The 71669-nt window shown below is 43.6% G+C and overlaps 2 protein-coding genes across 4 annotated transcripts in view; both read right to left on the bottom strand.

Moving 5' to 3' along the window:
• Positions 1–16216, bottom strand: part of GOSR1 (golgi SNAP receptor complex member 1) — a 38762-nt gene extending 22546 nt beyond the window's left edge. Inside the window, exons 1-6 of one of the 3 annotated variants that reach the window (XM_039366959.1) lie at positions 16103–16216; positions 12524–12644; positions 10530–10617; positions 9297–9404; positions 3870–3961; positions 80–154 (exon numbers count right to left, since the gene is read on the bottom strand). In XM_039366959.1, the coding sequence (XP_039222893.1) occupies positions 80–154; positions 3870–3961; positions 9297–9404; positions 10530–10617; positions 12524–12644; positions 16103–16136 (518 nt within the window). In that variant the 5' untranslated portion in view covers positions 16137–16216. Of the gene's footprint in view, positions 1–79; positions 155–3869; positions 3962–9296; positions 9405–10529; positions 10618–12523; positions 12645–16102 lie in introns of those variants that run through there. The other 2 variants (XM_039366960.1, XM_039366961.1) reach the window with 2 other exon arrangements.
• Positions 16217–23197: 6981 nt separating this feature from the next.
• On the bottom strand, positions 23198–70726 carry CPD (carboxypeptidase D). Its single transcript, XM_039366957.1, has 19 exons — positions 70559–70726; positions 65003–65172; positions 62986–63353; positions 60848–61039; positions 53510–53677; positions 52242–52351; positions 49426–49528; positions 47455–47597; positions 45902–46071; positions 45015–45326; positions 39800–39995; positions 37694–37829; positions 35661–35801; positions 34720–34815; positions 34518–34582; positions 32511–32642; positions 31210–31395; positions 27608–27707; positions 23198–26088 (listed from the first exon to the last, which is right to left on the bottom strand). The coding sequence occupies exons 1-19, from the start codon at positions 70694–70696 to the stop codon at positions 25862–25864; spliced, it is 3153 nt and encodes a 1050-aa protein (XP_039222891.1). The 5' UTR covers positions 70697–70726; the 3' UTR covers positions 23198–25861.
• Between the last annotated feature and the right edge of the window lie 943 nt (positions 70727–71669).

The raw sequence follows: 71669 nt of genomic DNA, 5'->3' as shown, positions 1-71669 counted from the left end.
TTAAGAAGCGACGAAATTAGCAAGCGGGGTTACCGACAGCTCACAAGAGGAAAAGGCCAAGCGTAGGAAGGTGACTTACTTTCGGAGATGTTCGTTCTCCTTCAAGAAAAGCTCCGTTCGTCTGTTGTTGACACCGCACCCACTTTTGTACGACCTGCAAGGTGTGGACAAAAATGGAAAACGGGTGAAAAAGAATTCAGACTTTAAGTACTGGTAACGTACGGCAGCAGTGGGCAACTAGGGCGCCTTTAATGACCTGTGGACTTCAACTCCCAGAATTCCTGAGCCAGTATGGCTGGGTCAGGAATTCTGGGAGTTGAAGTCCACAGGCTCAGCTGCACAGCTGGCTGAGGAATTCTGGGAATTGAAGTCCACAGGCTCGGCCACACGGCTGGCTGAGGAACTCTGGGAGTTGAAGTCCACAGGCTCAGTTGCATGGCTGGCTGAGGAATTCTGGGAGTTGAAGTCCACAGGCTTGGCCACACGGCTGGCTGAGGAACTCTGGGAGTTGAAGTCCACAGGCTCAGTTGCATGGCTGGCTGAGGAATTCTGGGAATTGAAGTCCACAGGCTCGGCCACACGGCTGGCTGAGGAACTCTGGGAGTTGAAGTCCACAGGCTCAGTTGCATGGCTGGCTGAGGAATTCTGGGAGTTGAAGTCCACAGGCTTGGCCACACGGCTGGCTGAGGAACTCTGGGAGTTGAAGTCCACAGGCTCAGTTGCATGGCTGGCTGAGGAATTCTGGGAATTGAAGTCCACAGGCTCAGTTGCATGGCTGGCTGAGGAATTCTGGGAGTTGAAGTCCACAGGCTTGGCCACACGGCTGGCTCAGCAATTCTGGGAGTTGAAGTCCACAGGCTCAGCTGCACAGCTGGCTGAGGAATTCTGGCAGTTGAAGTCCACAGGCTCAGCTGCACAGCTGGCTGAGGAATTCTGGGAATTGAAGTCCACAGGCTCGGCCACATGGCTGGCTCAGGAATTCTGGGAGTTGAAGTCCACAGGCTCAGCCACACGGCTGGCTGAGGAATTCTGGGAATTGAAGTCCACAGGCTCAGCCACACGGCTGGCTCAGGAATTCTGGGAGTTGAAGTCCACAAGCTCGGCCGCACAGCTGAGGAATTCTGGGAGCTGACGTCCACAGGCTCGGCCGCACGGCTGGCTGAGGAATTCTGGGAGTTGAAGTCCACAGGTCATAAAGGTGCCACAACTGCCCACTCCTGACTTATGAGGACACCCCCCCCTTCCTAAATTTGGACAAGTGCCAGCCTAATTCCTTTCTTTGGAATATGACTTTTCCAATCCATTTCAGCAGAGGCCTCTTGTGTGTGTTTGTGACCACTGCAACTTCAACACTGGCTCATGAGTAGCTTTGGGGCGCTGTAATTTTGAACGGTCATTAAGTCGAGGACTATCTGCATTGAACACAAGGCCACGTTTGCAATCGTTCAGGTTGTGCGCAAATAAAACAACTCTCTTTCTCTCTCAAACACACACACACACAAACACACACACAGACATAACACACACAGAGTTACTGATTACAAGAGCACGCCCTGTTGTTATTGAGAGTGTGAAGTTCAAAGTCTCCAAGGAATAATGTTATTTGAAGTTCCGGGATCAGAGCTGTGCCAATACTAACACAATGCAAAGTCTTAAGAGCAAGTCAACTACTCGGTGAACAGCCTCAGAGGCCACGCAAACAGGAGTCCCAAAGTCAAAAGGCCTACAGGTAGGCCTTGACTCACAACCACTTGTTAAGTAGAATAGGGCTTTTCAACTTTTTCACCCATTGTACCACTTTTAGGATATGGCAACATTCAAGTACCACCAGTCACCTAGCAAAGTGTCAAAAACTTGACCAAAAAAAAAAAGGAAAAAAGTGATAAAGTACAGGTAGTCCTCGACTTACAACAGTTCGCTTAGTGACTGTTTGAAGTTACAATGGCCCTGAAAAAAGTGCCCCCCAAGCCACAGCCGAGCAAGACACCTGCGCCCGGCAGCGCTCTCATTCCCCTGCCCCACTACCACTTTTCTAGGATGGTCGCATACCACCTGCCAGGTGCCAATGTACCACAGGTGGTATCCGTACCACTGGTTGAAAAGCCCTGGAATAAAATAGAGCTGGAAGGGACCCTGGAGGTCTTCTAGTCCAGCCCCCGTCTCAGACAAGTGACTGTCTAGTCCAGGGGTAGGCCACCTTGGCTCTTTTATGACTCGTGGAGTTCAACTCCCAGAATTCCTGAGCCAGCCATGCTGAGGGGAAAGGGAGAGGTTTCCAAGCTGAGCCATGCTGGCTCAGGAATTCTGGGAGTTGAAGTCCACGAGTCATGAAGGGGCCAAAGTTTCCCTCATGCTGGCTCAGGAATTCTGGGAGTTGAAGTCCACGAGTCATGAAGGGGGCCATAGTTCCCTCATGCTGGCTCAGGAATTCTGGGAGTTGAAGTCCACAAGTCATAAAAGAGCCAAGGTTGCCTAGCCCTGGTCTAGCCTCTTCTTAAAAATCTCCAGTGATGGAGCGCTCACTATTTCTGGTGGCCAGCTGTTCCACTGGTTGATTGTCCTGTCAGGTGTCTCCTTAGTGACCGTTCGAAGTTACAATGGCAATGAAGTAAATGTGACTTATGACTGTTTTTCACACTTACGACCACTGCAGCATCCTCACGCTCACGTGATGAAAATTCGGATTTATTTTTAAATTCGCATTTATTAATATTATTATTATTCATTAGACGTGAACCTAAAATGAACTGAACATTCAAATTGACTGGCGCTGATGGTTGACATGGGTTGTTGTTATTATTATTATTATCCCTTGATTTACAATGGTTTTACTGACCATCTGAAGTTACAACAGCACCGAAAAAAGTGAATTATGACCTTACAACTGTTGTAGTGTTCCCCATGGTCACGTGATCAAAATTCAATTTATTTTTAAATTTGGATTTATTAAATTATTATCATTGTTGTTGTTATTATTATTATTATTATTATACAGGGATTCCGTTAATAACTGTGGCAACAGAACAGGCCTCGCCACCTGCATTCAGTAAAGCCTTCACTGACAGAGCACGAAAGGCAGATGTCACGTACGATTGGCACTTTTCCCTGTGCCCATTGTAACTTCAAACGGTCACTAAATGAACTGTTCTAAATCGAGGACTACTTGCAATAATAATCATAATAATAACAATAACAATTGTAATAATGGGTCCTTGGTGCTGTCTGAGCTAGTTTTCTTGCAGATGTTTCATTACTCAGCTAGGTAACATCATCAGGACTAACACTGATGATGGTACCTAGTTGGGTTATGAAACATCTGCAAGAAAACATCAAAGGACCCCTCAGTCCTCCCCCTTCTAACACTGATGATGGTACCTAGTTGGGTTATGAAACGTCTGTAAGAAAACATCCAGTTGTCCTCTTCCTCCTTCTCCTCCTCCTCCTCAACCCTCCCTCCATTCTAGCACTGATGATGTTACTTAATTAGGTCATGAAATGTCTGCAAGAAAACCATCAAGCTCAGAGAGCACCAAGGACCCCATAGCTGCCCTCCTCCTCCTCCTCCTCCTAGCACTGATGTTACTACCTAGTTGGGTTATGAAATGTCTGCAAGAAAACATCCAGTCGTCGTCGTTCTCCTCCTCCCCCCTCCCACTTCTAGCACTGATGATGCTACCTCGTTGGGTTATGAAACGTCTGCAAGAAAAGAAGCAAGTTCAGAGAGCACCAAGGACCTCTCATTTCAACCCTGAGCTACAAATATTCAATAATAATAATAATAATAATAATAATAATAATAATAATAATAATAATAATAATATGATCATGATGATGATGAGAATGATGAGAATAAAAAATTAACAACTTACTCAATATCTTTCCGGACTGATCCCATAAGATTCTCTCTTTCCCGCACTGCCACGAAATTGGTTTTGGTTTTGTGGAATTCGTGGGTGTAATCCTGTTGAGAAAAATACAAAATGACTCCAGCTGGTTAGAGGTCTAGGAGCTGAAAAGAGAATTTGCAGCCCTCAACCATCAATGTCAGCTAGGCTGAAGTCCAAATATTGTTACGATCCTTTAAAGGGGAGATCAAGAGACACTAAAGTAAGGGTCTCCAACCTTGGGGAATGTAACACTTGTGGACTTCAACTCCCAGAATTCCCCAGCCTTCCAAACCTGACCACTTTAAGACAGGTGGACTTCAACTCCCAGAATTCCCTAGCCTTCCAAACCCAACCACTTTAAGATGTGTGGACTTCAACTCCCAGAATTCCCCAGCCTTCAAAACCTGGCCACTTATTTTCATATTTGGTGGACTTGTAGAAATATAAAAGCTTTTGGGATTAAGATTTGGTGGAACATTCAAAAGATTTTTAAGAGAAAGATAAAGTTTACCCCACAATTATTTTTGTTAGGTGTTATTGTAGATTTTGATGTTAAAGAAATTAATTTGATGTTGAATCTTATAACAGCTGCAAGATTATTGGTGGGGCAATATTGGAAGAAAGATTCTTTGCCTACTATGGAAGAATGGATACTCAAGTTGTCTAATTTAGCAGAAATGGCAAAAATCTCCGCTTATTTGAAGGACCATTCACAAGAAAGATATATTTCGGTTTGTTGAAGATGGATAGATTATATTCAGAATAAATATGAGACTAAAAAGTATTATCTAGCATGAGTAAATTTTAGATTATTATTAATAGTTTAATATGGTTGAATTTATATTAGTTTTAGTATTATGGTTTAATTATATTATTATTTTCATTTTTAATTTGTTGATATTTATCTTGAAAAGGAGTTAAAGTATGCTATGGATTTGATTGTTAGTATAGTTGGGTAATGTTAGTTAGATTATGATTGTTTATTTGTAACCCTGTAATCAGCTCTGGGAAGTGGGGGAGGGGTGGGAGGGGTGGGAGGGATTTGGGATATATATTGTATAAAATTTTTAAAACTTTTAATAAAAAAAAAATTCCTAAAAAACAAGAAACCTGGCCACTTTAAGACTTGTGGACTTCAATTCCCAGAATGCTCTAGCTTCCAGACATGGCCATTTCAAGACTTGTGGACTTCAACTCACGGCTGGGGAATTCTGGGAGTTGAAGTCCACAAGTCTTAAAAGTTTCCAAGATTGGAGAACCCTGCCCTAAAAGATACTTCAGGTAAACATACACCATGCTCCAGTGTGAAAAGTTCTTGAGATCTTGGAGCTACCACTGGGAGAATCATCCAGGCGGTGCCGACAAGCAGGCCTAGGGGTTACAGAGGCAGACCCAAAGGACGGGGTGGGCCTCCAAAATGCTTCCCAGAGACTCTGCTTCAATACCTGCCCACCCTAGCAAAGGTGGCTGATGATTTGCACCCGATTCACAAAAGCCTGGGGTTGCAAAAGTCCTGCATTCTAATTATAATAAAGTTGGAAGGGAGCTTGGAGGTCATCTAGTCCAACCCCCATTAGTTGACGTCACGTTGGACTGACTAAGTCCTCAACTTACAACTACTTTAGTGCCCATTAGAAGTTACTAGGACAATCTTTCGGGATTTTTTTTTTAATTGAAAATTTTTACAGTTTTACAATAAAATAATCCCCCTCTCCCACCACCCCTCCCCCCCTCATCCTCCCCCCTTATTCCCAGAGCTGAATACAGGGTTAATAAAAAACTAAAAAAAACCTTACAACTTAAATAAACATCAAACAATTGTAAATACATTCAAAAACCAAAATTTTAAATACTTTATAACTCCAATATTCAAATTCGGTACCTTGAGTCCACCTCTCTCTCGAACATCTTGTATAATTTTAAATTTTACTCTTGGTTTTTTCCCCGCCCAAATAAATTTATTAATACCTTTCTGCCATTCTTCTAAATTTACCTCCTTCTTTAAAAAAGGTATCATTTGAAACAAAAAAAGAAACTTTGGCAAAACATTCATTTTAACCGCAGCAATTCTCCCCAACAAAGATAATTGCAATTTTTTTCCAATCATTCAAATTTTTCTGTATTTTAAACCACAACTTTTCGACTATCTTTTGGGATTGGTGGCCCAGCAGGAGAGGGGGGCAGCTGCCTTATGCGTGGAGGTGCAAACATGAACGGGGCTACACATGCGCGCACTTGCAAGCAGGCTGCCAGCATGCGCACCACGCAAACGGGGCTGCCAGCATGCGCGTGAGGCTCTTAGCAACGGTGGTGCCTGTGTATGGCTTGTGGCACCGCTGCCAGCTCACAGCCATGCTACCACCGGTGCGAGGCTCACACCGCTCCCACCCCAGGTGACGGTTGCTCATGCAAGTTTCGTGGCAACACTGCTGCCTGCACGATACTAGCAGTGCTGCCATCACCCACACAACGCTTGTGGCAACAGTGACACGAGAGGGGTTGAGCATAGCTATTCATGTGGCCCGGTGGCCAAGAGGCCACAGACCAGTAGTGGGTCACAGCTCATAGGTTGGGGACCTCTCTACTAGGAACCGAAAAAAGGGATCTGTGACCACAGGTCACACTTTACAACCATCACAGCATCCCCCACGTGATCAGTTTGGGCACTTGACAATCGGGATGTATTTACAAAGGTTGCAGGGTCCATGGGGAAAGCTGGACTGGCTGATTGACTTAACCCCCGTGGCCCCCAAAAGGTCATCAAATCAGGCTCGACTCGGTTAACAACCGCCTTGCTTAGCAATGGAAAGTCTGATCCCAATATCTCGGGGGCTGCCCCAAAGAAGAGGGAGTCAAGCTGTTCTCCAAAGCGCCTGAAGGCAGGACAAGAAGCAACGGGTGGAAACCAATCAAGGAGAGAAGCAACCTAGGAGAAATTTCCTGACAGTGAGAACAATTAACCAGTGGAACTCCTTGCCACCAGAAGCTGTAAGCACTCCAACACTGGAAGTTTTTAAGAAGAGACTGGACAGCCATTTGTCTGAAATGGTATAGGGTTTCCTGGCGGAGCAGGGGGTTGGACTGGATGACCTCCAAGGTCCCTTCCAACTTTATTATTATTATTAAGAACCTGCCTCCAGAAGCGGTGAATGTTCCAACGCTGGAAGTTTTTAAGAAGAGACTGGACAGCCATTTGTTCGAAATGGGATATGGTTTCCTGCCTGAGCAGGAGGTTGGACTAGATGATCTCCAAGGTCCCTTCCAACTTTACTACTGCTACTACTATTACTACTACTATTATATTATTATTATTATTATTATTATCGATCATCGCACAGTCAGCCAGATGTTCAGACTGGATTTGGCATTTTGTCTATCGAGTCCTTACCCAGGACCTGGGATAGGCAGATGTGGATGTTTGATGGTATTACAGATATCGTCGCAGGATGGAAGCAGTTCCTAATAAGGCCGCCTTTTGCAATTGACTAATAGCGAATTTGTCAATGCCAATGGTGTTCAAGTGGTGCTCCAGTTGTTTTGGGATTGCACCCAAGGCGCCTATGACTATTGGTACTACCCTTGCTTGCTTTTGCCACAGTCTTTCTATTTCTATTTGTAGGTCTTTGTATTTTGTTATCTTCTCCAGTTCTTTCTCTTCTATTCTGCTATCTCCAGGCACTGCCACGTCCACTATCCAGACTTTTTTGTCTTTCTTATCGACAATTGTTAAGTCTGGGGTGTTATGTTGCAGGTGCTTGTCTGTTTGAATTCTGAAGTCCCAGAGCAGTTTAATTTTATCATTTTCTATGACTTTCTCTATTTTATGATTCCACCAGTTTTTGCTTACAGGCAAATGATATTTTTTGCAGATCTTCCATGCACCATTGTTGCTACTTTGTCATGCCGCTGCTTGTAATCAGTCTGTGCAATCTTCTTGCAACAGCTTACCAAGTGGTCCACTGTTTCTTCAGCTTCTTTGCATAGGCGGCACTTACTGTCTGTTGCTGTCTTCTCAATTTTGACTTTGTATGCATTTGTCCTTAAGGCTTGGTCTTGTGCAGCCAGAATTAGTCCCTCGGTCTCTTTCTTCAATTTTCCTGCTCTTAGCCATTGCCAGGTTTTATTATTATCTGCTTTCCCAGCTATTTTTTTTCATGTATTGGCCATGTAGTGCTTTGTCTTCCCATGCCTCTATTCTGTTCTTCATTTGGTCTTTCTTGTAGGCCAGTTTGGTCTCTCCAGTAGTTAGTAAGCCTTCCTGATATACTAATTTCAGTGCATCTTCATCATTGTTCTTCAGATATTCTTCCAAAGCCATTTTTTCTTCTTCAACCATCTGATGTACTTGTAGCATTCCACGCCCACCTATTTGCCTTGGTAGATAAAGTCTATCAATGTCACTGCGTGGATGAAGGGCATGATTCATTGTCATTATTTTTCTGGTCTGCCTATCCATTGCTTTTAGTTCTGCTTGAGTCCAGTCCACTATTCCAGCTGTGTACCTAATGACTGGGATTGCCCAGGTGTTGATTGCCTTTATGGTATTTCCTCCAGTGAGTTTGGATTTTAAGATCTTCTTCACTCTCTTGATGTATTCACCTCTAATCTTTTTCTTGACTTCAGTGTGCTTGATGTTGTCAGCTTGGAGGATACCCAAGTACTTGTAGTACTCTTCCTCATCCAGACTCTTAATGTTATTTTCGTGGGGCATCTTGATTCCTTCAGTTTTCACTATTTTTCCTTGTTTGATAGTAAGTGTGGCACATTTGTCCAAGCCAAACTCCATTACAATATCTTGGCTATATATACGGACAGTGTTGAGCAGCGATTCTATTTCAGATGATGTTTTTCCATACAGCTTCAGATCATCCATATAAAGGAGGTGGGATAGTCTGGCAGATGTTTTATTATTATTATTATTATTATTATTATTATTATTATTATTATTATTATTATTATTCTCTAACTAGAAAAGGCTCAGCCAATACGAGGCAGTCCTCAACCTACAACACTTTGTTTAGTGACCGTTCAGAGTTACAACGGCATCGGGAAAAACCGACTGAGGGGCGTTTTTCACACTTACGACCGTTGTAGCAATGGTCTCGTAATCAAAACACAGACGCTTGGCAACTGGCTCGCATTTATGACGGTTGCGTGATCCCCTTTTGCGACCTTCCCACAAGCAAAGTCAGTGAGGGAAGCCGGATTTGCTTAACGACCGTGTGACTGACTTAACAATGGCAGGGATTCACTTTAACAACGCTGGCAAGGAAGGTCATAAAATGGGGCAAAACTCACTTCACAGACGTCTTGCTTAGCGACGGAAATTTTGGGCTCCCCGGTGGTCGTAAGTCGAGGACCGCCTGTAAATAGGGGAGGAAGCCCCACGTTCAGGGGAGACGGCCTTACCTGTAAGATGTCTCTGTGCCGTTGCAGGGTGTGCATCAGAGCCGCGTTGAGGGAGGGGACACCGGCGCTGTTGGTGTACTCCGCCATTTTGTCGTTGACCCCGGTCAGCTGCAACAGGGAGAACGAGACATTAGGGCTTTTGGAGACGAGAGCTGCCTGGATCTGAGTCAAACAATTCAGTAAGTGCAAACTTTACATGACGCCTCAGACATATGGAGACGGTTAATAGCCAAAGTTTGCTTCACCAGACATACAGGAGGCTGACATCTCCTCTCTCCCTGCCTTTAAAGCAAGGGGATAGGGGTACAACCTTGGCAACTTTTAAGATCTGTGGACTTCCACTCCCAGAATTCCCCAGCCAGCCTGCTTTAAGAGGGGTGGACTTCCACTCCCAGAATCCCCCAGCCAGCCTGCTTTAAGAGGGGTGGACTTCCACTCCCAGAATCCTGCAGTCAGCATCCTTTAAGAGGGGAGGACTTCCGCTCCCAGAATCCCCCAGCCAGCCTGCTTTAAGATGGATGGACTTCAACCCCCAGAATTCCCCAGCCAGCCTGCTTTAAGAGGGGGGGACTTCTACTCCCAGAATCCCCCAGTCAGCATCCTTTAAGAGGGGTGGACTTCCACTCCCAGAATCCCCCAGCCAGCATGCTTTAAGAGGGGTGGACTTCCACTCCCAGAATCCCCCAGTCAGCATTCTTTAAGAGGGGTGGACTTCCACTCCCAGAATCCCCCAGCCAGCATGCTTTAAGAGGGGTGGACTTCCACTCCCAGAATCCCCTAGTCAGTATCCTTTAAGAGGGGTGGGCTTCCACTCCCAGAATCCCCCAGCCAGCATGCTTTAAGAGGGGTGGACTTCCACTCCCAGAATCCCCTAGTCAGTATCCTTTAAGAGGGGTGGGCTTCCACTCCCAGAATCCCCCAGCCAGCATGCTTTAAGAGGGGTGGACTTCCACTCCCAGAATCCCCTAGTCAGTATCCTTTAAGAGGGGTGGGCTTCCACTCCCAGAATCCCCCAGCCAGCCTGCTTTAAGAGGAGTGGACTTCCACTCCCAGAATTCCCCAGTCAGACAGGAAAAACAAGGAAGTCCAGTGGCCTCCTGAAAAAACCCCTCTGGGACAAGTATGACCTGGATGGCTGAGAAATTCCATGGACAAGGCACTCCGGCCTTCCTTGAAAGCCCCTCCCATGTTTTAACCGGGGTCCAAGCTGGGCCGCCAGGACGGCCCTCTTACCTTCCCCAAGAGCTGCTCAATTTCCACGGCCATGGCTTCGAACATCCGGTCTTGGCTCGATCCGTTCAGGAGAGGCGTTGTGTCCGAGCTGGAGGAAGGAGCGACACAAGAGGTAGCGTTCCATTAAATTTTAATCCAGGGCGTAAAATCTTCGATCACCTTTACTTATTACATTTTCCTTATCCCGTCTTTATTATTATGTAGTAAGTAATTCAAGGCAGCGGACGGACGTCATGCTTCTTCCTCCTCCGAGTTTCCCCATAACAACCCTGTGAGGCAGGTTGGGCTAACAGAGAGGAATGGGCCCTAAGTCACTTAGCTGGCTTTCATGCCTAAGGCAGGACTAGAACTCACCATCGCCGGGCGATTGGCCCACAGTCACCCTGCTGGCTTTCATCCCTAAGGCAGGACTAGAACTCACAGCCTCCTGGTGATTGGCCCTAAGTCACCCAGCTGGCTTTCATGCCTAAGGCGGGACTAGAATTCACAGTCTCCTAGTGACTGGCCCAAAGTCACCCAGCTGGCTTTCATCCCTAAGGCAGGACTAGAACTCACAGCCTCCTGGTGATTGGCCCAAAGTCACCCAGCTGGCTTTCAAGCCTAAGGCAGGACTAGAACTCACCGTCTCCTGGTGATTGGCCCACAGTCACCCAGCCGGCTTTCATCCCTAAGGCAGGACTAGAACTCACAGCCTCCTGGCGATTGGCCCAAAGTCACCCAGCCGGCTTTCATCCCTAAGGCGGGACTAGAACTCACAGTCTCCTGGTGATTGGCCCATAGTCACCCAGTTGGCTTTCATGCCTAAGGCGGGACTAGAACTCACTGCCTCCTGCTTTCTAGACCAGCACCTTAGCCCCTCTACCAAACCGGCTCTCATTTATTTCATTTTCAACTCATTTCAGTTATTCAAACTTGCTGGAGGATCAAGACACCTCAATAGAGCACATGCTTGCAAATATTTGCAAAACTTAATACATTTAAATAAGTAAAAATAGTTGCACATTGGATGCAAATGTGGGCCTCGATTGAGGAAAGGCTGATACGCCTCCAAGACCTTATTTGCTCCTCCGGGCTGCCTCTTCTCCTGCTTGAGCAGGGGGCTGGACTAGAAGGCCTCCAAGGTCCCTTCTAGCTCTAGTCCATTCCATTACATTTTTCTATTCTATTCTGTATTCTATTCTATTTCCATATATTTTATTCTTTCCATATTCTATTCTATTCTATTCTATTCTATTCTATTCTATTCTATTCTATTCTATTCTATTCTATTCTATTCTATTCTATTCTATATTCTATTCTATTTCCATGTATTCTATTCTTTCCATATTCTATTCTATTCTACATTCTATTCTATTTCCATATATTCTATTCTTTCCATATTCTATTCTATTTATTCTATTCTATATTCTATTCTATTTCCATATATTCTATTCTTTCCATATTCTATTCTATTCTATATTCTATTCTATTTCCATATATTCTATTCTTTCCATATTCTATTCTATTTCCATGTATTCTATTCTATTTTATTCTATTCTATATTCTATTCTATTTCCATATATTCTATTCTTTCCATATTCTATTCTATTCTATTTCCATGTATTCTATTCTTTCCATATTCTATTCTATTTTATTCTATTCTATATTCTATTCTATTTCCGTATATTCTATTCTTTCCATATTCTATTCTATTCTATTCTATTCTATTCTATTCTTTCCATATATTCTATTATTTCCATAGATTCTATTCTTTCCATATTCCATTCCATTCCATTCCATTCCATTCCATTCCATTCTATTCTATTCTATTCTAAATTCTAATTCTAATGTTCTAAGAATTTCCCAAGCGAGACTCCCTCAGGCCTGAAATTTAAACATTTCCAGAAGCGCAAAACCAAAGCAAATGAAGAAAGCGGGCTATCGGGCATGGAAAAAAAAATGAAAAATTGACCGTTGCAATGAAAAAAAATTGAATGAAGTAGCAGTGATACTACCTATACCTGTCGCGCCTTCCATCCTGAGAACTGCCGTGGCTGTAGCTGGTGCACAATTTACTAAAGGAGACCAGTTTGAGGTCCAGTTCGTTTTCCAGCTGCCGGGCCTGCTTCCTTAGATCTGCCGAAAAAAACGAGAGAAAAATTGATGCTTCGCTGCCCGTCTGCTTTCTTCTCCATCCCTGCAACTCTCAATTGGTTGAAATCACGTCTGGAAATTCTTTGCTACCCTGAAGACTTAACTATACTTCAACTCCCAGAATTCCCCAGCCAGCATTTGTTTCACCCCAGTGTGCAGATCTTTTTGCTTTTTGGCCGTAGGGGAGAAGCAAACCGCTGCAGTTGTTAAGTGAATCAGGTGGTCGTTAAGCGGATCTGGTTTCCTCCGCTGACTTTGCTTTCGGAAGGAGAGAAGCAACCTAGAACTAAGGAGAAACTTCCTGACAGTGAGAACAATTAACCAGTGGAACAATTTGCCTCCAGAAGCGGTGAATGCTCCAACACTGGAGGTTTGTAAGAAGAGACTGGACAGCCATTTGTCCGAAATGGTGTAGGGTTTCCTGCCTGAGCAGGGGGTTGGACTAGATGACCTCCAAGGTCCCTTCCAACTTTATTATTATTATTAGCAACCTGCCTCCAGAAGCGGTGAATGCTCCAATACTGGAAGTTTTTAAGAAGAGACCGGACAGCCCTTTGTCTGAAATGGTATAGGGTTTCCTGCCTGAGCAGGGGGGTGGACTAGATGATCTCCAAGGTCCTTTCCAGCTTTATTCTAAGTAAAAAGGCAAGGCTAAAGAAATAATTGTGTGAAAGGCTGGAGAGATATGATAAATTACAGCAGCAGAAGTTTTTTGGGGGTTGGGGTTGTTGTTGTTTTTTTTGCAAATTGGGTTTCATTTCTTAATGTGTACATTTCTTCCAGCACACTAGGGGATAAGTGAACTAGTTAAAAGAGAACTTCTGTTTTCTTCCCCCTAATGTTACAGCACTGATTGTAGACAGTGATTGTCAACAACTAATCCCAGAAAAACTTACCATAAAAGAAATTTAGTATCTAAGAAAGGAAAACAATCCAATCTAAACCGTTCACATATCTCTGAAAAGGAAATTTTTGCAAATGAGCAGCAACTGAACAACTGACAGCCAGGAAAATTCTTCGGTATACAGAATATTTTTCTTCTAAAGATATATGTGTGCACCAATGTTGGATTAACACAATATTTCTCAAACTTGGCAACTTTAAGACGGGTAGACTTCCACCCCCAGAATTCCCTAGCCAGCCTGCTTTAAGAGGGGTGGACTTCCACTCCCAGAATCCTCCAGCCAGCCTGCTTTAAGAAGAGTGGATTTCCACTCCCAGAATCCCCCAGCCAGCCTGCTTTAAGAGGGGTGGGCTTCCACTCCCAGAATCCCCCAGCCAGCCTGCTTTCAGACGGGTGGACTTACACTCCCAGAATTCTCCAATCAGCCTGCTTTAAGAGGGGTTGGCTTCAAATACCAGAATTCCTCAGCCAGCCTGATTTAAGAGGGGTGGACTTCCACTCCCAGAATCCCCCAGCCTGCTTTCTTGAAGACGGGGGGGGGGGACTTCCACTCCCAGAATTCCCCAGCCAGCCATGCTTTAAGGTGGGTGGGCATTGCTGAACAGGGAATTCTTGAGAATTGAAGTCCACATATGATAAAAGTTGCCAAGGTTGAGAAACAGCCGATTAACACAACCCGTATCTAAGTGGCCCGAATGCCTAGGTGTAAAATCAGCCTCACACTTTGCAACACCGTGCACCTGAATCACTTTTTGGGATCCGTCTTCTGAGGTGTCAGGAGAAGATTCTCGGATCCGTCAGAATTGTCCTTTGCGCCCCGGATTCCCCTCCCTGGCCCGGTTCCTACGGAAATCTACAGAGGCTCTCCCGCTCCTGCTGCTGAGCACTGTTCGTCCTTCGTTCTGGCAAGGCAAGTTTCACCAGGCTGCCTCTCACAGCACCTTCAGCAGAAAAGAACCTCCATGTCCAGGAGCAGTCTACCTCTGAGCTCCCACTTTTATTTTTTCCTCTCAGGGTGGGAGAGGACACTGTTGCTCCCTCGGGCAGCCCCCTCCCATGCCTCTGGAGACCCCTCCACAGCCCAGAGACCCCTCCACAGCCCTGAAACAGCCCAGTTGTTTTATGCCTTGCCACGACCCTCTCTCCAACCCCTGCACACACACCCCTCAAGGGTTGGGTGGGGTGGGGGCCTTTCTTCAGCCGCTCCACCCTCATCCTGCCTGAGCAGGGGGTTGGACTAGATGACCTCCAAGGTCCCTTCCAACATCATCATCATCATTATTATATCTTTTATTCATTAAACATGAACCTCAGTCTACTGAACATTCAAATTGGCTGGCGCTGATGGCTGACACGGGTTGCTACCAGCATCCTAGGTGTCAACCAGGTACCTCCTTAAAATATAAGATGTTCCGAGTAGCGCAGTTTTTTGTAACGTTGCTGGAGTTATTGCAGGAAGCTGCAGTTTCTTGATGTATTTTGCAAAGTCTTTGGACATAGTTCCCAGTGTCCCTATGACAATGGGTACCACTGTTACACGTTTCATCCATAATCGCGCAGTTTTGATGGCCAGATCGCGATATTTCGTAATTTTTTCCAGTTCTTTTTCTTTGACTCTGGCATCTCCTGGTTACAGCGATATCAATCAGCTGTACGCTTCGGTTCCCTACAACTGTGATATCCGGCGTATTGTGTTGCAAATGGCAATCTGTCTCTATTCGAAAGTCCCACAAGATCTTCACCCTCTCATTCTGAATTATTATTATTTATTTATTATTATTAATTATGTCCCCTGGTCTTTAAGAAGAGACTGGACAACTATTTGTCCGAAATGGTATAGGGTTTCCTGCCTGAGCAGGGGGTTGGACTAGATGACCACCAAGATCCCTTCCATCATCATCATCATCATTATTATGAGAAACTTCCTGAAAGTTAGAACAATTAACCAGTGGAACCACCTGCTTCCAGAAGCGGTGAATGCTCCAACACTGGAAGTCTTTAAAAAGAGACTGGACAGCCATTTGTCCGAAATGGTGTAGGGTTTCCTGCCTGAGCAGGGGGTTGGACTAGATGACCTCCAAGGTCCCTTCCAACGTTGTTGTTGTTGTTATTATTATTATTATCCCCGGCCTCTGGGCTCGGCCAGACGCTCTCGAGAGGCCCCGGGCCTGAGTTCCATCATCCTCAGCCCGCAGAGCGATGACATAACATAACCCATCTTCCTTCCGGGGTGGGGGTGTATGTGTGTGTGAATGGGAGGGGATGGGGGGGATGAAATATCATTCCCTGCTCCCTGGGGGGGGGGGGAGAGGATGGGCTGGACTGCACCCCCGCCCCCCCCCGCTAACGTGGTTTGCGGGTGATGGGAGTTGTAGTCCAGCCACCCTGCAGGCGGGGCGAACCCGGACGGTTGGCCTATCAGCTTCCAGCCCTCGGGAGGAGGGGGTGGGTCAAAGCGGGCGCCTTCCCGGACGCCCCTTCGGTGGAGGGTCGCCCCTTCCCCTGCCCTCCCCTCCCCGCCGCGCCCCCCACTCACCCTCCCAGTAGCTGCTGCTGGCCGCCGCCGCCATCTTTGTTGACCAACGTCAGCCCTCCTCGACGCAAGCCGGCTGCGCGCTCCGCCACAGAGCAGGCCGGCCAGAGCGCCCCCGCCTTCCGACCATAGAGCGCCCGCGCCGTGGAGTCCTCTAGGAGGAAGGATGCGAAAAAAAATAAAATAAAACCATCGAATGAGGAAGCGCGGCGCAGACCGCTCATCTAACCGCCGCACTGCCCCCTATCGGCTATAGACGGTAAGGTCCTCCGAGGTCGGTTTTTTTTTTTTTTTTTTTTTGCTAAATGATGAATAATCCTAAGAAACTCTGCGGGGCGCGTCTATTACACGTGTGCACGTGGGGAGATTCGCATGCGCGTGTTGAGCGCAAGGGAAAGGCACTGTGGTGGCCCCGGACGCCAGTTTAGCCCTCTTAGATGCTTTTGCTGCGTTCCTTGGGCTGATTGTTATTTAATAGCTGATGTAATGATAGAGATTCTTTTTCCCCGTTGTAAAATGAAAGGGGGGGGGCGGTTAGGATGCTGAGGCAGAGGGTCTTAACTGGGAAAAGGTATTAATTAATTCGTGTATTTATTATCTCACCGTCTTAATCTTTTCATACTATCGTTTTATTGTAAGCTGCTCAGAGTGGCAGGAGCGAGACGGACAGGAAATAAATTTAATAAACAAATGATTGTATAAGTAAGAGGGCTAGATATAAAATCAGATAAATAGAAAGATGATAGACTAGGTGGAGAGAGATAGATAGGTCGGTAGATAGATAGGTAGACAGGTAGACCAAACCATATCTATTATGTGGGTGTAATTATTTCTGTATATGAGATAGATAGATAGATGATAGATAGATAGATAATAGGTAGACGGACCAAACCATATAAACCAGCGGTTCTCAACCTGTGGGTCGGGACCCCATTTGCGGTCGATCGACCATTTCACGAGGGTCACCAAACAACGCAGTCTGCCATTTTTTTCCCCCCTTTTCCTTAGCTGTGCTACTCCCTTTTATTCTATTGACTTTTGAAAGCCAATAGAATAGACTCTCTTGAATAGAGTCTAATTCTATTGGCTTTCAAAAGCCCATAGGAATTGTCCAGACTGTCTCTGCCCTGCTGAACCCGCCAAAAGTCCCATTTTGCAAACGGTGCTGCACCAGTTGAGTAGTCCTCGACTTACGACCGGTTGAGTAGTCCTCGACTTACGACCGGTTGGGGGTCGTGGCATTAAAAAGGTTGAGAATCACTGATATAAATTATGTGGGTGTAATTGTTTCTGCATATGTGAGATAGATAGATAGATAGATAGATAGATAGATAGATAGATAGATAGATAGATAGATAGATAGATAGATAGACAGACCAAACCATATAAATCAGTGATTCTCAGCCTGTGGGTCGGGACCCATTTGGGGTCGATCGACCATTTCACGGGGGTCACCAAACAATGCAGTCTGCCATTTTTCCCCCCCTTTTCCTTAGCTGTGCTACTCCCTTTTATTCTATTGGCTTTTGAAAGCCAATAGAATAGACTCTCTTGAATAGAGTCTAATTCTATTGGCTTTCAAAAGCCAATAGGAATTGTCCAGGCTGTCTCTGCCCTGCTGAGCCCGCCAAAAAAGCCCCATTCTGCAAACGGTGCTGCACCAGTTGAGTAGTCCTCGACTTACGACTGGTTGGGGGTCGCGGCATTAAAAAGGTTGAGAACCACTGATGTAAATTATGTGGGTGTAATTGTTTCTGCATATGTGATGTATGTGTGAGGTAGGTAGGTAGGTAGACAGACAGACAGATCCAGTGGTGGGATTCAGTCGGTTCGGACCACTTCGCAGAACCGGTAGCTAATTTTTTTGTTGCCCGAGCCCAGAATGGACTTCCAGAACTCGCATCCACACAGAGAACCAGTTATTCACCTATTTGAATCCCACCACTGCATACATACATACATACAGATAAGAGATACAGCAATAGATACAGAGATAGAGATAGATGGATGGGTGGATGGATGGGTGGATGGATGGATGTAGGTAGCTAGGTGAGGTAGGTAGATGATAGGGTGGATATATAGCAGTGGTTGCGAACCTATGGCACGGGTGCCAGAGGCAGCACTCAGAGCCCTGTCTGTGGGCATGTGCACCGTCGCTGGGTTTTATAAAATCTTCGCTTTAGGCCTCTGCTGTGTACAAAAAAAAAGGTTCAATCAATTAGTCAATTTCAACTTCTCATGGGAAAAAAAAAGATCTTGCAAAGTTGGAATTGATTGATTGAACTTTTTAGTCCCACCCAGTCTGCTGTTACCACTGTAGCCACACCCACCCAATGGGCCACACCCACACAGCACCCGACGATGCATAAGTGGGTTTTGGGTTGCAGTTTGGGCACTCGGTCTCTAAAAGGTTCGCCATCACTGATATATAGAGATCTAACAGATGAACAGTTAGATGATGGATGGATAGATGGATGATGGATGGATGGACACTAATCAGCTGTCTAGAGTAGCAGGAGCGACATGGACTGCAAATAAATTGAATAAACAAATAATTACATAAATAAGATGGATGGATATAAAATAAGATAAATAAAAAGATGATAGGAGAGGTGGAGATAGATAGAGATATAAAACCAGATAAACAGATAGACGATGGGTGGGTGGCTTTTAACACTGTACATTGCCCAGAATCAATTCGTGGCGAGATGAGTAGCAAACAAAACAAATAAATGTAAATAAATCTTAGTGCAATGGCTGAAGTCACTCCTTCTCAAGCCCACTTCTTGCGATTAACGGCTTGCCTTCAACTCCCCTCTGGGACAAATATCCCAGGATACTTATAGAAGACTTCAGCAGTGTTGTTGCATGTTTGTACAAGACTCAACCACTGTGATTATCTCCCTTGGCAACCAGCATCAAGGGAATAGCTTGAGCCAAGATGTTGTGTTTTCCACCTTGGTCTAGGTAGGAAGAAGGTAATCTCGTAATTTACTTGATTAGTGCTGGCCAATTAATTTAAAGAGAGAACAATCGTGGTGGGGGAAAAGAACCGTACCTGGAAGATGGCAGTTTTGAACTTGGTTGCTTTCTTGTTAGCACTAGGTAACAGCATCAGTCCTAGAAATGGTGGTGTTGTTGTTGTTGTTGTTGTTGTTGGTGGTGGTGGTGGTGGTGGAGGAGGAGGAGGAGGAGGAGGAGGAGGAGGAGGAGGAGGAGGAGGAGAGAGAGACTGTGGGGTCCATGGTGCTGAGTTTGGTGGTTTTCTTGCAGACATTTCATGACCCAAGTAGGTAACATCATCAGAGCTAGAAGGGAGGAGGAGGAGGAGGAGGAGGAGGAGGAGGAGAACTGTGGGGTCCCTGGTGCTCTCTGAGATTGGTGGTTTTCCTGCAGACGTTTTATAACCCAACTAGGGAACATCATCAGTGCTAGAAGGGGGGGGAGGAGGAGGAGGAGGAAAAGGAAAGTTGTAGGGTCCTGGATGCTCTCTGAGCTTGGTGGTTTTCCTGCAGACGTTTCATAACCCAACTAGGTAACATTTGTCCGAAATGGTGTAGGGTTTCCTGCCCGAGCAGGGGGTTGGACTAGATGACCTCCAAGGTCCCTTCCAACTTTACTACTACTACTACTATTATTATTTATTATTATTATTATCAGTGCTAGAAGGGAGGAGAAGGAAGACTAAGGGGTGCTTGGTGCCCCGAGTTTGGTGGTTTTCTTGCAGACGTTTCATGACCCAACTAGGGAACATCATCAGGGCTAGAAGGGAGTGAGGTTTGTAGAGGAAGAGGTGTTGGTGAAGGACTGAGGGGTCCTTGGTGCTCTCTGAGCTTGGTTGTTTTCTTGCAGACATTTCATGACCCAGCCAGGTAACATCCTCAGGGCTAGACTGGAGTAGACTGGGTCTTTGGATCTTTTGCAGAGGGTTGAAGACACCTAGAATGTTGTGTTCAGATCTGAGCAAATTGAAGCATGCAATAAAGAGTTGGTGATGTTGGGTACGATTAGTCTGGAGATATAAAGACTACACGGACACCAGGTAGTATATTCATGCTTTTTCCCACCACTGTCTGTCATGGATGAGTGTTCCTCCTATGTTAGTTTTTGGCTTTTATTAACATCACTCCGCTTAATGAAGCATTGCCATTTTTTAATTGTCATGCTAGTATCTGTATATATATATATATATATATTTTCAGGATCTCACTTCCGACAGCCGTTGCTTGCAGCCAATGTTTAGTGCTACAGGTAGTCCTTGACTTAACAACAGGTGGCTTAGCAAAGATTCAAAGTTCTGTCGCGTCCTCACCCAAAGGTATTTACAACCCAGGTTCAAAGTTCTGACAGCCATTCCCCCCCCCCATATGACCAGATTTTAAGCGGTTGGCAATCAGTCTGCTTTTACAGCCATGTGATTTACATTTCTGCCCCAAACTGGCATTTACTTCTGGCTTTTGACCAAAAAATAAATAAATAAAAAGGCCCATAGTAAACAATGAGTTTGCTCAACGACTATCAACAATTCACTTGATTGTTGCAAAAAGTTGCAAAATCGGGTATGGTCACACGAATGACCCACTTGATAGCCCCATAAATGTAGGCTCAGTTACAGTCGTAAGTCGAGGACTATCTGTAGAAGGTATTAGTTGCCTTTACATGAGATGACTATAGCTAGTCCAGGGGTAGGCAACCTTGGCTCTTTGATGACTTGCGGACTTCAACTCCCAGAATTCCTAAGCCAGCATGGGGGAACTATGGTCCCCTTCATGACTCGTGGCCTTCAACTCCCAGAATTCCTGAGCCAGCATGGGGGAACTATGGCTACTTCATGACTTGTGGACTTCAATTCCCAGAATTCCTGAGCCAGCATGGGGGAACTATGGCTACTTCATGACTTATGGACTTCAACTCCCAGAATTCCTGAGCCAGCATGGGGGAACTATGGCCCCCTTCATGACTTATGGACTTCAACTCCCAGAATTCCTGAGCCAGCATGGGGGGAACTATGGCTACTTCATGACTGGTGGACTTCAACTCCCAGAATTCCTGAGCCAGCATGGGGGGAACTATGTCCTCCTTTATGACTGGTGGACTTCAACTCCCAGAATTCCTGAGCCAGCATGGGGGAACTATGGCTACTTCATGACTGGTGGACTTCAATTCCCAGAATTCCTGAGCCAGCATGGGGGAACTATGGCCCCCTTCATGACTTATGGACTTCAACTCCCAGAATTCCTGAGCCAGCATGGGGGAACTATGGCCCCTTTTATAACTTCTGGTTCAACTCCCAGAATTCCTGAGCCAGCATGGGGGGAACTATGTCCTCCTTTATGACTGGTGAACTTCAACTCCCAGAATTCCTGAGCCAGCCATGCTGAGGGGAAAGGGAGAGGTTTCCAAGCTGAGCCATGCCGGCTCAGGAATTCTGAGAGTTGAAGTCCACGAGTCATAAAAAAGCCAAGGTTGCGTACCCCCTACCCCCGAGCTAGTCCTTGACTTATAACCATTCGTTTAGTAACCTAAACGGCACTGAACAAAGTTGACTTAGGACCATTTTCACACTTACAACTATTGCAGCCTCCCCGTGGTCACATGATCAAAACTCACACACTTGGCAACCAACTCGTATTTATGACGGTTACAGTGTCCCAGGGTCATATGTATCCCCTTTTGTGACCTTCTGACCGGCAAAGTCAATGGGTCAAACCAGATTCGCTTAATGACCGTGTGACACTTAACCATGGCAGCGATTCACTTAACGTCTGCATCAAGAAAGGTGGCAAAAGTTGGAGCAAAACCCACTTAGCAACTGCCTCGCATAGCAATAGAACTTTGGGGGCTTGACTGTGTCCATAAAGCGAGGACTACGGTTATGTACAGACATTCCAGACTGTGCCTCTAATGGCAGAGAAAAATGTGGACGTGTCTCTCTCTGGAGACACTTTCAGACAAATTTGCCACAAAGGTAGAAAAACCAGGAAGAAATTATATACATAATTTATATACATAATTTCCCTGAGTGCAGAGAAGAGCAACAAAGAGGATCAGGGGACTTGAGGCTAAAACATACTAAGGACGTTGCTGGAATTGGGGATGTCTAGTTTAATGAAGAGAAGGACGAGGGGGGACATGAGAGCCATGTTCCGGTATCTCAGGGGCTGCCCCAAAGAAGAGGGAGTCAAGCTATTCTCCAAAGCCCCTGAAGGCAGGACAAGAAGCAATGGATGGAAACTCATCAAGGAGAGAAGCAACCTAGAACTAAGGAGAAACTTCCTGATAGTGAGAACAATTAACCAGTGGAACAGCCTGCCTCCAGAAGCGGTGAATGCTCCAACACTGGAAGTTTTCAAGAAGAGACTGGACAGCCATTTGTCCAAAATGGTATAGGGCAGTGATGGCAAACCTTTTAGAGACAGAGTACCCAAACTGCAACGCAAAACCCACTTATGCATCGTCGAGTGCTGGGTGGGTGTGGCCCATTGGGTGGGTGTGGCCCATTGGGTGGGCGTGGCTGTGGTGATAACGGCAGACTGGGTGGGACTAAAAAGTTCAATCCATCAATTCCAACTTTGCAAGACCTTTTTTTTCCCCGCGTGAAGTTGAAATTGACTGATTGAATGAACCATTGTTGGGTTTTTTTTTTTGCACATGGCGGTGGAGGCCTAAAGTGAAAAGGTTTTATAAAACCCTGCTGAAGGCCTAGGACTGGGGCGACAGTGCCCATGCCAACAGAGAGGGCTCTGAGTGCCGCCTCTGGCACCTGTGCTGTAGGTTTGCCACCACTGCTATAAGGTCTCCTGCTTGAGCAGGAGGTTGGACTAGAAGACCTCCAAGGTCCCTTCCAACTTTATTATTATTATTATCATTATTACATCCCAAGGCAGCGGTTCTCAACCTATGGGTCGCGACCCCATTTGGGGTCGAACGACCATTTTACGGGGGTCGCCAAACAACACGATCCGCCATTTTTTCCCTTCAGGGGGTGCCGTGCATGGGGGCGCGTCCGTGTGACGGGGGTCGCTGTCACACAAAGGTTGAGAACCGCTGTCCTAAGGGATGTCGCCGAGGAAGCAAATAAAGCACAGGAGAGAGAGAAACCAGAAAAAGACCTTTATACAGATTAGAGCTTAGCATACATTTAAATCAATTTTCACACTTGCAGAAGTCTTTTTGTTTGACGCACAGACCTTCAAGTTGTCGGCAACAGTAACTGGTTTGCATTCTTAAGTTCAAGCCCTTCGTTTCAACATCTACTTCTGAAGGCACAGTACACGGACCCCTCCCTCCCTCCCCCCCCCAAATCAAAGTGGCAAACACACACAGGTAGCTGCAATGTATTCTCCTACGCCACAGAGGCTAAGGTTGCCTCTCGGTGTTACACAAAAAAGAGCAGCCACCCTGTTTTATTTAGGGGGGAAAAAATGCGTAATTACCACCCAGAAAGATGCAGCCGGCTGTGAACCGCTGACAGGGCCGGCTTCGGTCTAGATTTGAACAAGATGCAAGGATACCGTGGCCGGTGCTCAACACACCAATTATTGCTGGCAAATTTCGTCCAGAGATTCTGAACTGCCTTTTTTTTTTTTTTTAAAAAAATAATAATAATTTTGAACCGGGTTATGAAGAGGATAAAGACCATTGCAATATAGATTAAAGCAGGGATCTTCCAACTTGGCCCCTTTGATGACTTCCAGACTTCCAACTCCCAGAATTCCTCAGCCAGGCACGCGTGCCTGGCTGAGGAATTCTGGGAGTTGGAAGTCCGCAAGTCATCAAAGGGGCCAAGTTAGAAGAACCCCTGGATTAAAGAACCCTATCCCAAACCCCAAAATAGCAAGTTAGGGATTTGGGGCCAGTTACTATCCAGCTTCATTTCAAAGGTAGGTAACTGGACGAGAAGCAGCACAGCTGAATTAAAGCAGAACGTAACCAGGATAATGTCGCTTGAACCTGCTGACAATCTACTGGCCTGGATGTACCAGGATAATTAATAATGCTAATAAACTGAGGCACTTGGTTGAGTACTGCATAATTTCCAACAGATGGGAAGGACTAAAACAAACTGACCAGCTGAAATTATTTGGATGAGTTTGGAGAGAAGCCCCACAATGTGTCCTACTTCGCAGGATGTTCAACAAGCTAGCCTAAAGCTTTAGCATCTTGATCCCTAAAATGTATTATCCGTCAAAATGAATCTCCTGGGAACGACGAGCAAAATCCAACAGTTATTATAAACGCCCCAGCTTTAAAGTGGGCTTGACATTTCAAAAGGGAATTAAAACTCTTTTTGAGAAATCCTTATTAGGACAACCAAGCGTCTGGATAAGCCATCGAAACAAGTTTTAAGAGATTGAGAAAGGATGTTGAGGAGTCTGAGGTTAAAACTTTGGGGTAGTAACAAGAATCTAGATTCCATCTAGATTCCCTTTCCAGTTCTTTGGAGTTTCAGATAATGTTTTCAACTATATCCTCATCCCACATGCGATCCTGTCAAGGAATGGTGGGATTTAACTCCCCAATGCCTAAATAGGAAAATGATCTTGTTTAAAGATGGGTCTTCTAGTCGAAGAACTAGTACTTAATCCGCTGTACAACAGCTTCTCGCTTTTCTCAAACATTGAAGCCCCTCTTTTTAACATTTCACACCCAAGTGCTACAAGAATCAAAGGCTAAACGTATGCACCATATAACGTGAGGAACAAGTAACCAGTGTGTGCTACCTTTCTTCCAGAATAGACCCACTTAAGATAGTCGGGGCCTAGTTCAAAAAAAAGAATCTGAGAACCGCATACTGTAATTCCACAGAAAATTCAGTCTTGGCAGAAGAGCAGAGACTGCAGTTAGAGACTTAATGTTGAAAAAGGAAAAACAAAAACAAGGCATTTTCCTGAAAAAAAGTGGCTGGATGCTTTCAAAGCAAGATTTTTTTTTTTTTCTGATGGAAAGTACTTTCTTAGACGGCAGCTCCTGTCAAACAAAGCGGCACTCCGCGGAGGCTTCCGCAGACTCCAAAAAAAAATAAATTACAGAACAATATTTGGCACCAAGCTGTCATTTCAAAACCCAATTAGTGTTCGGCTTATCCGGAGTTATAGAAATGCACCTGCCGCTATTCTATATTCCCAAAGGAAACCAGCAGAAAATTGTGGTTTGAAAAAAAACAAAACCCCCACAACTTGCAACCTCAACGGGAGAGGAAGAATATCCCCATATCTCAACACATAATCTGAAAACAGCATCTGCCCAGGAGACCTAACCTGAAGGAATTTTACTCCCCATAATCAAGAGGGGAAGGTTTGTCGCTTTTCACGCAGAGTTCGAAACCAACTCTGAAAAGGATTCCGGGCGGGAAGGAAGGAAGGAAGGAAGGAAAAAAAGAAAGTTCCAACTGTCTATAGGCTGCAGTGGATCAGCAGCTTAGACTAAGCCTTGGTAGGCAGTGTGTTATTGTTTCCCCCCCCAAGTGGCATTTAGAATGGTTTAAAGCAAAACTTTTCAAAGTACTAGAAAGCCGACAGCTCCGTGGCGGCTTCAGTTATCAGCGTGTCTGTTTTACCCAAAGGGGTCCACTTCTGATCCCGAATAGAAAAAAAAGCAGCCCAGCAGTCCAGGACGGCCTCCTTGTGCGTAAGCAGACATGGGCCTGAACCGAGAACTGAGGTTTGGAAGGTGACGCATTCCGGGTCCGCCGGCTGGGAACGATGCTCCGTGTAGTGAAACCTTGTCTCCGCAGGGGAACTTCCCTGCCAGGGGATAAGATCAGTGTTTGTTGGAGTAAACTGTTTCCTCCTCCGTGTCCGTTTCGTCCTGGAATTCGTGGCTCAGGAGCGACTTCTTGGAGCCGGTGGACATCATGCGGATCTCGTCCTCGTAGTCGTCGTGGTGCTGCCGTAGGCGGTGGAAGCCATCTTTGTGGCGGTTGGACTTGATGGAGCACACGCACCAGATGATGCAGGCGGTGAGGATCATGGCCGACATGGTGGCACCTGAGCGAAGGGCGAGGGGAAAATAAAAAGGAAGAGGCCATGGTTAGCTGCAGGCTACGTGCCTAAGGTTAAATATTCTTGCCTGTAATTATAATAATAATAATGATAGTAGTAAAGTTGGAAAGGACCTTGGAGGTCATCTAGTCCAACCCCCTGCTCAGGCAGGAAACCCTACACCATTTCAGACAAATGGCTGTCCAGTCTCTTCTTAAAAACTTCCAGTGTTGGAGCATTCACTGCTTCTGGAGGCAGGTTGTTCCACTGGTTAACTGTTTCACTGTCAGGAAATTCTTCCTTAGTTCTAGGTTGCTTCTCTCCTTGATGAGTTTCCATCCGTTGCTTCTTGTCCTGCCTTCAGGCACTTTGGAGAACAGCTTGACTCCCTCTTCTTTGGGGCAGCCCCTGAGATATTGGAACACTACTATCATGTCCCCCCTTGTCCTTCTCTTCGTTAAACTAGACATACCCAATTCTAGCAACCGTTTCTTATATTTATAATTATCTGAGTAGACATCAAGAAAGATACTCAGTTCTGGAGAGGACAGTAGAACATAGAGTAAAACATAGACTAATAGAGTTGGGAGGGAACTTGGAGGTCTTCTAGTCCAACCCCCTGCTCAAGCAGGAAACCTTGTATCATTTCAGTCAAATGGCTGTCCGGTCTTTTCCTAAAAGCCTCCAGACATGGAGCACCCACAACTTCTGGAGGCAAGGAGATCCACTAATTAATTGTCCTCACTGTCAGGAAGTTTCTCCTTAGTTCTAGGTTGCTTCTCTCCTTGATTACTTTCCACCCGTTGCTTCTTGTCCTGCCTTCAGGCGCTCTGGGGAACAGCTTGACTCCCTCTTCTTTGGGTCAGCCCCTGAGATACTGGAAGGTTGCTATCATGTCCCCCCTGGTCCTTCTCTTCGTTAAACTAGACAGACCCAATTCCAGCAACTGTTCTTCATATGTTTTAGCCTCCAGTCCTCTAATCATCTTTGTTGCTCTTCTCTGCATTCTTTCCAGAGTCTCAACATCTTTTTTACACCGTGGTCACCAATAGTTATAGTTTAACATTGTTTTGAACCTGAGGGAGGTTCAAAAATGAGAATAAATAAATAAAAAGGAATGCTGGATTAATGGAAACTAACCAAGGAGAAAAGCAACCTAGAACTAAGAAGAAATTTCCTGGCAGTTAGAACAATCAGTGGAACAACCTGCCTCCAGAAGCGGTGAATGCTCCAACACTGGAAGTTCTTAAGAAGAGACTGGACAGACATTGGTCTGAAATGGTATAGGGTTTCCTCCCTGAGCAGGGGGTTGGACCAGATGACCTCCAAAGTCCCTTCCAACTCTGTCCACTCCAATCCATTCCACTCCATTCTATATCCTATATTCTATTGCATTCTACAGGGAGCAAGCCAACGGAGAATGATTAAACGGCCAGAATGGTGAAATGCGGCGTTATTTGCCTCCATTCAGACAGAAACGATCTTTCTCCCTCCAAAAACCCAGAAAAACAGTACTAGGTTCTACCTGCTACTGTAACCACCAACTCTCTTGGAAAACCAAAGACTTTGTTGTCTATGTCAAACTGTATACGCAGGAAGCTGGCCATGTCATGACGAACCAAGACCTGAAAAAGATAAAGCGCACGTTTCAACAATCATGTGGATGCACTCAGGGCGTTCAAGGCATCACACCGCACATAAGCAAATCAGCCTGCCATGAAGTAACCTTCTCATTGGAGCAGAAAGAGTCAGCCCTGACCTCCACTTGTTGTGTTTAAAAGAGGGGTGTCAAGGCTGCTAACATCGGATGTTTTTGCTTTGACAAAGAGTTAGATGATGCTGGGGGGGGGGAGGATTGCGCATGAGAGTTCAGCTAGACATAACAACACTAGACCTAGCGTGAGAATCAAGGTTATTGTAACCAGAGCTGATAAGGAATTGGTGGCTGGAGAGCTGGAGGGAGAGCCTGCATTTCAAACTAATTGGGGAATGTGATTTATCACTGTTAATTGGAGAAGGGAATTGTGCTTTGATACTATGTGCTCAGGGGAGGGGAATTCAGCTTTTGGCTTCCATTGTGTTAGTGCCGATGTTATGCTTCTCCAATAAAGATTCTTTAAGGTAAACAACGCCTCGAAGTTTTTTTGAAGAGTTTCATCTGTCAGAACCATGACAAGGGGTCCCCAACCACCGGGCCACGGATCAGTACCAGTCTACGGCCTGTTAAGGAATCAGGCTGCACAATCTTACTGTAAACTGTGCATGTGAAGGATCTCACATGCACAGTTTACAGTAGGGTCGTATGCTCCACTTCCCCCTGGCATCCCCTGGTCCTTGAGAAAATGGTCTTCCCTGAAAATCGGTCCCTGTTGCCAAGAAAGGTTGGGGGCTGCTGGTTTGAAAGACGGATTAAAAGGAAGGTAGAAAAGGACTCAAATTAAACAGAAATGCAGGTTCGAGATATTTAATTATTTTTACAACGTACCCAATGCTCCCTCCTCCTCCAATTTTCCCTACAACAATCTGGTAAGGTAGTGTGGGCTGGGACAGAGACTGGCTTTTGTGCCTAAGGCGGAACTAGAACTCAGACTCCTGGTGATTGGTCCAAGGTCTGCCTATCAGCTGGCTTTCACCATGTTCTGCTTTCCACTAGATCAGGGGGTAGGCAACCTTGGCCCTTTTATGACTGGTGGACTTCAACTCCCAGAATTCCTGGGCCAGCCTGGCTCAGCTTAGAAACCTCTCCCTTTCCCCTCAGCTTGGCTGGCTCAGGAATTCTGGGAGTTGAAGTCCACGAGTCATAAAAGGGCCAAGTTTGAAGATCCCTGCTTGTGGACTTCAACTCCCAGAATTCATCAGCCAGCATGAGGAAACTATGGCCCCCTTCACGACTCGTGGACTTCAACTCCCAGAATTCCTGAACCATCAGGGGGGAATTGTGGCCCCTTCATGACTCGTGGACTTCAACTCCCAGAATTCCTGAGCCAGCATGGGGGAACTATGGCCCCTTCATGATTGGTGGACTTCAACTCCCAGAATTCCTGAGCCAGCATGGGGGAACTATGGCCCCTTCATGACTTGTGGACTTCAACTCCCAGAATTCCTGAGCCAGCAGGGGGGAACTATGGCCCCTTCATGATTGGTGGACTTCAACTCCCAGAATTCCTGAGCCAGCATGGCTCAGCTTGAAAACCTCTCGCTTTCCCCTCAGCATGGCTGGCTCAGGAATTCTGGGAGTTGAAGTCCACGAGTCATAAAAGAGCCAAGGTGGCCTACCCCTGCCTAAGGGTAGAACTTGAACTCATGATCTCCTGCTTTCTAGCCTGGTGCCACCTATCTAACGTGGTAACATTAAAGGTGAAGGCGTCAAACCTGCCATACCTTAAGCCTCTAAGTAAAAACTATCCTGGGCTCCATTTGTTGAGAAAGGTATAATTTTACTGGGGGTCAAGTGTAACGCAGTAATGAAAAGACAGAACTGAGATTCATGTGTCAAAATCACTAAGTTCTACTTTTCACCGCTGCATCTGCCTCTCACTTCCCACCAATCAAGTTCCTGCAAGGGGTTTCTGTAAGAGCCAGTCTTAGCCCAGGTTGGTATGCGGCTCCCTCCTTCTCCCAGCTGGGTGACCTTGAGGCAGCCTCTTGAGGAAGCTTTTACTTCTGATTTCCCCCAAGCCACACTTTTCCTTCATCCCCCTTTCCAACAGGCCATGGCAGACTGTCACCGCATGGTTGCAAGGCCCAGGTGAGCATAAGGTGGCAGCTGACAGAAAGCAACTATACTTCCTTTGTCAATAGTTCAGATCCAGATTTCCCATATCTATCTATCTATCTATCTATCTATCTATCTATCTATCTATCTATCTATCTATCTATCTATCTATCTATTATCTATCTACCTACCTACCTACCTACCTACGTCTGTCTGTCTGACATATACAGAAACAATTACACCCACATAATAAGATATGGTTCTCTATCTATCTATCTATCTATCTATCTATCTATCTATCTATCTATCTATCTATCTATCATCACACCTATCATACACATAACACAAACAATTACACCCACATAATAGATATTCTATCTATCTATCTATCTATCTATCTATCTATCTATCTATCTATCTATCTATCTATCTATCTATCTATCTATCTATCTATCTATCATACATATACATAAACAATTACACCCACATAATAGATATGGTTTTCTATCTATCTATCTATCTATCTATCTATCTATCTATCTATCTATCTATCTATCTATCTATCTATCTATCTATCTATCTATCATACATACATATACAGAAACAATTATACCCACATAATAGATATGGTTTTCTGTCTGTCTGTCTGTGTGTCTGTGTGTGTCTATCTATCTATCTATCTATCTATCTATCTATCTATCTATCTACCTACCTACCTACCTACCTACCTACCTACCTACCTACCTACGTCTGTCTGTCTGTCTGACATATACAGAAACAATTACACCCACATAATAAGATATGGTTCTCTCTCTCTCTCATAAACAATTACACCCACATAATAGATATGGTCTATCTATCTATCTATCTATCTATCTATCTATCTATCTATCTATCATCACACCACACATATACAGAAACAATTACACCCACATAATAAGATATGGTTCTCTCTCTCTCTCTCTCTCTCTCTCTCTCTCTCTCTCTCTCTCACATAAACAATTACACCCACATAATAGATATGGTTTTCTTTCTATCTATCTATCTATCTATCTATCTATCTATCTATCTATCTATCTATCTATCTATCTACCTACCTAGAAACAATTATACCCACATAACAGATGTCTTTCTTTCTTTCTTTCTTTCTTTCTTTCTTTCTTTCTTTCTTTTTCTTTCTTTCTCTTTCTTTCTTTCTTTCTTTCTTTCTTTCTTTCTTTCTTTCTTTCCGTCTGTTTATCTATCTATCTCACATATACAGAAACAATTACAGCCACATAATAGATATGGTTTGGTCTATCTGTCTACCTACTATCTACCTACCTATCTGGATTTCCAGTTAAGCCACCTAATTCCACATTGCATTTATTCCAAATTGGAGCCTCGCTAAAACAGAAAGGCTTTCCCCATACCTGGACGTGCTGCTGCTGATAGCCTTCCGCTATGGCGTGGATCTTATGATAGCCCGGAGCGAGAAGCACGTGGAAATAGCCACCTTCCTTGGTGCACACTTTTATCCCTTCGTTGAACACAATTTGGGCCTTGGATACCGGTCGGCCGTGTTTGTCTCTGACAAAGCCATAGACTCCTTTATGAACCTGGAAGAAAGGGATGGGGCAGGAAACACAATTACTTGTGTTTTCTATGAAGGAAAACGCATCCTGTGTAATCATTGTACACACATGCACATTTTCTTGTGTATAATGCAGGTAGTCCTCGACTTACAACAACTAAGCCCAGAATTTTGGCCGTTAAGTCACTGCGGCTGTAAAATCCAATCGCCACCTGAGTAGATTCCATTTTACGACCGTTTCTCATAATGTTCCTTAAGCGAGTCGTCGGTCATTAAGTGAATCACGTGACTGTAAGACCAAATCCAACTTATCCCAGTGGCCCATTTGGAACCGGTTCGCGCAAGCAGTGAACGCGCACACGAAGCTCCACTTGAGTGATCAGTGGGCATTTGCACTGGCACAAATGCAGCTGTGTATGCTCATGCACACCTGCCACTCACACTCAACCATTCCCCTTCACCCCTCTCCCGTGCTGGGCCACCAAGCCAGAAAGGTTGGGAACCGCTGCTCTTGCCAGCATAAAGGCCCTATCCCAAGTAGCATGAAAAATAAAGCCGTTTCCCCACCAAGTGATGGGAAATGACATAATAATACTAATAATACTAATAAAGTTGGAAGGGACCTTGGAGGTCATCTAGTCCAACCCCCTGCTTAGACAGGAAACCCTACACCATTTCAGACAAACGGCTGTCCAGTCTCTTCTTAAAAACTTCCAGTGTTGGAGAAGTTTCTCCTTAGTTCCAGGTTGCTTTTCTCCTTGATTAGTTTCCATCCGTTGCTTCTTGTCCTGCCTTCAGGTGCTTTGGAGACTAGCTTGACTCCCTCTTCTTCGGGGCAGCCCCTGAGATACTGGAAGGCTGCTATCCTGTCCCCCCTCGTCCTTCTCTTCATTAAACTAGAGACATACCCAATTCCAGCCACCGTTCCTTATATGTTTTAGTGATCTTTAATGCGAGAGATAATTCTTTTGTCCCAGCTTATCAACGTGTCCCCACCGTGCTTATATTTCCTATTCTCTGTGTTTAAGAGGTCCATGAGATCCGATTCTTAAAACGCATCTCATCTCCGTTGCTTTTGGAGCAGTTGCAAACAAAAGTTAGAACGCAATTGACATCCTTCGACGGTGCATCAAAACTCACCTCCACCAGCATGCTGAGAAGAGATTTCTTATTCTCTGTCCAGAGAGTGTGGAGTTGTCCTGCGCTTGGAAAGTAACAGCAACCGGTATAGACTGTGATCTCTGGGCAATGCCCATAGGTGACACTGAAATCCTGGAGAAAGAAGAAGAGGAGGGTATGGGTCAAAAGAAAAAGAGCCCCATTTTTTTTTTGCAAACATTGAGTTGTATTAACACTGAGTTAATACAATTCTTACTGTTTAATAAATAACAATTAAGTATGTAATTGTTTTGGGGAAAGAGGAAATCAACTAAAATTAATATATGGAGTACAGATTATACAAATCAATGGTTAATGAGTGTTTTTACAAATGTAACCCAGACAACACACAGTTTACCAATAATTATTGAGTGACTTATGCATTATTTAAAAAAATCAATAAAATATATTATAAAAAAAAAAAAGAAAAAGAGCCCCAAACAGAAAAGAGTTATAGGCAGTCCTCGACTTCCGTCCGCAATTGAGAGCAAAATTTCCACTGCTAAGCAAGTTGTGCCCCATTTTACGACCTTTCTTGCCACAGGTGTTATGTCATGCTTCCAACAGATGAAACTCTTCAAAGATTACCTTAAAGAAACTTTATTCGAGTAGCAACACATCGGCATGCACATAGTCCAGGTCAAAATCTGGTTTCCCTTCCCCTAAGCACATAGTTGTTGTTGTTAATTGCGAAGTCGTGTCCGACCCATCGCGACCCCATGGACAACATTCCTCCAGATCTTCCTGTCCTCTACCATCTTCTGGAGTCCATTTAAGTTCACACCTACTGCTTCAGTGACTCCATCCAGCCATCTCATTCTCTATCGTCCCCTTCTTCTATTGCCCTCAATCTTTCCCAGCATTAGGCCCTTCTCCAGTGAGTCCTTCCTTCTCATTAGGTGGCCAAAGTATTTGAGTTTCAACTTCAGGCTCTGGCCTTCTAAAGAGCAGTCGGGGTTGATCTCTTCTAGGACTGACCGGTTTGAACGCCTTGCAGTCCAAGGGACTCGCAGGAGTCTTCTCCAGCACATAGTTCAAAGGCCTCAATTCTTTGGCGCTCAGCCTTTCTTATGGTCCAACTTTCACAGCCATACATTGCAACTGGGAAAACCATGGCCTGGACTATACGCATTTTTGTTGGCAGGGTGATGTCTCTGCTTTTTAGTATGCTGTCTAGATTTGCCATAGCTTTCCTCCCCAGGAGCAAGCGTCTTTTAATTTCTTGGCTGCAGAAGCACATAGTACCAAAGCACAATTCCCTCCTCTAACTAACCGTCATAAATCACGTTCTCCAATTAGTTTGAAATGCAGGCTTTCCCTCCAGTTCTCCAGCCTGCCAATTCTTATCATCTCTTATTACAAACAGCCTTGGCTCCCACCAGTGTACAGTATTGTTATGTCTAACTAAACTCCCAAGCACATTCCTACTCTTGCCCCCAGTATCATCTAATTCTAAGAGTAAAACATAAAGTAAGGGAAAATGGCTGCATCCCCATATGTTGTCAAAGCAAGAACATTCGGTGTTAGCAGCGTTGACATGTTAAGTGAATCACTGCAGTTGTTAATAACACAGTTCTTAAGCGACTTCCCCAGGGACTTTGCTTGTCAGAGGTTTGCAAAAGCCGTAATGCAGTGTTTCTCAACCTTGACAATTATAAGGCATGTGGACTTCAACTCCCAGAATTCCACAGCCAGCATTGCTGGCTGTGGAATTCTGGGAGTTGAAGTCCACATGCCTTAAAATTGTCAAGGTTGAGAAACACTGCCGTAAAGAAATGCCGGTTGCCAAAAGTCCAGATTTTGATCATGTGGCCATGGGGATGCTACAATGGTCGTGTGAAAAATGGCCAGGTCACTTTTCCCAGTGTCGTCGTAATTTAAAAACGGCCACTGAACGAATCGCAATAACTTGAGGACTGCCAGTATCGGTAAACTTGATTAATCACACCTACTACACAATAAACACCAAAATAACTACGTCTGAAATACCTTCATGCTACCTAGATGGCTGTGCCACTGTGCTCCAAGCAACACACCTCCCGGGATATTCTCATCTGTAAATAAATAAATATTTAAATTGTATTTATTTATCAAACTTCCATTATCACTCATCACACTAGTGTGATTCTGCAATCCAGAATCGGCCCATAGCAAACAACTCCAAATGCTTTAGGATATTACAGGCACCTACCTGATTTGTTTGGACAGTTAGGTTGTCCTAAGTGCATTGTAGGATGGTTGTTTGCGTAGACAGAAGCCAAATGTTTCAGAGTTTCCTTATTTTCCACTATTAAAAAACAAAAACAAAAACAGGAGGACAATCAACAAAAGTATATGGCTCAATTTCAAATTTCATTTCAGAATGTTACGGGGGGGGGGGGGGGGGTTGGTATAGAATTGGCTCAAGGACCAAAGCAGAACAAAGAGCCGGTCTGAAAGGATGTTTTGCAAAGAGAGAGAGAGAGAGAGAAGGAGAGAGAGAAAGAGATAAATAAATAAATGGAGGGAGGGAAGGAAGGAAGGAAGGAAGGAAGGAAAGAAGGAAGGTAGGAAGGAAGGAAGGAAGGAAAGAAAGAAAGAAAAGAAAGAGCAAGCAAACAAGCAAGCAAGCTGTATTTTAAATTTGGAAATAAAAACAAATTCATATGAGAGAGAGAGAGAGATTGTATTTTAATCTTGGGAATAAATAAAAATTCATATCAGAGAAAGAAAGAAAGAAAGAAAGAAAGAAAGAAAGAAAGAAAGAAAGAAAGAAAGAAAGAAAGAAAGAAAGAAAGAAAGAAAGACGGACAGGGCAACAGAAAAAGAAAGAGATGGAGAGAAAAGAAAGAAAGAAAGAAAGAAAGAAAGAAAGAAAGAAAGAAAGAAAGATGTATTTTAAATTTGGAAATAAATACAAATTCATATCAGAAAGAAAGAGAGAGAGAGAGAAAGATTGTATTTTAATCTTGGAAATAAATAAAAATTCCCATCAGAGAAAGAAAGAAAGAAAGAAAAAAGAAAGAGAAAGAGAGAAAGAAAAAGAAAAGGAAAGAGAGAGAGAGAGAGAGAGAGAGAGAGAGAGAGAGAAAGAAAGAAAGAAAGAAAAAGAAAGAAAGAAAAAGAAAGAAAAGAAAGAGAAAGTGAGCTCACCGGTCTGCACTGGTTTGTCATATGGGTAAGTAACAAGGAGGGACCCGCCGTCTAAGGCAACGGAGAGGCTGAAGTCTTGCTTCTGGATCAGGTTCTCCATAATGGCTTTTGTTTCGGGCTCCCTTGCCACAGAAGAATTACCTAATGGAATAATTAAGTAATTCTCACAGTAAAAGAGGCATTCAACTTTGGTGTAAAGACCCTACGGTTGCAGAAGCATGCCGATGGTCTAATCGCTATTCCAATCTGTGGGGTCCTTGGTGCTCTCTGAGCTTGGCTGTTTGCTTGCAGGTATTTTGTTATTCCAGTCTTCTTGGATGGAAGGGAGGGAGGGGAGCTTTGTAGAAGGGAGGAAAAGGGGGAGGAGGCCGGGGAAGAACCGTGGGGTCCTTGGTGCTCTCTGAGTTTTGGCTGTTTTCTTGTAGATGTCTCATTACCCATTAGCCAACTTGGTAACATCATCGGGGCTAGGAGGGTGTGAGTTTTGCTCTCTATTTATATAAAGTAGCTTAACTTGCCAGTCTTGGGGTTTGGGTAGTAGTCCCTTGAGTAGGCTGTTGTTTAATACCTGATTGTTTCTCAGGTGTGAACCCCTGCTTTTCTGGGTGTTAATTGCAGGGGACTGCTGAAGGCAATACTCTAAACCAGAGGTAGGCAACCTTGGCTCTTTTATGACTCGTGGACTTCAACTCCCAGAATTCCTGAGCCAGCATGAGGAAAACTTTGGCCCCCTTCATGACTTGTGGACTTCAACTCCCAGAATTCCTGAGCCAGCATGGGGGAACTATGGCCCCCTTCATGACTTGTGGACTTCAACTCCCAGAATTCCTGAGCCAGCAATGGGGGAACTATGGCCCCTTCATGATTCGTGGACTTCAACTCCCAGAATTCCTGAGCCAGCATGGGGGAACTATGGCCCCTTCATGACTCGTGGACTTCAACTCCCAGAATTCCTGAGCCAACATGGGGGAACTATGGTCCCTTCATGACTTGTGGACTTCAACTCCCAGAATTCCTCAGCCAGCATGGGGGAACTATAACCCCTTCATGACTCGTGGACTTCAACTCCCAGAATTCCTGAGCCAGCATGACTCAGTATGGAAACCTCTCCATTTTCCCTCAGCATGGCTGGCTCAGGAATTCTGGGAGTTGAAGTCCACAAGTCATAAAAGAGCCAAGGTTGCCTTTAGGTTGCCTCTAAACCAGTGGTTCTCAACCTGTGGGTCGGGACCCCATTTGGGGTTGAATGACCATTTCACCGGGGTCGCCAAACCACGCTGTCCGCCATTTTTTTCCCTTTTCCCTAGCTGTCCTACTCCTTCTTATTGGTGGCCACACCCAGTTGGGGGTCACCAGAACATGGGGAACTGTATTATGGGGTCACAGCATTAGAAAGGTTGAGAACCACTGCTCTAAACAATACTCAACCAATACTCTAAACAAGGAACTATCATCTCAGACGTATAACCAAGCAGTAAACAACAGCCCAATCAAGGATCTACCAAGGAGAAAACAACAACCCCACAAATGCTGACAGGACAAGCTAAGATACATAATCAGAGAGCCCACCTCACTCCTTCCTATCACTCAAGATGTTCCCTAGCTAGATAAGTGAAATGTCTGCAAGAAAACAAACAGGCTCAGAAAGCATTAAGTTCAATCCTGACCTACATATATTCTCTTCTGTTGGTCTTATTTCAATCTGCATGACAACCCACTTGCTACGCAACTCTGGGTGACAAACAGGGTTAAAATAAATCCAAATTCTTAAGAACACACTGTGTGAGGGACAACCTTCCCTCCCTCAAAACATTAAAAAAACTATACAAATTGAACAAACAAAACCACTGGTAAGATATCCAGCCACACCGGAGTAAAATCGGAATCACACGTAAGAACAAGTGACCTGTGGTTAATCTCTACATGTTAAAACAATCAAATAACCCAGGGGGAATCAGAGGAATGGAACTTTCTGGTCTTCCCTGGTGCACACAAAGTGCAGCCTAGAAAGGTAAATATTAACCTGCTCTTACTTGTGAAATCGGTGTCCAGATCTTTGCCGTTGGCATTGGTCTGTCCCAGTTTGGAGGTACAATCGCCTTCCTGGGCGTTCTCGCGCCCGTCTGGATTTAGGGACGGCACAATCACGATTCTTGTCTTCTCAATCAGCTGGGGGGAAAAAACAAACATCCAACAAAAAAATAAACCATTTCATGTAATAATAATAACAACAACGTTGGAAAGGACCTTGGAGGTCATTTAGTCCAACCCCCTGCTCAGGCAGGAAACCCTACACCATTTCGGACAAATGGCTGTCCAGTCTCTTCTTAAAAACTTCCAGTGTTGGAGCATTTACTGCTTCTGGAGGCAGGCTGTTCCACCACTGATTAATTGTTCTCACTGTCAGGAAGTTTCTCCTTGATGAGTTTCCACCCGTTGCTTCTTGTCCTGCTTTCAAGTGCCTTGGAAAATAGCTTGACTCCCTCTTCTTTGGGGCAACCCCTGAGATACTGGAAGACTGCTATCCTGCCCCCACTCGTCCTTCTCTTCGTTAAACTAGACCACAGGTCGGCAACCTGCGGCTCCGGAGCCGCATGCGGCTCTTTGAGCCTCCCCCTGTGGCTCCCAGCCTCCTCTGCCTTTGCAGAGAGAGACAGAGACAGAGAGAGGCAATTGCGCTTCCCTGCTTCCTTCTCTCTCTCTCTCTCTCCCTCTGTGTGTGTGTGTGTGTGTGTGTTTGTGTGTGTTTGTGTGTGTTTGTGTGTGTATGTGTAAAAGAGTGCACTCACAGTATTCTCCGAGCAGCTGAAAAGCTTACTGGGTGGAGCTCCTCCCTTTGCTGCGTCTCTGCAGGAAGCAGGAAGGGCAGGAGAGAGCTAGCTAGCCCAGCTAGGCTGACTCAGGAATTCTGGGAGTTGAAGTCCATGAGTCATAAAAGAGAGAGGTTGCTTGTTGGACAACAGCTTGAAGCTTGCCAGGTGAGCAGGAGATAGGAGGGGGGGGGGAGAAAGAGAGAGAGAGAAAGAAAGAAAGAGAGCGGGGGAGGGGGGGAGGGAAGAGGAGTGGCAGACCAAGGGCAGATAGAGAGGGAGGGAGAGAGAGAGACAGAGAGAGAGAGAGAGACCCTTTTGACATCTAAAATGAAGATAACACTGCATATATCCTTTTTTTACCTGTATGTGTGTGTGTGTGTGTGTGTGAGTATATACACATACATACATACATATACATATATATATATATATACACACACACACACACATACACACACACACACCAACACACACACACCTATAATAAAGGTAAAAAAGGATATATGCGGTGTTATCTTCATTTTAGATATCAAAAGGGTTTTGCGGCTCCCAGTGTTTTGTTTTTGGTGGGAAACGGGTCCAAGTAGCTCTTTAAGTGTTTTGGGTTGCCTACCCCTGAACTAGACATTCCCAATTCCAGCAACCGTTCCTTATGTGTTTTAGAGATCTTTAGTGCGAGAGATAATTCCTTTGTCCCAGCTTATCAACGTGCCCCTCTCCCCACCGTGCTTATATTTCCTATTCTCTGTGTTCATGTTTTAGCCTCCAATCCCCTGATCATCTTTGTTGCTCTTCTCTGTACTCTTTATAGAGTCTCAACATCTTTTTGACATCGTGGCGACCAAAACTGGATGCAGTATTCCAAGTGTGGCCTTACCAAGGCCTTGTAAAGTGGTATTAATACTCCACGTGGTCTTGATTCTATCCCTCTGTTAATGCAGCCTAGCACTGTGTTGGTCTTTTTGGCAGCTGCAGCACATTGCTGGCTTCTATTTAAGGGATGGTCCACTAGGACTGAGGTCCCTCTCACAGTTGCTACTATTGAGCAAGGTACCCCCTATACCAGGGGTAGGATGACTTGTGGACTTCAACTCCCAGAATTCCTGAGCCAGCATGGCTCAACTTGGAAACCTCTCCCTTTCCCCTCAGCTGGTTCAGGAATTCTGGGAGTTGAAGTCCACGAGTCATAAAAGAGCCAAGGTTGCCTACCCCTGCCCTATACTATACCTGTACATTTGGTTTTTCTTGCCTAAAGGCCACAGTTAAAGGCCACAGGTCATAAAGGGGCCATAATTGCCCACCTTAAGATGCTTGCAGGTGACCCACCTTTGTGATAGCCGTGTTTTTTTTGTAGTTCATGCAGAGGAACTCTGCCAGTGCCAGGAGCAGCTCGGTACCGACAGGGGCATTGCCATGGATGCCGGCAACAAAACGGATCTTTGGTTCTTCTGGCTCAGACTGATTGGGTTTGTTAGAGATTTCCAGGGACCAGATGTGACGAATCTCCCGACTTTGGCCCAAGCTGCCAAAATAAAAGAGAGAGTAGAAGTCTACTGGCTGCTTTTTAAAAATAGAGGTGGCGATTTTGGGCTGCCTTTTGATTCTGCAGAAACGAAAAGCCAACATTTCCCGTCATATTGAGACATTTATTGCAAGATGCTGGCACAGCAAGGAAAACTACCTCCCTCTAAAGCAGTGATTCTCAACCTTTCTAATGCCGTGACCCCATAATACAGTTCCCCATGTTGTGGTGACCCCCAAGTGGGTGTGGCCATCAATAAGAGGGAGTAGGACAGCTAGGGAAAAGGGAAAAAAAGGGCGGACAGCATGGTTTGGCGACCCCCATGAAATGGTTGTTCGACCCCAAATAGGGTCCCGACCCACAGGTTGAGAACCACTGCTCTAAAGAACCTCAAGATTGCTCCATGGGGAAAAAAGTGAGAAAATCGAACAAATGGAGGTAGTTTCCAGCTCCTTTTTTTGGTGAGAAGCTCAAGATAACAGACATTTTATTTATATATATTTAAGGTATAAGCTTTTCATAGGCTTACTGCCTTTTTAAAAACAACAACAACAAGTTTTATTAATTTTCCAATTTTACAAAGCTCCAAGTTTTAAGGAAGCAACATGGTGGTTGGGTAATCCATAGTCCAATAACAAGCTCTTTCATACATATGTCAGGTTACATCATCAAAAATTTCCTCTCTGTTTCCCTTGGTTATTATATCACATTCAAATTAACACATTGCTACTTATAACTCAAACAGTTGAAACATTTATCAATATCTTTTGACTTATACGCCTCCATATCCTGTTTTTAACTTTTATCTAATTTTAGTTGCAGTATTCAGGTTGGCTTAATGTCCATAGTATTTAGGTTTCGGATAGCCCACGGTTCCCTTAGTTCAGACATGTCAAACACAAGGCCCCGGGGCCGGATGCGGCTCGCAAAGTGGTTTCATGTGGCCCACGAAACCATCCTGGAAACAGTGAGGGAACGGCCCCTGCTGCCTTGGCCCTGGCCCAGGCCGGCCGGGAGCCAATGTACAATTTTGTGGTGGCCATCTTAGCTCCACAAGGCCGTCTGGAAACAGCGAGGAACCAGCCCCTGCCGTGTCGGCCTCGTCCCCTGGGTGCATGCTGGGGAGGTATCACCTTTTGTGAGGAATGAAGAAATGCACCATGCCTTGGCGCTTGCCCCGGTCCCACCCCCTTCTGCCAGAGACCCTCAGATCTGTCCCACTCCTGCCCAGGCCCCCACAGGCACCCTTGACGCGAACAATGTAGAGCTGGCCATGCCCACCCAGTAGACCACACCCACTCCACCCATGCCCACCCAGTAGGCCGCACCCACCCTGGCCACACACACCCGCCCCCCCAAGGGCAACCGCAATGCTGATGCGGCCCTCAATGAAATTGAGTTTGACACCCCTGCCTTAGTTCATTACAAAATAGTTATATCTAAAATACACTTATTTATTCAGATAAATTCTTACTTTATTTCACAATCATATTCTACTTCCCATCCTAATATCATCACTTACTAATAAAGTAACCTTTATCATCTGAATCCATCTTCTATATTATAGTTCAAAACTATTATTCTAGTAACTCATTTTTATTTCCCTTATAGGTCTAAATCCTAAATATTATTATTATTTTATTTTTTACCAACAAAACAAAACAAAGCAAAACATAACACACAGTATATACTCCTCTCCCCCTTTTTTTAAACAGCGATTACGTAATGGTAATCTTCTATTATTTACATTTCCCCCCTTATTCTTCTTTAGAATATTTGTCCTTATTGCCCCATTGTTTCTTATTTATATTTTTCTTCCTTCATATTCTACTTCTTACTAAGAATAATTCATATTATTATTATTATTATACATTATTATACACACATTTTCACTTTTGACCTCTCCATATTTATTCTCCTCTATTATTTCTAGTCTCCAACCAGTCATACCACTTGTTCCATGTTATATCGTACTCTGTGTCTTCCTTTTCTTTTATCTCTTTTGTTAATTTATCCATCTCAGCACAGTCCAGGTAAATCCTAAATATTAAATCAATTAATGTCTTTTAAAATCTCCTTAGCCCATTAAGTGAAATTTTAGGCTCTTCCATTAAGGGTCGCATTAAAAAAAAAAAAAGCCATTTTTAAGTCTAATTCAGGCTTCCATAGCAGAGCCTTTCAATCCTCGGGGTGGATCTCCCTTCATTCCTGCAAATGTCATTTGAATCAAGGGAGACCATCCAGTTATCAACTTTTCAAGGAAGCTAGTCCCTTCATAGTCATTAGATTGTTGGCCTAACAATTTGAGTCTCCATATTTGGCTTAGTCTCAACATTAAGAAAACTAAAATCATGGCATCCGGCCTTCTCAATTCCTGGCAAATAGATGGGGAAGAAATGGAGGTAGTGACAGATTTTATTTTTCTGGGCTCCAAGATCACCTCAGATGGGGACTGCAGCCAAGAAATTAAAAGACGCTTGCTCCTGGGGAGGAAAGCTATGGCAAATTCTAGACAGCACTCTAAAAAGCAGAGACATCACCCTGCCAACAAAAGTGCGTATAGTCCAGGCCATGGTTTTACCAGTTGCAATGGATGGCTGTGAAAGTTGGACCACAAGAAAGGCTGAGCGCCAAAGAATTGAGGCCTTTGAACTCTGGTGCTGGAGAAGACTCCTGCGAGTCCCTTGGACTGCAAGGCGATCAAACCGGTCAGTCCTAGAAGAGATCAACCCAACTGCTCTTTAGAAGGCCAGATCCTGAAGTTGAAACACAAATACTTTGGCCACCTAATGAGAAGGAAGGACTCACTGGAGAAGGGCCTAATGCTGGGAAAGATGGAGGGCAAGAGAAGAAGGGGACGACAGAGAATGAGATGGCTGGATGGAGTCCCTGAAGCAGGAGGTGTGAACTTAAATGGACTCCAGAAGATGGTAGAGGACAGGAAGACCTGGAGGAACGTTGTCCATGGGGTCGTGATGGGTCGGACACGACTTCGCAATTAACAACAACAACAACAATAATTTGGCTTAGTATATTTGTCGTGAGTTCAGGCTGGTCTTCTTCTGATTTCAGCTGGTTTAAATAAAAAGTCATGTTCAGTGTTGTAGTTGTTGTTTGGTCGTCTGGGTTATCTAAATCCTCAGGCTTATTGCCTTTTTAAGTCATCCCACCCTATCCCAGGAAACATTCCCATAGCTTCCCGTGATGCCAATCACCTTACTAAGATTCACAGCGACTGAATATAATAAGTATTTGGCTACTTAGCAGGAGAACAGAATATTTTTTGCTGACTTTATAAATCTCACGAGGAGTGATTCAGCTTTTTCCTGACGCAGAATGCAAACTTTCAGGAACGTTCAGCTGTCGTTTTTAAGTAGGAAGCCTATCCCCAGGGATTGCCCAAACAAGGGACATAAAGTGAAACACACAGTCAATGTCTCCGATACCAAAGCAATCATTTCAGCGCTGACCCCCTTCTCCGTTATTAGCAAAGGAAGAAGGCTGTTGAGAAATAGAGGGATTGAAAAGCTCAATCTAACTGCAGAAAACAGCATTTAGCAGTGATCACCTTAGATCAGGTGCAGAGTGTTTTTTAGAACGGTGGGCACAAGAGCTTCGGACCGCATTGGTGCAATCAGGTCATTCTCTTTCGAACTTTCTTTCTAAAGAGCAAGCATGAAACAGCCCAACCAAAGGATCTCTAAGGCCACCCCCACCAACACATATAAGGAACGGTTGCTAGAATTGGGTATGTCTAGTTTAACGAAGAGAAGGACGAGGGGGGACAGGATAGCAGTATTCCAATATCTCAGGGGCTGCCCCAAAGAAGAGGGAGTCAAGCTATTTTCCAAGGTGCCGGAAGGCAGGACAAGAAGCAACGGGTGGAAACTCACCAAGGAGAGAAGCAACCTGGAACTAAGGAGAAACTGCCTGACAGTGAGAACAATTAACCAGTGGAACCACCTGCCTCCAGAAGCGGTGAATGCTCCAACACTGGAAGTTTTTAAGAAGAGACTGGACAGCCATTTGTCCGAAATGGTGTAGGGTTTCCTGCCTGAGCAGGGGGTTAGACTAGATAACCTCCAAGGTCCCTTCCAACTTTACTACTATTATTATATTATTATACTATCATTATTACTGCCAGGGCAAGCCAGGAGAATAGAAACTGACAGCAAACGGCTCTCCTTACTAGCACTGATGGCATTACCTAGCTGGGTAATGAAATGTCTGGAAGAAAACCACCAAGCTCAGAGAGCATCAAGGACCCCACAGTCCTCCTTCTGCTCCTCCTCTTCCTTCCCCCCATCCCTCCTAGCAGTGATAACGTTCCTTAGTCGGGTCATGAAACGTCTGCAAGAAAACCACCCAGCTCAGAGATCACCAAGGACCCCACAGTCCTCCTCCCTCAATCCCACTCCTGTCTAGCACTGATGGTGTTACCTAGCTGGGTAATGAAATGTCTCCCACTCCTGTCTTCCTCCCTCAATCCCACTCCTGTCTATCACTGATGGTGTTACCTAGCTGGGTAATGAAATGTCTGGAAGAAAACCACCAAGCTCAGAGAGCATCAAGAACCCCACAGTCCTCCTTCTGCTCCTCCTCCTTCCCCCCATCCCTCCTAGCAGTGATGACGTTCCCTAGTCGGGTCATGAAACGTCTGCAACACCCAGCTCAGAGAGGACCAAGGACCCCACATTCCTCCTCCTCCTCCCTCAATCCCACTGCCGTCTAGCACTGATAACGATACCTAGCTGGGTCATGAAATGTCTGCAAGAAAACCACCAAGCTCAGAGAGCATCAAGAACCCCACAGTCCCCCCCCTCCTCCTCCTCCCTCAATCCCACTCCCGTCTAGCACTGATAACATTACCTAGCTGGGTCATGAAACGTCTGCAAGAAAACCAGCAAGCTCAGAGAGCGCCAAGGACCCCTCCCTTTCTTTCAAGAACCCATCTTGTGACCCAACGATGGAACACAGCGGTGGTTTCCCAGAACGTAAATGCCTCGTGCCGTCACATACCTAACGAGATTGGTGATTTCTGGATAATTCAAATTCAAGCCTCTGAGGAACATGGACAGATCTTTGTAGGGGCGATAACGGGAAGGCTGAACATCAGCGGAAGGAGCCAAGAGGAGATGGTCCAAGCCGTTCTCTGCCGAGAGGTCTTTGATCAGGGTTTCAAACTCCTTGGTGACTGACCCGTTGGAGTCCGCCATGTTCACATGGGGTGCTGATCCTTCTTCCACTCGGGGGCCTTTTCGACTCAGAGTAAAGTTGACTTGCACTGCATTGCTCTCTTCGACTTTTACTGTCTTGGTCTCTGAATTATACCTTGCAGAAAAAAAAAACAAAAAAAACAGGAGGAAATAAGAATATGAAGGAAAGAAAGAAAGTTCATTCTGTCTGAGGTAATACTGTTCCTCTGAAGCAAGCTTTTACCAGACCTAATGATTTGCAGCCACAGTTGAGCCCATAACATTTGTTGCTGGGCGAGATAGCGGTTAAGTGAATTTTGCCCCCTTTTACGACCTTACTTGGCCACAGTTGTGGAATGGAATTGTCAGGATAACGATTTAAAGGCTAACCAGCATGCAAACTGGATGATGCAATGCTAGGAATGACACAGCAGGGTCTGCGTCTCTTTAAGAGCCTGAGTATAAAAGGGAAGGCTTTTTGCTGCTGTGTTCTCTCTCGCCCGTTTCCTGCTGTAATTGCTGTGTGTTGGGAGTTTGTAGCATTGCCATGTGTATGTATTTTGTTCCTAGTGTATATTAGAGACTGAAATATAAACCACCATTTCATACAGACCACTGTCTCATGGTGACTGGCTCAAAGTTGTCCAGCTGGCTTTCACAGCTTTCAGGTGAAAGCAACGGATATTAGAAATACAAAGCCGCGTGGCTTACCCGCGGGCAGATGCCGTGATCTTGTACGTTCCTGGAGTCAGCAGACGCCAATAATCTCCGGCTTTATAGGTGGAGACTAGGTGGTCGATGCTGGCCACGCTGATGGTCGCGTTCAAGATGCCTCGCCCATCGGTGGCATCCAAAACAAACCCTCTGACCCCTTGGTGAACCTAAGTGAAGAGAGATGGATGAATTGTGCATCTGGCAAAAAAAGATTTTATTAGTCTTTGATGTGTCTTCCCAAACCGATGAGGGAACAAGGGCCAGGGGAAAAGTGCAGAGAAGAGCAACTAAGATGATTAAAAGCCTGGAGACTGAAATATACGGAGAACGGTTGCAGGAACTGGGTCTAAAGCAAAGAAGGATTAGGGGGAGACATAATAGCAGTATTCCAGTATTTGAGGGGCTACCCCAGAGAAAAGGTGGTCTCCTATTCTGCAATGCACCTGAAGGCAGAATAAGAAACAGTGGATGGAAACTAATCAAGGACAGAAGCAAGCTGGAATTAAGGAGAAAGTTCCTGACAGTGAGAACAATCAAGCAGTGGAACAGCTTGCCACCAGAAGTTTTGGGTGCTCCATCACTAGAGGTCTTTAAGAGATTGGACAGTCACTTGTCTGAAATGATATAGGGTTTCCTGCTTGAGCAGGGGGTTGGACTAGAAGACCGCCAAGGTCCCCTCCCCACTCTATTATTCCTCTCTACTATTCCAAGGGAGGGAGGGAGGGAGGAATGAAAGAAATTAATCAAGGAAAAAAGCAACCTGGAATTAAGGAGAAACTTCCTAAAGTAAGGACAATTAATCAGTGAACAACCTGCCTCCAGAAGTTGTGAATGCTTCAACACTGGAGGTTTTTAAGAAGAGATTGGACAACTATTTGTCTGAAATAGTATAGGGCAGACATGTCAAACACAAGGTCCAGGGGCCGGATGCGGCCTGCGAAGTGGTTTCATGTGGCCCGTGAAGCCACCCTGGAAACAGTGAGGGAACGGCCCCCGCTGCCTTGGCCCTGGCCTAGGCCGGCCGGGAGCCAATTTTGTGGTGGCCATCTATGCTGAAACGCGTTCAGTCTTAGCTCCACAAGGCCGTCTAGAAACAGCGAGGAACCAGCCCCTGCTGCGTTGGCCCAGCCCCGTGGGTGCATGCTGGGGAGTGTCACCCTTTGTGAGGAATGAAGAAATGGACCATGCCTTGGCGCTTGCCCTGGTCCCACCCCCTTCTGCCAGAGCCCCTCAGATCTGTCCCACTCCTGCCCAGGCCCCCACAGGCACCCTTGACGCCAACGATGTAGAGCTGGCCATGCCCACCCAGTAGGCCACATCCACCCTGGCCACACACACACCCCGAGGGCAACTGCAATGCTGATGTGGCCTTCAATGAAATTGAGTTTGACACCCCTGGGATAGGGTTTCCTGCCTGAGCAGGAGGTTGGACTAAAAGACCTCCAAGATCCCTTCCAACTCTGTTATTCTGATTGTTATTTTCTCGTTGTGCAGTATGCGGCGGCATAGGTGAGCGTTTCTTAATCCTGCGGGGCTGCAGATCATCTTACCTGCTTGATAAACTGCAGCAGCGACCGGCGGTTCTTCTCCCAGTATTTAGGCAATTCTTCTGCCCTGGGATATTTGACACAGCCCAACTCGATAGTCACCTCAAAGCAATTGGTGTTCAGGTAATTCCAATCTTGCATGCCACCTGGAACGAGCACGATCAGAAGGGACGTTAACCGCGTCTGCTTAGTGACAAAAGGTCTTTGCATCACGAGGATAAAATTAATCCCACAGAGGTGAAATTCCAACCACAATATTTTGAGGACAAGGGGGGGCATGATAGCAGTGTTCCAATATCTATGGGGCTGCCCCAAAGAAGAGGGAATCAAGCTATTTTCCAAAGCACCCGAAGGCAGGACAAGAAGCAACGGGTGGAAACTAATCAAGGAGAGAAGCAACCTAGAACTAAGGAGAAACTTCCTGACAGTGATAACAATTAACCAGTGGAACAACTTGCCTCCAGAAGTGGTGAATGTTCAAACACTGGAAGTTTTTGAAGAAGAGACTGGATAACCATTTGTCTGAAATGGTATAGGGTTTCCTGCCTGAGCAGGGGGTTGGACTTGATGACCTCCAAGGTCCCTTCCAACTTCATTATTATTATTATTATTATTATTATTATTATTATTATTATTATTATTATTATTATACAGGAAGTCCTCGACTTACAATCACAATTGAGAAAGTTTCTCAAAGACAGCTGTTAAATAAGTTCTGTCCCATTTTATGACTTTTCTTGCCAGTTTCTGTGGTTAAGGGAGACATTTGTTAAGTGAATTTTGCCCCATGTGACGACCTTTCTCGTTTCAGTCGTTAAATGAATCACTGCAGTTGTTAAATTAGCAACATGGCTGTGAAGTGAATCTGGCTTCTCCATTGACTTTGCTTGTCAGAAGGTCACAAAAGGGGATCACGTGACACCCCGGGGACACTGCAACTGTCATAAATACGAGTCAGTTGCCAAGCGTCTGAATTTTGACCACGCGACCATGGGGATGCTGCAACGGTCTCGTAATTCTGAAAAAAAGGTCAGAGGTCACCTTTTTCCAGTGCCGTTGTTATCTTTGAATGGTCACTAAAATAAATGGTTGAAAAGTCGAGGACTGCCTATAAAGCAAGATGCCATTTTGGGAAAAGAAGTTTGAAAGCAGAATCATTTTCAACTCTACATATTGCTTAAAAAAAAAATAGCAGTGCTTCTTTTGTGTCAACAGAAACGAATAAAAAAGATCCTGTGAAGTAAGAGCAAACTTTAAATCAGTGGTTCTCCACCTGTGGGTCGGGACCCCATTTGGGGTCAAACGACCATTTCACGGGAGTCGCCAAACCACGCTGTCCGCCATTTTTTTCCCTTTTCCCTACCTGTCCTACTCCCTCTTATTGGTGGCCACACCCACTTGGGGGGTCACCACAACATGGGGAACTGTATTATGGGGTCACGGCATTAGAAAGTTTGAGAACCACTGCTTTAAATAGAAGGACGAAAAAAAAAAAAAAAGAAAATGCCAGAGTACAGAACTGTTTTCCTGAACACCCGTGCTTAGCAGTAGGAGGCAGTATTTATTTTTTTTTAAAAAAAATGGAACTCAGGGGAATGCGGTTGGAACATTACGCGACTTCCTCATTAAACACTGACTTGTAATTGGTACATCGTGTAAACCAGGATTTCGTTCCCGTATAGCAAACAACATTTGTGGTGGGCAAAACCGTTCAAATAAAGTGTTCCAAATTCAAAACTCTCAATCCCAGTCAAAACTGTTTTGATGTTAAAATAAGGCTTTTTTTTTTAAAAAAAAAATGTTTTTCATAGCCCTAGAAAACATCGTGGCTGGCTTACAAGGAAAAGTTCTCATCTCGAGAAACCCAGAACAACCTGAAGGGGGATTTAGGATCTTATTTTCACACAAAAGGCCCACAGGTGTTGTCACCCCCCCCCCCACACACACAAACACCTCCAGCATTTAATGCTTTACCTGGAACGTTATACCAATTCGCCCCGTTAGTGATGCCACGAGGAAAATATTCATCAGGATATATGTTGTCGCATGGGTGGCCCTGGAACATTTGCACGTTCTCCTGAAAGAGCAGAATATGAATTGGGGTTCAGGCCATTGGTTCCTACGTTACGCTTGAAATCACAGAGGAGCTTATCGTGAAAAGAGTTTTTGTTTAATCCATGCCTGATATAACAGATCACAGGAAGGTGAAGTTCCTCGTGATCTCATGTGACTTTATAAAGCTAAACAGGTTGAACCTGTTTAGCGCTTGGAAGGGAGACGACCAGGAAATCCTAGGTCTTTTTTCAGCTAGTTGTTAAAACATGCCAGATGAAAACGGTCAGGCACTCATGGAAAACAACATGGGACATGACGTCACCAGCAGTTCACCTTGACCGCAAAGAGACATGGCTTTATACATTCTTAAATTCAGATTGGAAAAACCCAAGTTTACACTACTATGGATTTTTTTTTTTTTGTATCCCTTTTCAACTTCCACTCTAAGCAGGGTACAAATAAGTAGTGTGAACTACATTTTTATTCCTGGGGATGGTACTGGAAAATCAAAATATGAAAAAAAAATCACTACCTATTTATCCTAACGTTAATCCAATGTACCAGTCTCTTGCAATTTTAACTAAATAACACTGTGAGACAGGTTAGCCAGGGGTAGGCAACCTTGGCTCTTTTACGAGTGGACTTCAACTCCCAGAATTCCTGAGTCAGCCATGCTGAGGGGAAAGGGAGAGGTTTCCATGCTGAGCCACGCTGGCTCAGGAATTCAGGGAGTTGAAGTCCACGAGTCATGAAAGGGGCCATAGTTTCCCCATGCTGGCTCAGGAATTCTGGGAGTTGAAGTCTACGAATCGTAAAAGAGCCAAGGCTGCCTACCCCTGGGTTAGGCTACGTGAGGACCATCCAGCAACTTTCATAACTGTCACAGAGTCCCTATTTAAAATTAAATTAAAATCCCTCTACTTCCCTAAAATCCAAGTAACCTGCTGATGCAAATGTAACGGAAGAAAACCTAGTAGGAACTACAATCAAGATAACAGGGACCTGCATTTTTTTATTTTTTATTTGCAGAAATAAGCAAAAGTAAAAATAATGTCACCCACAACTATTGAAAGTGCTGACTTGAGTTTATTCGGGTCACATTGTTCTACTATTTCTCTCCAGATACTTTGAGCAGGTCCTCTTGTTACACTCTTATATGTGTAATTAACAATTCTGGGGGTTTTTTTGGGGAACTTTTGTGCCTTCCAAACATTTTGCATTAGGGTCCCCTGGAAGATTTACATTTCCCTTTACAGTACACTATCATTTCTGGATTTATAAAATAATTAAAGCCGCCGGTTTCAGAAAGACATTACGTCATAAACCAGAGGAGTAAAATTTATTCCACAAGGCCACATGCAGGTTCACAAAATGTTATTGGCACAATCCTCTCAGGAATTGCCAGAAAATTCTAATTTTTTGAAGTGACAGGAGAAACTGTCTTTAACTGATCCAGTGTAATTTGAATTGATTTAATTTAAATCTATTTAAGGCGCTAGCCATACCTATTTCTTTGCTCTTTTTTTGGGGGGGGGGGGCATATGGCCTCCACAAAAGTCAAACTGAAAAGAAGTTATTCACTGCTATGAATCTTGGCTAAGTTGACATATCATGTCACACAAGCATATTCCATTATGTTTTAGTGCAGGAGTCCTTAAATTTTGTGATACTGTGAACTCCGTAAAAAGATTTAATGAATTTGTGTGAAACTCTCCATCCCACACTGAATAAAATGAACGATTTCTCTGCAATTAAGGTTGGGTAAAAATAAACATATCATTTACAAAAGATACACTTTTCATCACGTTCTCGAGTCTATTAATATTATTTTACATATTGCAATAATTAGCAAGGGCTCCTAGTAATTCTTTATGGGCTGCCATAAAGAAGAGGGAATTAAGCTATTTTCCAAAGCGCCAGAAGGCAGGACAAGAAGCAACGGGTGGAAACTGATCAAGGAGAGAAGCAACCTAGAACTAAGGAGAAACTTCCTGACAGTGAGAACAATTAACCAGTAGAACAACCTAACCTGCCTCCGGAAGCGGTGAATGCTCCATCACTGGAAGTTTTTAAGAAGAGACTGGACAGCCATTTGTCAGAAATGGTGTAGGGTTTCCTGCCTGAGCAGGGGGTTGGACTAGATGACCTCCAAGGTCCCTTCCAACTTTACTACTATTACATATTACATGTAAACAAAAAGCAGCAAAGGGCATATAAATAAACAATATTACTATAATCCCCACCATAGTAAATATCATATACGCCCAATTTATATCGCTAAAATGGGTCACTTTTGCTATTCTGTTATCCAACAGAATCTTTCCCAGAGTCACCTTGGGGTGAGAAGGGCGGCAAATAAATTTAATAATAAAATAATAATCTCAAACGAGTAGAAATTTAAAACAAAGACATCTTCCAGAAGGCCTTTCTAACAACTTACAACTAACAATAGTCCAATGGTAATGCCACTGGACTATTGTGCCATTACGTACTGTTAAATTTTAGTTAAATTGTCTTTTAATTCTTGTATGTACCTTACTGTGGATGCTTTATACATACCATGAGCTATATAATTGCTCTTCGTCTGCGCAAGCCTGACAGTTTAAAAAAAATGTAACTTCTCTTAAGTTCCTTGTAACACCTCCCCCCCCCCAGGAATCACAATCCACAATATATAAGCGTGTATGATATGTAAGCTAGTGGATCTCCAGGATCCACCTTCCAATAATTGTTACCTTAGCATAGGTAAGAGCTAGCTGCTGAAAAACAGCATCATCAGGGGATTTACTATATGTGGCAATTCCTAGCTGATCGTCATCAAAGGGGTAGTTAACCACCAGAGATCCTGCAAAGGGGAAAAAAAAAATAGCTTTCAGGATTTTATCACTCTGAGTAAATTAATCGTAACGTAAAAGGCTGTTGTTTCACCTTCACAGTCAAGAATACTACTATTTGCTTAGATTTCGCAACTAGCCACAAAACTAATCCAGGTAAATAAAGATAACAATGAGTATAATCCACCAAAGGGAATGGAACAAGGTGCAGCAAGGGAGCACCTGCATGCTACTTGTTCTTAAATATCAAGAGCCAGGACAGAGGAAATGTACTCATTAAGCCCCCCTCCAACAAAAGCGGAAACTTGAGCCGAGGTGGTGCAGCAGTTAGAGTGCAGTACTGCAGGGCACTTTAGCTGACTGTGTTCAGCAGGTCAGTGGTTCAAATCTTAGCGGCTCAAGGTTGACTCAGCCTTCCATCCTTCCGGGGTAGGTAAAATGAGGACCCAGATTGTTGGGGGCAATGTAAATATATATATACATTGCTTACTGGTGTACACCGCTTAGAGAGTGCTTGCACTTAAAGCGGTATATAAGTCTCACTCATTCATAAACAAACAAACAAACAAACAAACAAACAAACTAGACCTTTCAGAAGAGCAACACAACAACACCAAGGTTGTGCATACTTTAAAAAATGATTCTGAAGTTCTTTAGACCTCATGCAAGCACAACACCTATGGGGGCTACTTATTAAAACAGGCATGTCTTTTTTTTTTTTTTCAAGCTTCCAGAAATCTGGGGGAAAAAAGACAAAACTGTTTTAATAAATTTAAGACAATTTAATTTGATTACATTTTTAAGCCGCTCAAAGTCACTTTGGACAGCGAGGGGTGGTGGTGGTATATAAATTTAAGAATAAATTGGACAGACAAATCAAGCAAGTAATTCACACGGCATTCTTTTCAATGCAACTCTAATCATTTTCAAAGTAACCCTAATAAGAACACATGTGCTGAATACAAACACTTTTTTTTAAAATTTACAGGCTCTCTTTTGGATAATCTTGGCCAGAAATCCTAACCTGTAAACTATTATCAGATAAAAGTATATAATGAAAATCCTTTCCATGCATTGGTAGGTTTTCCTGTAATGGGGCTTAGGGCTCAACTGCGTGCAGAATAAAAGTGCTGTACATTTCCAGACTAGCTGGTCTGCATTCCTCTTACCTCCATGCAAATTGGCAGATAGCACAAAGGGGTAGGTCTTCAGCCAGTTCATAACAGCTATGGTCTCTGGCTGCAGGGGATCGGCAATTTGGACAAACTGATCTGGAAAGTTCCGATTCAAATCATAGTTGTTGCTGTTGTTTCTTCCAAAAATCCCCGATACGTCTCCTGCGAAATAGAACAGAGCCTGGTTGAACCATCTGTGCTTTTCAGCCATTATCAATATTTATCCTTTCTGCACACAGAATTTGCCCTCCAAGAGGGCAAAGCAAGAGACATTCCCCCCCCCCCTGTAATTCTCCTTTACCAAGTCTTAAAAGAGTGTATCAAGATCACGTGAAGTGTTAATACCACTTTACAAGGCCTTAGTAAGGCCACACTTGGAATACGGCATCCAGTTTTGGTCACCACGATGTAAAAAAGAGGTTGAGACTCTAGAAAGAGTGCAGAGAAGAACAACAAAGATGATTAGGGGACTGGAGGCTAAAACATATAAGGAAAGGCTGCTGGAATTGGGGATGTCTAGTTTAATGAAGAGAAGGACAAGGGGGGACATGATAGCAGGGTTCCAATATCTCAGGGGCTGCCCCAAAGAAGAGGGAGTCAAGCTATTCTCCAAAGCCCCTGAAGGCAGGACAAGAAGCAACAGATGGAAACTAACCAAAGAGAGAAGCAACCTAGAACTAAGGAGAAACTTCCTGACAGTTAGAACAATTAATCAGTGGAACAACCTGTCTCCAGAAGCAGTGAATGCTCCAACACTGGAAGTTTTTAAGAAGAGACTGGACAGCCATTTGTCTGAAATGGTGTAGGGTTTCCTGCCTGAGCAGGGGGTTGGACTAGATGACCTCCAAGGTCCCTTCCAACTTTATCATTATCATTATTATTATTGTATAATCATCAAGATAGAAATGAAAACTGCACCCAAACACTTTATTCATCTCAAAAACTTTAAAAGTTCTGCTTGTAGAGAGCTACCTAACTGTATGGAAAACCACACATTCTTGCTCATGAGGCAGCTGTTACTGCCATATACCTTGGCCTCAAGCCATGGTAAACATTTATACTAATCCAACATTGTTTGAAAAAAAATCCTTCTTTAGAAAGAATTCAAGGTGTAGCCAAACAAGCTACCGTTCACACACCAAGTTGTGGCTTGCTAAATAAGGCATGAGCTACAGACTTGTCAAATTTGGTCTTTCTTTCATGAATGAACCCGACTTTCATTGTTTTCATTTTTTCACAGCCCCTATTTCACGGCTCTTACACTAATAAATATTAAGCCTTCTTTTCTATGGAGATTCTTAATCATCCAGGTCATGGTTGTCGCAAAGGTACTGTTCAAAAGGCAATTAGACTTTCTTGGGTTTTTTTTTTTCCTTGAACATGTTTCGCTTCTTCAGTTGCTTTTCCAAAAGACAACTGGATTTTCGGGGGGGGGGGTTCCCTTGAAAAACATTTCGTTTCTCATCCAAAAAGCTTCTTCAGTTCTGAAGAAGAAGAAGAAGAAGAAGAAGAAGAAGAAGAAGAAGAAGAAGAAGAAGAAGAAGAAGAAGAAGAAGAAGAAGAAGAAGAAGAAGAAGAAGAAGAAGAAGAGAAAGGGAAGAGGAAGAAGAAAGGGAAGAGGAAGAGGGGGAAGAAGAAGAGGAGGAAGAAGCAGCTTCTTGGATGAGCAGGACGAGGGGGGACATGTAGCGGCCTTCCAATATCTCAAGGGCTGCCCCCAATTTATTGCTTATCACCAATCCTCCATTGTTATAGGGTTGCATTCAAGGTTACTCCTTTGAAGTCAATCAGCGAACTAAAATTTAAAGACGGCTTCCATTCAGCTGTTTAAATTGCTGATAAAATCTTATTTATCAAATTTTGAAACTGCCAATCTCCTTCACACAGGGACTCCGGGCAGGGTACAAATAAAGACTGCCATCTGTCAAATGGTATAGGGTAGGAGTAGGCAACCTTGGCTTTTATGACTTTTATGACTCTTGATGATGGACTCCAACTCCCAGAATTCCTGAGCCAGCATGGGGAACTATGGCCCCCTCATGATTCGTGGACTTCAACTCCCAGAATTCCTGAGCCAGCATGGGGGAACTATGGCCCCCTTCATTACTGAGTTTCCAACTCCCAGAATTCCTGAGCCAGCATGGGGGAACTATGGCCCCCTCATGATTCGTGGACTTCAACTCCCAGAATTCCTGAGCCAGCATGGGGGAACTATGGCCCCCTCATGATTCGTGGACTTCAACTCCCAGAATTCCTGAGCCAGCATGGCTCAGCTTGGAAACCTCGCCCTTTCTCCTCAGCATGGCTGGCTCGGGAATTCTGGGAGTTGAAGTCCACCAGTCAAGATTACCTACCCCTGCCTCCAAAAGTTGTGAATGCTCCAACACTGGAGGTTTTTAAGAAGAGTCACTTCTTAAAAGTGGATAGTTACTTGTCTGGAATGGTTTAGGGCAAGGGTAGGCAACCTTGGCTCTTTTATGACTTGTGGAATTCTGGGAGTTGAAGTCCACAAGTCATAAAAGAGCCAAGGTTGCCTACCCCTGGTGTAGGGACTCCTGTTTGGGCAGGGGGTTGGACTAGATGATCTATAAGGTCCCTTCCAACTCTGTTATTCTATTCTAAGGTGTGAAAACATAAAACAAAATGTATATAAAAATTAAAAGAGGCAAAAGTAATTAACATTCAACATCAAAAAGTTAATTAAAAGGCAGAGGGAGGGCCCTCAGGGCGCTAATCAGTCCCACATCTCCATGCTTCCCTCTGAGCCAAGCAAGGCCATAAAGCCATGCTTTTATGTATGCCTTTTTGGAAGGCCAGGAAAGTGGGGGCCTGCCCCTCCTCTGGGAAGAGACTGTTCCACAGGGTGGGGGCAACAGCAGAGAAGGTCCTCTTTCTGGACCCTGTCAATTGGAACTCTTTAGCTGACGGGGTCCACAATATACCTTCCATGCCCGCCTGGGTGGGCTGGGCTGATGTAAACTTTCATTTCCTTTCTTTAGTGCTTTGCTAAGTTAAACCATGAAAACAGGATAGTATATTGCTCAATGTAAAATGCCTGGTACCCACAGACTCTCTATAATCACCACTTCCTTAAACTACTGCAGTGTGCTTTACATGGCACAGCACGAAATGCACTTGAAAATTGCATTTGATCCAGAATGCAGCAGCCCATAAGCTAATCGTCATCCGTCACTGGCAGGCTATCACATTGGTCTTAGTGGCCCTGCGCTGACTCCTGACAGACCTTCAGATGCAATTTTTTTTTTTTTTTTTAATTGAGAATTTTTAACATTTTACAAAATAAATCCCCTCCCCAAACCCGCCCACCCACCCATACCCTCCCCCAACTCCCCAAACCTCCCTAACCCTCCCCTGAACCTCCCAGAGTTGATTACAGGCTTATCCAAAATGTTTCAAAAGAAAAAAAAGAAAAAGAACTTAAAACACATATAAAACTTAAGACACCTATAAGTCCTAAACAATCCTAAGTACCTTAAATTAAATGAATTATTTCTAGAAAATAATAATAAACACATTATAATATACTCTAAAAATCTTCTAATCTTACTTATAATATTATCCATCCTTCTACATAAGTTTCTTCCAAGACACAATTTTAAGCACTGCTTTCTTTAAACATCTATAACTACAATATAAAGTCTAGCATAAGTCATAAGCAAATCTAAATACATTTAGTTAAACAAGTTATAGTCCCTCCGAAACACAAATTTAAACAATCAGAACTTGAGACATTAGAACAAACAAATTATAGTCAATCAAAAACACAAATCTAAACATTACTTAAAACTTTAAACATTAAAAACCCCACCCAAACACTAAACACATTGTAATATACTCCAATCCTTCTAATATCATAAATATTATTATCATTTTCATAAACTCCCCCAAAACACAAATTTATACATTACTTGAAACTTAAAAAAGGAAAAAAAAACAAAACACCTTTATACTCATTTAAATCTTATCAGATTCCATCCAAAGTAGACAGTTTATAACAAATTCCACCCACAAAAAACACTATAGCAAATTCCATCCACCATAAACACAATAGATATTCAAATCTTCATCAATAACAAGTTGCAACCACAAAAAACCCAGTCCTTATCAATCTCAATTGTCCATTTTCATTCTCCATTCATTATCATACTGATATTATTATTGTCAGCCTCGATTGTCCATTTTCGTTATAAAGCTTAAAACAAATGCTTTAGGATCTGTCCTCAAAAGCTGCTCCAAATTTTCTGAGTCTCCCAACGACTCAGAAGCCAGTACATGTGGGGATTCCTTAAGCTCCTTATTCTGTTGGTCTTTTTCTTTACAATTATATGTTGCACAGATTTTCCTCTGCCCCTTCCTCTCAACTTGTTGACGCCCCTCAGGCTGAAATTTCCCCTTTTTCATCTCAGATGACCCTTCCATCCTTAAAGGTTGCTCCAAAGGATTTATGGGTCTTGCTTCTCCCACAGATTCAGCAATCACTAGGTGTGAAATTTCATTACTCTTCTTCAGTTGCTGCTTTTCTTTACAGTTTTGTGCTACACAAGTTGTCTCCTGCTCCTCAATCTGAACATGTTGAGATCTCTTAAACAGGGGTTCCCCAATTTTAGAGTCTTCAAACTGTAATTCTACATCCATTTCTTCCAAAGTCTTGAACTTAATAGATGGAGATGAACATACCCCCAATACTGAAGTATAAAAATCTTTTGCTTGAGAAACAGTATTAAGTCTGTAACATATTCCCAGGTAATTCACCACCATTCCAATCGGAACATCCCATCTAAACGAAATTCGTCTCATTTTAAGTTCATTTGCTAAAAAGGCAAACTCCTTTCTTCTTCTTAAAATTTTAGATGGGATCTCCTTTAAAATTATAACATCTTGTGAAGCAATTTGAAATCTCTTCTTATAAAAAGCTTGTATAATTTCATTGCGTAAAGATTTCTTCCCAAAGTAAATTACCACATCTCTTGGCAAATTCTTTTGTACTGCCACCGCAGAGTTAACTCTAAATAGTTTTTCAATTTCACTAAGTATTCCTTCTTTTTCTTTATTCAAAATTACAGCAAAGTCCTTTGCAACCATCTCTTTCAGATCTCCTTGCAAGGACTCTCCCAAGCCTCTAATTCTTAAGGCATATTCCATTTGACCATATTGAAGCATAAGAATCTCGTTTTCCATTTCTTTTTCCATATTTTCAATTTTCCCCTCCATTAATTCCACTTTTTCAGCTATTTCTTCCACATGGGAATTCAACTTTTCAAGAACAGAAGCAACTCCTTTTAAAGCCAAGACTATGTCTTGCCTCAAAATCTTATTATTTTCTTCCAAAATCTTTTTCATTTCTGCCCTAATTTGAATTGTAAAATTTCCCATCATTTCTTGCATATCCTTCATAGTTGTTGGCTGGGCCAGAGAAGATTTAGGAACTGTGAGATTCACTGGACGCTTTGGAGCCATCTTAAAAAAAAAAAAAACTTTACTCCTTCTTAAAAATTACAAAAATTCCTTCAAAAGAAAATCATAACTCCCTCAAAGGAAAATCTTTAAATAATGAGAAAAATAAAAAAATAAAAAAAAGGGAGTTAGAAAAGAAGAAAAAAAATAAAAGAAAAGAAATTAAGATATACACTCCAATCATTAAAATGAAAAAAAAAGGGAGAGGGAAGGGAAAAAACCAGAATGCCTGCCCTTTAAAAATACAAGAGACAAAACCACAAATCAAACCAAAACAAGAAGTTAGAATATACACTCCAATCGTTAAAGTGAGAAAAAAAAAAGGGGGGGGGAAACCAAAATGCCTGCCTTTTAAAAATACAAAAAGCAAAACAAAAAATCAGACCAAAACCAGAATGCCTGCCCTTTAAAAATACAAGAGACAAAGCAACAAATCAAACCAAAACAATAATAATACTTCTAAAATCCATCCAATTCATTAAAAAGAAAAAAAAAGGAGAAAGTAAAAAAAGCCGATCGCCACTCTAGCTTCCCAAAAAAAAAAAAAAAAAACGCTAGAAGGTCTCCCGATCGCCATTTGCTTTCTCTTTCAACAAAAAAGCAAATAGTGGAAAAAAAAGACTATAAACAGAACAACAAACCTTTGGATTTAAAATAAAATCAAAGAAGGCGAAAAATAGATCAATAAAAGAAATTAGAATATACACTCCAATCGTTAAAGTGAAAAAAAAAAGGGGGGGGGGAACCAAAATGCCTGCCTTTTAAAAATACAAAAAGCAAAACAAAAAATCAGACCAAAACAATAATGTTTAGAAAATTAAACAACAAAAATTAATAATACTCTAAAATCCATCCAGTCCTTAAAAAAAAGAAAGAAAAAAAAGAGAAGGTAAAAAAGCCGATCGCCATTCTAGCTTCCCGAAAAAAAAAACGCTAGAAAGTCTGCCGATCGCCATTTTACTTTCCCTTTCAGCAAAAAGCAAAAAATAAAAAGAAAGACTATAACAAAAGAATAAACCTTTAAATTTAAAATACATATAAAGTCAAGGAAAGCAAAAAAATAAATCCTCTAAACAACTCTGTCCGCTTCTTAAAAAAAAACTCACTAGATCACTTTAAACGCGGAGGTGGTTGCGAGGGCTTGTTTTGTCCCAAGGACAAAAGCAGCTGGGAAGCGGAGACAGTCTGAACTCCGTGGGAGCACTCTATCACCCCCAAAAAAGGAAAATTGGAGGTACATAAGAGGCTCTACCACTATTCAGACTACCCTCTGCCCCCCCCCTTTGCCCGGGAGGGGGATTTTGAACTGCTGAACAGCTGATGTCTGCTGTTCATAGCGGTTCATTACACTTACCCAGGAGGACGGCTACAAAGTAGCCGCCATCGCCCAACGCAGATCCACCGGAAGTCACCTTCAGATGCAATTTAAAGTGCGGGTTTTGACGTGTAAGACGACCGTGAGGCCTGGTATCACCAGGATCAGAGTCCGAACACAAGGAGCCAGGAAGTAAAAGAGAAAGTCTCAGAAAAGATCAACGGCACTGTTGCCGGCAAAAAAATACATGAAAATGACCACACAGTGTCAAGCTAAGCTCGATAAAGTCCTTACTTCTGTAATATGAGGTAAATGAAGTACAATGGAGAAAAGTTAGGAAACAGGAACAGAGATGAGTCAAGGAAAAGAAGAAATTCTGGGCTAAAACACAGAAAAGAGAGAGGCCTCTTTACGTACATTACGGCTAAAGTTGAGTCGCACATGAGAAAAAGCTGGAGCAGTTTGCCTTATGAAACCGCCACCCTTCCTTGCCCAACGCCTTTTACTAGACGTGTCAGAAAAAAGTTGGCACGCAAGGCTACCTTCTACAGATTTTTCGTAGCCATCGGGGTTCATGGATGGCATGATATGTATCCGAACATTTTGGATCAAGTCAGTCACTTCGGGATCCGTTCCGTAGTTCTTGCAGAGGTACTCTATGAGATTGAGGAGCAGTTCCCGTCCCACGACTTCGTTGCCATGCATGTTGGCAATATACTTGAATTCCGGTTCACCTGGATGGGGAACAGAGACGCGCAGTTTAGCCGATGCATTTAGCAGCCTGTCTATATATGATCACGTGTAGAAGCTGAGGTAGATCAAAGCACACATGCCAACATGAACATACAAGGAGGGAGGGAGATTTCAGTTCTCTCGCTCCCTGTTTAGTTTCTAAACATGAACTGAAAAACACCATCTGCCATCCACCAATGAATCCAAGCTCTGCTCATGCCACAAGCTATTCAAGACAATTAGACAACATTCCGATTTATAAATAAGTACCTTATAAATACATACATATCTAAAGCTTTGGAATTGTAATATTTTGCAGTTAACAAAAGTAATAAAACTGCTTTTTGCTTTATTTTAACAAATGGTCTAGAACAGGGGTCTGCAACCTTAAACCCTCAAAGAGCCACTGGGACCTGTTTCCCAGAGAAAAGAAAACACTGGGAGCCGCAAAACTTGTGCGCACACAAGGGGTGGGGACCTTGAAGAGTTTAATTAAAAAGAAATTGAAGCTGCTGTGCTGAGTTCTCTCTCTCTCTTTCTCTCTTTCCTCTCCCTCCCTCTCTCTTTCTTTCTCTTTCCCCTCTCTTTCCCTTTCCTCTCCCTCTCTGTTTCTCTCTTTCCTCTCCCACTCTTTCCTCTCTCTCTCCCTCTCTCTCTCTCTCTCTCTCTTTCTGCTGTCTCTCTCTCTCTCCGATCTTCTGCTCATCTGGCAAGCTGGCTTCAGGCTGTTCTCCAACAAGCTGACATACATTATTGGGCTGGCTCTCTCCTGCCCTTCCTGCTTCCTACAGAGACGCAGCAAACGGAGGAGACCTGCCCAATAAGTTTGTTGGAACAGCATGAGGCCACTCTTTTTTACACACACACACACACACACAGAGAGAGAGAGAGAGAGAGAGAGAGAGAGAGAGAGAGAGAGAGAGAGAGAGAGAGAGAGAAGGGAAGCACAAGTGCCTCTCTCTGTCTCTGCAAATGGCAGAGGAGGCTGGGAGCCACAGGAGAAGGCTCAAAGAGCCACATGTGGCTCTGGAGCCGCAGGTTGCCGACCCGTGGTCTAGAATGTTAACAGAACTTATAATGGACACAAACCTTAGGAAATAAAACTCATTTGGCCTAAACAAGACTCTTTAGTAAAAACAACATTTGAAATTATTGAAGAAACTTCAACATTTAAACTAAAGATACAACTAAAATTCAATTAACCTTGCCTTAAAAAATGATTATTTTAAACTTAGAAGTCCATCAGCATTTAGACATTTTGTTACTTCAGGAAGTTCTTCCTCAGGCTTGCAAAAGAAACATTTCAAATGTTGTTACTCTCCTATCCCACTTACAAAATTAACTCGGTAGAAAAACATATTAAAAACGTAATGTAGTAAAAACAAAAATATGCAATGAAGAACTGTGAAAAATTCCTCTCCACCTGCTAATTACAGGAGCAGAATTAAAACCGTCAAAATCATAATACTCTACAACAGTATCACTACAATAATTATTGCATGTAGTTGGCCCTGATCACTGCAATTAAAATTGGCTATTTCAAAGCAAATATATTTTAAAAAAATAATTAAAATTGGACCAACTCATTTATGAGGAGAGATTACAGGACATTAGTCTTTCGACCTTTGAAAAACGGTAACTCAGTTAACAGAACCTATTCAAAATCCATAAAACTAGGGAGAAATGTTTTCCCATTTTTTCAAAATACTAGAATCTAAATCAGAGGTCCCCAACCTTTTGGGCATGAGGGACCAGTTCTATGGAGAAAGGTTTTTCCACAGACTGGAGAATGTGTGGTTTTGCATGCTGCCTGCATCCCGTCGATGGGGCTTTGCTTTTTTTCTGCAGACCGGGTTGCTAGCATGCCGGGCCCAGTATTGGTCCACGGACCGGGGATTGGGGACCCCTGATCTAGAACATGCAACAAAAATATGTAATGGGAGATTACCTGCTTCGTGAATGCCTGGGTTATCTGATATCTCCATCGCGTACAACTCCCTTTGTTCCACAGACTTGCCTACCGAGTAGAGTCGGGTAATGTTGGGGTACTCAGTGGCGTATTTCCTCAGAAAGATACCCATATCAGGGAAGTGGTGATGGCGAAAATCATCCGGCTGGATCACCTGGCGAGCAGTGTTTGATCTGTTGACAGCAGTGGTAGTTGCTGCGTCGGCAAGAGAGTTGTTGGCAGTTATCAGCACTTCCTTGGTGGTAGGGCTGGAAGTCACCCCTGTGACGGCGGGATGCAAGGAAAAGTCCACCACAGTTGCATTTTCTTCCTTCACCTCGATGTTCTCTGTGGTGACTGGCAGGTAACTGGTGGGGGAAAAGGGGGAACAATTTGCTTTTAGGCTGACCCTAATCAAGTTTACTTTAATCCCATTCCTACATGCAGACATTGGGGTCAACCTGTTCTCCAAAACACCTGAAGGCAGGACAAGAAGTAACAGATGAAAACTAATCAAGAAGAAAAGCAACCTGGAACTAAGGAGGAATTTCCTGACAGAACAATTAACCAGGGGAACTCCTTGCCTCCAGAAGTTGTGAATGCTCCAACACTGGAGGTTTTTAAGAAGAGACTGGATAGTCACTTGTCTGGAATGGTTTAGGGCAAGGGTAGGCAACCTTGGCTCTTTTATGACTTGTGGAATTCTGGGAGTTGAAGTCCACAAGTCATAAAAGAGCCAAGGTTGCCTATCCCTGGTTTAGGGTCTCCTGCTTGAGCAGGGAGTTGGACTAGAAGACCTCCAAGGTCCTTTCCAACTCTTGTTATTCTATTAAATTGTTTCAAGGACTAGATTACTATTTACCTTTAGGATCAGACAACATTACAGGATGGAGGCAAATATGCCTCATCATCCCACAGATAGCGCTTGACTTCTATATGGAAGGCCTGCATTAGGTACCTAGAATAGTTTAAAGCAAGTCCTCTCTGCGAGTGGGCAATGGTAAGAGCTCCCAATACAAGAGAGTGGTGGTGGTGGGGGAGAAAGGCTTTAAGCTGAATCACAGCAAACACAAAATGTTGAGGATTAAACAGTTTTTGCCCAGCTTGAAACAGGCTGCTTTAATCATTTTGGATGTTTGTCTATATGTGAAATGCTCACAAAATTATTCAAAGCAGTTTTTTATTTGAGACATTTCATACTTAAATGTATTTTAATTAAAAACATTTTGCGAACTCCCAATGGAAATGTTATCTCTAAGCACTAGATTAATTTTAATTTACTCTTTCCAGTTTGGAAAGGCACAGAGCAGACCAAGCACGAAGAGATAAAATATCTCCTCCCCATATTGGCAAGGCCTATCCTATCCTCAAAACCTGGTTTCATCCAACCATCCTTGTTCCCTCGTGGGAAAGGCACGGCTGGGTAATGTACCAGGAGAATGATGGCTTCAAGACATCAGAACTAAGTGATACCAAGAAAGGCTTCATTTCACACACATGTGACCATAAAGAGATTGTCCCTATCAAAACAAACTTTAAATAAAAATACAGTAAAAAGATTGCCTCATAGAACTAGATACACTTAAGAAGATTAATAGGATACAAGGGAGCTTATGATATATTAGTATTAGTATGAAACACAACAGTATTGTGTTTCCTCACTGTATATATAGCATTTTTAAAGCTAAGCACTTTAAAAAAAGAGGGAGGGAGGGAAGGAAGCCGTGATGCTGCAGTGGTTAGAGTGCCGCATTGCAGGCTGACTCTGCCCACAGCTAGGAAGTTCAATCCCGACTGGCTCCAGGTTGATTCAGCCTTCCATCCTTCTGAGGTCGGTAAAATGAGGACCCAGATTGTTGGGGGCAAATAGGCTGACTCTGTAAACCACTTAGAGAGGTCTGTAAAGGACTGCGAAGCGGTATATAAGTCTAAGTGCTATTGCTATAAAGCAGCTCCCTACTAGAAGAAGCTATGCCAAGGATAACCAACATGTCTATGCCTGCTCCATATACTTTACCCCGTGACAGAAGCTGTGATATTATAGGTTCCAGGCACCAACAATCTGTAATAGTCACCGAACTGTCCAGTTGTAATGTTGTGAGCAATCCCGGCCACCGCAATGGTTGCATTTTCCAAGGCAGCCCCAGTGACCAAATCTCTCACAAATCCTTTAATTCCAATGTGTACCTGTATTAAATAAATGAGAATTAGATCCAGAACACTTTGTAAAAAAATTTTTTTAGTATCATGAGGCTACATTATTCCTCTCATATTCAGTAACTTATTAATTTCATGCTAAGCGACCTGTGCAATGTTCTTTTTTTCTCTCATCCTCGGAAAGTTACAGGGTGCTGTTAAGTTTGTACATAAAAATCAAAATGAAATAAAGGGATAGATCAGTGATGGCAAACCTTTTAGAGACTGAGTGCCCAAACTGCAACCCTAAACCCACTTACGCATCGTCGGGTGCCGGGTGGGTGTGGCCCATTGGGTGGGTGTGGCCCATTGGGTGGGCGTGGCTACAGTGGTAACGGAAGGCTGGGTGGGACTAAAAAGTTCAATCAATCAATTCCAACTTTGCAAGACCTTTTTTTTCCCCCCCGCAAGAAGTTGAAATTGACTGATTGATTGAACCTTTTTTTTTTTTTTTGCCCACGGCGGCGGAGGCCTAAAGCAAAAAGGTTTTATAAAACCCAGCTGAAGGCCTAGGACTGGGGCGATGGTGCGCGTGCCCACAGAGAGGGCTCTGAGTGCCGCCTCTGGCACCTGTGCCATAGTTTCGCCACCGCTGGGATAGAACAAGGAAAAATTGGCAAAGAACAGCACAACTTTTACACATCTAGAGCAGCGAGGTAACATCACCAGAAAGAACGAACATCTCTTGGAACGAACATTAGATGAAATGAAACTGGTGAAGCTGCTATAGATTTTATCAGCTCTGCTGATTTCTTTTGCTGTAACTAGGGGACTGTTTCTGCCGTAGCTACTGAAAGAGAACACAGGCGGTCTTTCAAAACCAATATGCCAAGAAAAACAAGAGGACAGCTGTGTGTTTCTGAGTCATGCTTGTAAAAACGAAAGATGAATCAACTCGGTCCAATTTTACAGAAAAACATGCCATTTTTGCGCACTGCTTCACTCAAAACAGCTGGTGAATTCATATGGCTTTAGAATATAAAATTATGTTCAAGAAGGTACGCAAAGCGCATCCTTATTTTATTGCCGTGGCTATGGACAGGAACTTCAATAGAAATTAATGTGGAAAACTGGCAAGCATAAAAGGGAATGTTACATTAAAATATGTGTTATTTAATATTATGCTACTTTCTATGGATTTCATATTCAGCAGTTGTCTTTCTTCATCCTGTCGTTTCTCCTTTGATGTGACATAACTACCTAATGATGGGTTCTCGTTTTATATTTTGCTGGTATTGGATATACAGTATCTTGTTTCCATTTCATAAAAGAGCTTGAAACAGAGTATGTATTAAAAAGCTCACTGAGTAAAGTGAAAGAATTTCCTCCACAGCTAGAAGACTGAGGAAGGTGTCAATAAATTTATGGCCAATTGCTGCGTTTTATGTAAGCCAACTATTGATTTATGAGGACATGGCCTGCAAGCATCAACAGAGTCCTCATGGGAAATATACAATACTATGCCATTTATTTATTTATTAAGTTTTTATCCCACCTTTATTTCTTTCTAAGTAACTCAAAGTGGCAAACATGCATAAAAAGCCGCCTCTGGCAAGATGGGTAGTATACAAGTTTGATATTTCTCCTTTTTTCCCCCCACAACAACAACAACAACAACCCTATGAGATGAATTGGGCTGAGAGAGAGGGCATAAAGTCACCCAGTTGCCTTTTATCCATATCAGGACTAGAACTCCCAATCTCCTGGTTTCTATGCCAGCACCTTTAACCACTAAACCAGGGGTAGGCAACCCAAAACACTCAAAGAGCCGCTTGGACCCGTTTCCCACCGAAAACAAAACACCGAGAGCCACAAAACCCTTTTGATATCTAAAATGAAGATAACATTGCATATATCCTTTTTTTTACCTTTATTATATGTTTGTGTCTGTCTGTGTGTGTGTCTGTGTGTGTGTATACATACACAGACAGGTAAAAAAGGATATATGCAGTGTTATCTTCATTTTAGATGTCTCTGCCAGTCCTCTTCCCCCACTCTCTTTCTTTCTTTCTCTCTCTTTCTTTCCTCTCTCTCTCTCTCTCTTTCTCTCCCCCCCCCCTCCTATCTGCTGCTCACCTGGCAAGCTGGCTTCAAGCTGTTCTCCAACAAGCTCAGGGGTAGGCAACCTTGTCTCTTTTATGACTCATGGACTTCAACTCCCAGAATTCCTGAGTCAGCATAGCTGGGCTAGCTAGCTCTCTCCTGCCCTTCCTGCTTCTTGCAGAGACGTAGCAAAGGGAGGAGCTCCGCCCGAAAAGCTTTTCAGCTCCTCGGAGAACACTTGTGAGTGTACTCTCTTTTACACACACACACACAAAATCACAAACACACACACACACACACAGAGAGAGAGAGAGAGAGAGAGAGAGAGAGAGAGAGAGAGAGAAACAGGGAATCGCAATTGCCTCTCTCTGTCTCTCTCTGCAAATGGCAGAGGAGGCTGGGAGCCACAGCGGGAGACTCAAAGAGCTGCATGCAGCTCCGGAGCCACAGGTTGCCGACCTGTGCACTAAACCAAACTGGCTCTCTTTAAATTTAAATGAAAAGGCATTTATGGAAATATTCAGCTAACAGAGTAGGCAACAGGAGTGAAAACTGTGGAAGAGGGAGCAAAAGATTGCTTCAGGATAAAGTATCATCTTTTTAGACTTTAGTGCGTTTTATGCACAGGTCTCAATGTTTCAGTAAGAGATGAAAAAGGGAAAGAGATTGTATACATGACCAATACCCTGGCAGAGTGAATTATCGGAACAAGTTTAGGCAGGTTTCATCTGCTGCTGCAATACGTGCCTTAAGCCATTTGGTTTAAAGATAAAGACCTTCTCCTCAGGGAACTTAGATGAAGGAAAACTATTTCCATGCCAAAAGGATTTCAGGCAACAGGTTTAGAAACTGAGTGTTGCTCTCAAGTGTGTGACAGAGTGACTAATTCTCTGAGTAATGGTGATAACAGTGACAAACCATGATCTGTTCCTGTTTTAACTGATATTTCAGTAACCTCTGTGGTGATTGCCAGGCTGCAACTTTCGGGAGGATTTTAGCATACGCACAACAGCAAAATGACAAGTGCAGGCTGGATGAAAGCTAATTTTTGCGTTAGCCCCTCTGTTATTAAATTAAATTAAATTATAACTATGAAGTTATAATGATTGAAAAAAGGAAATTATCAATACTGCTGCCGATATAGGAGCAGCTCAACTTTGCCAGCACTCTGTGCTACATTCAGAAAGGACAAATGACTCCTTAACCAGAGGTAATCCTTTAGTCAAGATCTGGACCACACCCTGAACCACAGATTGCATAGATTAGCTCCCATCCCCAGAAGGATACGGACTGTGATTTACAGCCATCCAAGTGATGGAAGTTTCTGGGACTAGGACACAATAACCTAAACTGTAAAAACATGAAATGGCTTAATAAAACATGTCTGTACAGTCAGTAGTTGGGTCTCTGCTCAGCCATTCTTTATTCATACCTTGAAAGGTAGAGTTTGCATATACTTGACTCTAATAATCAGTAGCTGAATACAAGGAATACGACATGTGAATATTGCCAGTGTTGACTTTAGATATGAAAGAGAGATCAGAACAGGAGGTCATTTTGAAAGAGCTATGTGTGACTCTTGAGATAAAGTATTTTTTGAGGATACTTGAATATTTCTGAGCACACACAGCTATGGTGAAAAATCTGAGGGAATTTAGAGAATATAAGGGATACTGGATAAAGCTTGTGAAGAACCAACTTTACTGTCAGAACCCATATTCTAAGGCAGGGTGTCAAATTCAATTTCATTGAGGGCCACATCAGCATTGCGGTTTCCCTTGGGGGGGCGGGGGTGTGTGGCCAGCGTGGGTGCGGCCTACTGGGTGGGCATGGATGGAGTGGGTGTGGCCTACTGGGTGGGCATGGCCAGCTCTACATCATTCGCGTCAAGGGTGCCTGTGGGGGTCTGGGCAGGAGTGGGACAGATCTGAGGGTCTCTGGCAGAAGGGGGTGGGACCAGGGTAAGCGCCAAGGCATGGTCCATTTCTTCATTCCTCACAAAGAGTGACACCTCCCTAGCATGCACCCAGGGGGCGGGGGCGACGTGGCAGGGGCTGGTTCCTCGCTGTTTCCAGACGGCCTTGTGGAGCTAAGACTGAATGCGTTTCAGCATAGATGGCCACCACAAAATTGTACATTGGCTCTCGGCCGGCCTGGGCCAGGGCCAAGGCAGCGGGGGCCGTTCCCTGTTTCCAGGATGGCTTTGCGGGCCGCATCTGGCCCCCGGGCCTTGTGTTTGACATGTCTGTTCTAAGGGGTCTTTCCTTTATTTAACTCAAATTCTATTCTCTCTACAATTCTGGGTTCTGCCATGCTCCTGGAGGGGGGGGGGGAGAAAGCATTGCGGGTTATTGCCTTGGTTTCCTCTATAATAAGTGACAATAAAATTTGTATTATTATTATTAATCGCTACATTGTAACACTTTGCTGTTTCTGCATACTTCCTCTGTAAATTATCTCTTTCCTTGATGTCAGCTAGAAAGGGGGGGGGGGGAGAAGAAAGGAATGGCCCTCCAGCAACTGGGTTATCTCCACATTTGCAAGGGAAGGTGCAAAGAGCCAACAAAACATTGCTGCAGCCCTGAGGCAGCCTGGTGTTATCTCCTCTTTCCCACAACGGACTTAACACCTGGGGATTGGCCTGTTGAACTGACCGGATGAACTACGGGGTGGGGTTTGCTTGGGACACTTTTAACCCTGACATTTACTCTGGGCAAATGAAAGGAAAGGAACTTGAGCGAGGGGAAAAAAATTAATTTACTTATGCCCTGCTTCGTTGGGTAATTGTTAAATGCGTTATCAGTGATAAGAAATTGAGACAAAGATCTGATGAACACAGATCTGATTACGGCTTAACCATTCATAATAAACAGGGTACAATTAACTGGAGTTACAAAACTGCTAAAATTAGACACAATTATTATTACAGTTTAGCGTATTTCTCTAAACCAACGTCTTTTTGTGATACGAAACAAAAAAAAAATTCAAACACGGATCACTGATACGTCTTTCTGTTTAAATACTCTGTTTAAATAATTTGGTGTACCACAATTACATTTTCTGTTATTTATTTGGTATGAACAATGCTAAGCTTTATGTGGGTCATAAAACAATCATACCAACATTAAATGCTATGTTTGGTCCAATTTATGAGTCAAAGGGGATTAAGGCAGAGGGGAGCTGACAAACAAGAAGCATATTCAAAATCTACAGGCGAAGAAAGCCTTGACAGAGATGAATGAAGTCTTTTCATTTTCCAGAACAAAGACAGACTCAAATATACAAGGATTGTTTGCTAATATAGCCAAGAAGAGAGTTAAAAGTCAAATCTTACTTTTTCAATAAAAACGAGCAAAGATTCCCGGTTATTCAGCCATTCTTGCTCAAGCTGAGCAGCTGGTGGATATTTGCAGCAGGAAATTTCAAAGGTGACCTCAAAGCAGTTAGCCCAAAGATAGTTATAATCTTGCATTCCACCTAAGGAATTTAAAGAAAGAATAAGTGAAATAATTAAGCAAAGAACAATCTTTTGTTATCAACCGACTCTCTTCACAACATTTCAAACGAGCATTTTTCAGTAGCCTGAAAAACCCGTTTGTGCAAACTAGAAAAAAAAGTTACAACTTTCAAAGAAAAAATGTTCCCCCATTGAGGAGGGGAAAAATCGGAAAGATATCTGCTACTTTAAAAACAATAATTGATAACTTTGAGATCGTGCAACCTCTCTATTTGTCATACGCATTCATGTTTACAAAAAAACCTTAACGTGCTAATATACAGGAGCCCCGATTTTTCATTATGTCTGAGGCATTTTATTATACCCCTTTTGTCTTTTTATTCTTCAGTAGGTCAACACTTGATGCTTACAATAGGCCTAACCTTTCAAGTCTACCATATTGATATTTAAATATGTATGTTAATTTAAATGTATTTTAATAATAATAATAATAATAATAATAGCCTGGAGATAGCAGAATAGAAGAGAAAGAACTGGAGAAGATAACAAAATACAAAGACCTACAAATAGAAAGACTGTGCAAAAGCAAGCAAGGGTAGTACCAATAGTCATAGGCTCCTTGGGTGCAATCCCAAAACAACTGGAGCACCACTTGAACACCATTGGCATTGACAAATTCGCTATTAGTCAATTGCAAAAGGCGGCCTTATTAGGAACTGCTTCCATCCTGCGACGATATCTGTAATACCATCAAACATCCACATCTGCCTATCCCAGGTCCTGGGTAAGGACTCGATAGGTAGATAAAATGCCAAATCCAGTCTGAACATCTGGCTGACTGTGCGATGATCCATAATAATAATAATAATAATAATAATAATAATAATAATAATAATAATAATAATAATAATAATAATAATAATAGGAAGATGAGAGCTATGCCAGAGGTTCAACCATACTGGACAGGTCTCATCAGAGGAGTCAGACA

This window comes from Crotalus tigris, unplaced genomic scaffold, assembly GCF_016545835.1.
Source record: "Crotalus tigris isolate CLP2741 ecotype Arizona unplaced genomic scaffold, ASM1654583v1 scf7180000020497.760770, whole genome shotgun sequence".
NCBI lineage: Eukaryota > Metazoa > Chordata > Lepidosauria > Squamata > Viperidae > Crotalus > Crotalus tigris.
The sequence above is the reverse complement of the archived record's forward strand: the minus strand, read 5'-3'. Positions and strand labels throughout refer to the sequence as shown.

What these genes read in the sequence shown, in the direction of transcription:
- CPD (XM_039366957.1), bottom strand. Translation starts at nt 70,696, where the DNA reads ATGCAAGATTATAACTATCTTTGGGCTAACTGCTTTGAGGTCACCTTT. An exon ending in CCCAGGCATTCACGAAGCAG is followed by an intron (nt 61,040 to 62,985) that starts GTAATCTCCCAT and finishes TTCCCCATCCAG; the next exon opens with GTGAACCGGAATTCAAGTAT. An exon ending in GAAATCACCAATCTCGTTAG is followed by an intron (nt 39,996 to 45,014) that starts GTATGTGACGGC and finishes TTATTTTGGCAG; the next exon opens with CTTGGGCCAAAGTCGGGAGA.